The sequence below is a fragment of the Trichosurus vulpecula genome, chromosome 2 (genome assembly GCF_011100635.1).
Source record: "Trichosurus vulpecula isolate mTriVul1 chromosome 2, mTriVul1.pri, whole genome shotgun sequence".
Classification (NCBI taxonomy): domain Eukaryota; kingdom Metazoa; phylum Chordata; class Mammalia; order Diprotodontia; family Phalangeridae; genus Trichosurus; species Trichosurus vulpecula.
The window spans coordinates 77264850-77336938 of NC_050574.1; the positions used below are offsets into that span (position 1 = coordinate 77264850).

Consider the following 72089-nt stretch of genomic DNA (forward strand, 5'->3'; position numbering starts at 1 on the left):
CTCTTAAGCAGAATCTGGTATATTGTTGTTGTTCAGTCGTGTCTGACTGTTCATGACCCCATTTGGGGTTTTCCTGGCAAAGATACTAGAGTGCCTTGCCAGTTCCTTCTCCAGCTCATTTTACAGATGAGGAACTAAGGCTAACAAGATGAAGCGACTTGCCCAGCTAGTAAGTGTCTGAGGCTAGATTTGAACTCAAGATGATGCGTCTTCTTGACTCCAGGCCCGGTGCTGTGTGCACTATGGCGCCACCTAGCGCCCATTGGCCCAGTCTAATTTATAGTAGGGTTTAGTTGAGTGACTTCTCCAAAGCTTCCCACACCACTCCTTCCTTCCCATTCTTCCTGGCCTTTTACTTTACTGAGAAAGTTAAGGACATTCAACATAAGCATCCTTTTCTCCCAGAGAATTCCCATTTGAGAAGACTCATTATATCAATGAACTTCTGCATTTTCTCTGCAATCTCCTGTAACTGAAATGATCTATTTTACCTTTTGTGATCATCTTCACCCCTTATTTGGTTAAAAACTCTCCCTCTAGCCACAGCTAGGAAAGATACTCAATCTGGTTCTCTTCTAATTTTTAAGTTCTGTGGGCTTTACTATCTATATCAAATAACCATTCTGCTTACTACAGCTCACGATCCAAATTTTAGCCAAATGGAATTCTAGTTTTTCCAGAGGTACTTTTCCCCCAAGTAATTAACTTCTTAGGCTTATTAAACACTGGGCTATTGAATGTAACTGATTCTTCCTATCTCATCTGTTCTATTGATCTACTTTTCTATCTTTAAATCACTATCATAGTTTTGATAATTACTGCCTCAAAGTATGACTGTGGAGTTGAGAAGGGTTAATCCCCCTATTCACTCCCCTCCCCATTCTCCCCCACCCCAATTTCTGAAGAGCTTACTAGGGAGAAACAGGTACAAATGATAAGGAAATAAAGCAGTTTGGGGAAGTAGGAGAATCACTAACAACCATGGAGGGTGGGGTGGGGAATCAGCAAACTTTGTAGGAGGTGGTATTTTAGCTGAGCTTTAATGGGAGCTTTAAAGGGATTTTAATAAGTGGAGGTGAGGAGGAAGTACAGTCATGCATTCCAGGCACGGTCAACGGCCTATACAAAAACTCAAAATGGGGCAATGGAAATATAACAGGTAGGGAACGGTGAGTATGCCAGTTTGGCTCAAAATAATACAGCAAGGTCGGGGCAGCTAGGTGGTACAGTGAGAAGAACACTGGCCCTGGAGTCTTGAGGACTTGAGTTCAAATCCAGCCTCAGACACTTGACACACTTACTAGCTGTGTGACCTTGGGCAAGTCACTTAACCCCAATTCCTTGCCTTCCCCCCTCCAAAAAAAAAAAGAAAAAATAACACAGCAAGGGGTAGTAATGTAAAATTGGTCCAGAAAGATAGGCTTGAGTTAGAAGGGCTTTAAATATTTTTATTTTATTCTTAACATAATAGGGAGCCACTAAAACTTTTTTTTTTGGAGGGGAGAAGGCAGGGCAATTGGGGTTAAGTGACTTGCCCAAGGTCACACAGCTAGTAAATGTGTCAAGTGTCTGAGCTCACATTTGAACTCAGGTCCTCCTGACTCCAGGACCAGTGCTCTACTCACTGCGCCACCTAGCTGCCCCCACTGAAACTTTTTGAAGAGGGGAATGACATGGTAAGACTTTGGTTACTGTCTAGAGGCAGTAAGACAAATTAGGAAACTACTGCAGTGGCTTAGGCAAAGGATGATGCGCAACTGAAAATGTGTAATGGTTTTGGGAGTGGAAAGAAGGGGACAAAGAGGAGAAACGCTGAGGTGGGGGCAAGACTTAGTAGCTCAATGTATATGGGATGGGAATGTGGAATACCCACGTCAAAGGGAAAGGATATGAATGACGACAGTGATAATGAAGATGCAGGAAAGGATCCAGACAAGGAACATTGAGACAGGTAGGAGAACCAGGTGAGAACAGTCGTGAAAATCCAGGGAAGACAAACCACGCGGGGAGGAAGCGGTCAGTAGTGCTAAAAGCTGCAGAAGTCAGAGAAGGATGAGGTCCAAGAAAAGGCCACTGAATGAACAAGTAAGCTAAAATACAGAATAAAATGTAGAAGAACGGTCACAAAGTGAAATGGGGCTTGTTTGCCTTTGCAAGTAGTTAGGATCTCTTTATAAGATGTCCTGACCACTCCTGTTAGGTGGTGAAGGGAATTGCTTAGGTTCTGAGGTCCCTTTTGACTTTTAGACTGTGTGAATGTACTCACCTACACAGCATTTTAATGCTGATAAATAATTCAGAGGCTAAGCCAGCCCCCTTCCTGTGTGATCCATGCTCATGGTTAATTCCTCCCAGGTGTACTACCAGGCTCACACACACACACACACACACACACACACACACACATACGTGAACACACTGCCCTCTGGAGGCAGCAGGGCTGGCATTGCAAAAAGTGGCCACCCTTGTGAACTTGCATTTGCATGGAGGAGCCGGGCAAATCTTATAAAAGACTCTACATAAGAAATATTGCTGCAGCTCATTCTTGGATTTTCAAATAGGCATTTCTGAACATTCATTGGTAGTTCTCAAGCTTTTTTCTCCTCTTCTTTCCAAATAAATCGTCAATTTAAGGAAATAATTTTTTAAAAAGCAACCATTTTTGTTGCCATCCATATACACTCCTTTTTATTGGACAATTAGCAAGAAAAAAAATCGTGTGGCACAGGAATGCCAATTTATTATTCTTTTTGGACACAAACACACAATACCCCTGCAAGCCAAAAAAAAAATTACATCACAAATCTGAAACAATCAACGTTTTATCAAAACACCAGGCTATGACACTCCCTCCCCTCAAGAGTTTAGAAAGTACCTCATATTGCTAGACACACATCCAAATCCAAATTTAATAAAATACCATTTGAAACATTACAAGTCGAACAATATAGAAACAAAATTACATCATTAGTCAAAAGAACAAATGCAAACATTTTACAATGAAGTTTCAGCCATTAGACATAGAAAGATCATGAAAATGTCAATAGCAAGGGATAAGAAAATCTTTAAGTGATAACAAGATCTCTCCTTAAATTTTACAAGGAAAAAACCTTGTAGTTGAAACAGTATTGATACAATGCCCTTGGACTCTACTTTCTTAAAATGAAAGTAGAATTACTGCCTTGCTATTGAGCAAGAAAATTCTAGAGAACATTCACAAAGATTGCTGGGGAAGGAGCAGAGAGGGGGTAACTTGCCAAACAGCTTCTGAACAAGGACACCTTTCCCAGAGGAAGGGAAGAAGGCTGTTGTGCTAGGTAGATCGGCCTGACGTTTGTGCCTAGAACGTGATCAGAGGATACAAACTGTGCAAAACATGTTTGCCTGTAAATCACGACCTTTGGGAGCAGCTACAGGCACAATATCATCATGTAGTACTTACAGTAAAAATAAATATGTTTTGCCTGCCCAGACCCCTGGCTGGGGCAAGCCAGCCAGTCCATTTGACAGATTGTTCAGAGTTCAGCTCTTGACCAAAAAGAAATCCTAATTGGTTTCACAGTGGGGTCACCACTGCTCTTCGTAAATGTTCTTGTGCCTCATCCCCAAATTAAATTGGCTACATTTCAGTCTTTCACACACCACATAACAGTGCCTAATAGGCTTTATTTAAGAACAAAAAGACCCCAAACATCCTATAAACTACTGCTACAGAATGCACACCTCCCATTGATTGACACATGCATAATGATTCAGTTCATTCCAAAGGGTTATATAGTCAAAGCTGTCAAACTGCAAATTAACTCTACTTTCAGACCTGCTTATACCTAGTATTGCTGCAATTCTGATTTTGCAATGATTACTTCTTAAAGATATATACCCCATGGCAATGTTTTCCCATCAATAATTGTAATTAATACACTCGCATTTTATTTTCCTCCAAAAGTGACAGCATTGCACTGTTATAATAGGAATTATTCCTATAAAGTTAGCCCCCACCCCCCACCCCACCCCCCACACTGGTTAAAGAAACCATTTTGTGCAGGTGCACCTGAGCAAGCTGAGGTCCTTCTTAGAATCAATCCAGTCTGAGGTCACAGCTTCACCGTACTCCATCTGAGCACACGTTGTCAGAGACAAAAGCAGGACCTTCTCCCCTGATAACTACCCTCAAGTGACCTCACCTGGCCAAACAGACACCCAGCAGGTAGATCCCTCCGGTCCTTCTCATCCAAAGGGTCCATTTTCTCTTCCAAGTACCTTGTGTCTCTTCCTCTGAGACTGGAGGACAGAGTTGCTGATGGATTTATTCTTTGTGCTCTCCCTGAACAAACGTGAATAAAAGCAGCCATCTTGCTGAAGCGGCAACCAGCCTCTCACCGACATGTCCTGATTTTTATTATCCAAGTGAGGTATTTTTTTTAAAAGGAAAAGCTTAGGAAAGAAAAAGAAAAAAAAGAAATCTGTGCACTGTGCCTCAGGGGCAGAGCTCGCTCTTCAGTCCCAATGTTTACAGAGTAAAACAAAGTCTCAAGTCTTAGCATTCAATATAGGTTATAAAACTTCCTGTCGAGTAGCTTCAGCACAACCAGGGACGCTGCCAAAAAGAGACAGCAGACAGAAATGTAAACTTGGATGTATTTACAAGCTTGCTTAAAAGACTGAAGAAAAACAGCATCTGATATTGCTGAACTTTTGAAAAGGCTAGTTTAGTATACATGGTTCAGAACTGCTATAGAACTAAGAGCAGCTACCACTGTGGGGAGCCACTGAGGTTCTGAGAAAAGGGTCCATCCACCATCAGGCAGACACAGGACCAGGCGAGTTTACAGTGTAACTGATGCTTATTTGATCTCAATTCCCTTTGTTTTGACATGAAAGGAAGTCATCCTCTAAGTCAGTGGAATATAAAAGCTGGTAAAGGAAATATCAAGCCTCTTATAACACATTTTAGCTTAAAAACCAATTGTGGTGGGAGAAAAAAGTGAAAACAGAGAACAATCTAGGCTGGCATACAATAGCTATAACGTACAACTTTATAAAACATGCACTGTATTGTAACTGTGGGAGCGTCCTAAATTGCCAAGGAGAAAAAGTTCAAAATGCTGGTACAGGTACACATCTCTAGGTTGCTAGCACCACACAACATACTGACTGTACAAATTGGCAAAAAGCCTTTCCTAAGTGGAACAATCACATTCAAGATTATTTTAAGAAAATAAGACAGAAAGGACACCAATAGTGAATACAAAAAGGTAAAAATAACCTTTAAAAAGGCATGAAAATGTGTCTTTTCTGATTGGTTTTAGAAATTTTCAGATTGTGAAGTCATAAGAAATATTAGATAAATCCATGCACAACCCTTGGCCAGAAAACTACATTTTGGGGGTAGGGGTGGTGGCGGGATGGGGGAGCCTTTAAAAAAAAGTTTATTGCCAAAGTTAACCATCTACAAGAAAAGTTTAAAAATCATTTACATTTATCAAACCACACAGCAGCATAAAATGGGCACTTTGTAAAACTTGGAAAAATACCTAAAAGCTCATTTTTTCTTTTTTTTCCTTTCCTTTTCTATTTTTTTTTAAGAAGGGGAAAACATGAGTTCTTTTACTATCCCGTGGCAGTGTTATCTGTAGTTATCCCAGGTGTCCCTCTCTGGTTCTATGACACATTCAAAGGTTTACCCAGTAAGACCCGCCTAGTGAGTGTGCAGTCACAAATAGTGCAATCACTCTGCTGCTCATGCCTGCACCAGCACATTTCTGCAGAGATCAAAAAGATAAAACTAGTAAAAATGACAGACTGCGATACCTTCTGAAATTGATGCTCCAGAAAGGCATTTACAATAGTAAAGTAAAAAAATCTCCATTAAAAAGTCTATGGCCCCACACAATAGACAGCTACATTGAAGTAAAATGATGGGTGGCCTGCCCCTCTCAGTCATGCACATCTGCTTGATGAATACAAACAAAAAGAATAATTTCATCTCATCAAACTGGAGGATTGAGGTGATAACCACCACTAGCAAAATATTCAATAGAAACCTCTTTTGTCAAGTTCTTTAAAAATTTCAGGATGATCAGTCTTATTTATGCTTTGAGGTAAAAATTCAGTCCAATGCATCAGAAAAGACAGTTTACAAATTACTATTACTAAAAAAAAGATAAAACCCCAAACAACCCCAAAAAACAAAACAACAACAAAAAAATGGCTCAATTCTGTTGGTGCATCAGACACTGTGACTGTTCAGAACTGCTGATAGAAGACTGTCTGAATTCAACTCAGCCCTATCTAATAGAAGCATTAGGTTTTCAAAACATATCAAGACCACATGGTAAGTAGACCACAAGGTGTGCCAAATCCGCTTAGTCTTCACAGAGGCTCTCAGGCAAAATACATTGTGTGCTGGGTATCATGGTGGATCTGCACAGCCTTGGCCAGGGCCTGGGGATCCCGACCATTGCTCTGTCCTGACACGTGACTTCCCTCGGCACTGTGAAGAAAAAAACAAGGAAGAACCAGGTGCAACCAATATATGCTATGAAGTAGCAGGGGAATTCAAGTTCCCCAGGCATGTGGTCCAACAACGAGATATCGATGCTGATGGATAGACTTTTAGAGCAGAAGGTGCATTATTCAGTAGTGGCCCAGAGGCAGGGCCCAGAAAAGGCCTCATTTAGAGAAGGAAAGAAAGGCTGAATGTGTTCTGCTCCTCACGGACACCAACAACCCATCCAGACGTTCTGCTTGGTTCAGATGAGTACTCTTAGGCATGATGTTTTTGGCGTAACTCCCCACACACAAACACACATCTACAGAACTAAAGCCACATGTATAGAGTAGGGGCTCAAGGCTGCTGCTTAGAGTCAAGTCTGGAGCATTTTTTAATGCTACCCGATATGGACAAAACTGGCTACACCTTTGGAGACCGATTAAAATGCTTCTGAAAAACCAGACTATTTTTCTTACTTTAAAAATGTCCTCTGAGCAGTGTTGCTACACAGACTGTACAAGTATAAACTAGTAGTCTGGTTTCAGGAATTGATTTCTCATGGTGTAAAGCAAAATTCTCAATGAGGTCATGCCAGTTCATATGGTATTTGGGATTAAGAGTCTAGGAGAAACGTTTAAATAACACAAAAAGCCTAGAACAATTACATTTTTGAACGTGTGCTTCCACAAAACCAAGAAGATAATTTTGTTGCCTTAGAGACTCTTACCTGTCATGATCCTTATCCACGAGGTGGTACCTTGCCCTAAATGCTACCAATCGGGCATAATAGGCTGGGGCTGGAATGGAGACCGAGCGAGTACATCTTACATAGGTGTGACAGAGTTGGTAAGTTAGAAGCTGGAGCTCGTCTGCAGTAAAGCAGTTGTCATCCCACAAGACCTGATAATGGGATGGGCGGCTGGTTCCCTGGAGAGATAGGTGAGAGAGATAGATAAGAGAGACAGACAGAGAGAGAGAGACAGAGAAAATTTTAAGATGAACTTGGAATTGAAACTGGCTAGTCCATCATTAGAGAGTTAAAAGCTGCTTAAAATTTCTCCTTTAGCTCAGCAATAATATTCTAAGATTCCAAAGCTCAGATCATGATAATTCTATTCCCAAAATGATCAACAGAGGGTACTATCTCCCTACTCAATAAGTATAGAATGTGTTTTCACTTTGATCTTTATTTAATTCCAACAAATTATGCGATGTGACTTAGCATAATAAACATATCTCCTACAGATGGAATAAATAGGTCTTGTGTGTGTATGTGTATATATGCATATTTTTCAAACATAAGTGGTGTTGTCAGATTTGCTGAACTTCAGAGTTGGAAAGGACCTCAGAGATCATTAAGTCCACTATGTAATTCAACAATTTGGTTATTCAGCATTTGTTGGAAGACCTTTAGTGAAGGGAGACTCCCTCTGGCCCAAGGCAGTCCCTCTCACTTCTGGATATCTCTGTTAGGATATTTTTCTTTACATCAAACCCAAGTCTGCCCTTTTGCAGCTTCCACTGCCCTCTGGGGCTAGGCAAATTAAGACCAATTCCTTTCCCACAGGACTTCCCTTTAAATACTCAAATATAGCGATCATATCCTCCCAAGTCTTCTCCAGACCTTTTCCTATCCCGGTAACTGTCCTCTGGACTCACTCTAGCTTGTCAATGTTCTTCCAAAAATGTGGTGCCCAGCGTTTAACAAAATACTCCAGTGCTATTTGATAAGCACCTGACCTGCTATAGCAGAATATACAACATCTGTACTATCTCCAATACTCACTGCAGCCTAAGACTATACTAGCTCTTCTGGGCTATCAACTGAATCATATGTTAACTTGCAGTCCATTAATATCCTGAGATCTTTTCCAAACTCCTACTAAACCACGCCTCCCCTATCTCGTGCATTTGATTTTTTTGAACCCAAGTGAATGACTTTACATTAATCACAATTAAATTTCACTTTATTAGATACAGCCAAATGTTCCAGTTCATTGAGATCCTTTGATTTTTTTGAATCCAGACTGTCATCCAATGTCTTAGCTATTCCTCTACCTTCATATCATCTGTGAACTTGATAAGCGTGTTATCTATGCCTTTTTCCATACCACCAATAAAAATGTGAAACAGCAAAGGGTCAAGGACAGATTATCTGGACACAGCATTCTAAGCCAATAGTGAGTTCCAAATCCACCCAACCGTACTCCTGTCTAATTCATATTTCTCTATTTTTTAAGAATAAGAGCAACATGGAACCTTTGTCAAATGATTTGTTAAAATCTCAATAAGCTGTATCTGTACCGTTTTCTTGATATACCAGTTTACCAGCATTCCTATAAGAAACTGGAAATTAAGCCTGGCAAGACGTATTCTTTTTTTAAAAATTGTACTGATGCATGTAGTTTTTATATCATCATCTTTTCTACAAGCATCCTGTACCCCAGTAAAATTTAATTCTCCCTTGTTGCAAAGAAAAACGGTAAAGCAAAACAAAACAATCCATGCAATATTTAACTCTATTTGACATGGTATACCACATCATGCTTTGACAGTTCTGTACCTATCTGCTGAAAGGATGAAGGTATATTTGATTATCTCTCTACTGGAACTAATTCAGTAACAAATTCAGCAAACAATAAACATTTATTAAGTGACTACTATGTGCTAGGTACCGTACTAAGAGCTCAGGATATAAAGAGACAAAAGACGGTCCCTGCCCTCAAGGAACTTACAATCAAATGTAAGTGTTCAAAGTTTCGTTTCCTTTTAGTGATTTTATAATTTACACTGCTGTAGTCACTGTGTACACTATTCTTTTCGTTCTGTTTATTTCAATCTGTATCAATTCATACCAGAGTCATGTTCATTATTTCTAAATGCACAATACTGTATTTATATCTCACAGGTTGTTCAGCTGATTCCCCAAATAATAGGTACCCACTTAGTTTCTAATTCTCTGATTACTACATGGGCTGCTATGAATATTTTGATATATATGTGAGACATTTGTTTCCTTGGCATATATGTTCAGTAGTGAATGCCCTAGCAGGGTTAAAGCATAAAAAATTTAGTCACTTCTTTTGCATAATTTGCACTGTTATCTTTAATGGTTAGAACAACTGAAGCTCTGCCAACAGTAAAGTTAAGTCTACTTGTGTTCTCAGTGTCTCTAGCCTTTTCATTCTGTCATCTTTGCCAACTTGGGAGGTGAAATCCCAGACATATTTTAATTTGTATTTTATCTACTGATCTGCAGCATGTTTTCATATGGTCATCCGTAGTTTGCACTTTCTTCTTTTGAAAACTGTTCCCATTCTTTGACCCCTCATCTACTGAGGAAGGAGGCTCTTGGTCGGATATGTCTGTGTCAATTTCTGACATATCTTAGCCATCACGTTAATCAGTGCTATATGATGCAAATATTTTCCTCACTTTAACAGTTTCTCTTCTTATTCTATCATCATTGATTAACTGTATAGAAGTTTCTAAATTGTATATAATCAAAACTATTTTCTCTTTTATGATCACCTTTGGCATAGTGGATAAGGAGTCAGGAAAACATTGGGTTCAAGTTCTACTTCTGACCCATACTGGCTGTGTTACCCTTCTGCCCAATTGCTATCTCCTATAACAATCACCTCTATGCTTTAAGACTTTTTGCCTTAGGGGCAGCTAGGTGGCACAGTGAGTAGAGCACCAGCCCTGGAGTCAGGAGGACCCGAGTTCAAATTCAGCCTCAGACACTTGACACCTTTACTAGCTGTGTGACCTTGGTCAAGTCACTTAATCCCAATTGCCCTGCCTTTCCCCCATCAAAAAAAAAAAGACTTTTTACCTTAAACATAACTGTTTATCTTCCTTTTACCTAATTTTATGACATGACCTTTTATATTCAGGTTGTGTATATATTTGGAACTTATTTTGGCATATGGTACAAGCTATAGGTCTGAGCCTAATTTCTGACAGACTGATTTCCAATTTTCTCAGCAGTTCTCATAAAATAGGGAAATCTTCCATGAGTTTATGTTCATGTTCTTGGGTTTATCACATACTGAGCTATCATACTATTTTTGTTTGCTTCTGACTTTTATCTGTTCCAATGATCTACTTTATTTTTAACCAGTACCAAACAGTTTTGATGGTTTTTTTTTTTTTAACTGAACTTACGGTTTCATTTCAATGAGGATCATTTAAATTAGTAAACAAGTTCTACAAGTGCAGGCTGGCACTCCCCCTTCACCTTACAGAGAGTTGCCTGACAGACTGAGTTGCTTGCCCAGGATTACAAGGCCAGAATATGTCAATGGCAGGACTAGAACTCAGGTCTTTCTGATTCCCAAATTTTGATGATTATTCTTTATGATAGAGTTTGAGGTCTGGTATTGGTTTGTCCACTTTTCGTTCATCATCTCCCTGGAGAATCTATGACTTTTTTATTTCTTCCTCCAAATGAATTTTATGTTTTGGCTAGTTCCATGCAGTATCCCAGTTGATACTTTGATTGGTAATAGAACTAAAATTTCAGATAATTTTCTCATTTTTATTACAGACCTAGCTCAGGAAGACTTAGCTTTAAGGTCTTCTCTGATACATCCTGGCTGTGTGATTCTGGGCAAACAATGCAACCCCTCCAAGCTTGAGGTAACTCTCTAAGACCACAGTTTGCACAAAAGGTGGGGAGCTGCAGTTGTAGAGCAGTTTCCTCACCAGGAAGTTCTCTATGCCAGTGAAATGACACGTATTATCCCTGTCTCTTACCTTGGTGTGCCTTGGCAGGTTAACTCCTAGACATTTTGTGATATGACCAACTCTGGATGAAGCCTCTCCAAACTGAGCTCCAGTCCTGGAATCACAAATTGCCTATCGGGTATTTTTAACTGGATGCCCCATAGGCATATTAAACTTGAAATGTCTAAAAAATTCCTCATTATCTTTCCATTCAAGTTTGTCCTACTTTTAAACTTCCCTATTTCTGTCGTTTCACCATCCTTCTAGTGTTCCAGGTTAAAAACCTAGGAATCATCCTAAATTCTTCACTCTCTCTTCTCCTCTATACACACCTAGCTGGTAATCAAGTCTTGTCAATTCTACCTCTACATTTCTCCAATCTATTCCCTTATCCATATTCAGACGGTCATGCTAATTAGGGCCTCATTATATTTCCCTGTGAAATACAATAACTTCTCATTGGTCTCCCTGCCTCTCCTCGCCGATCTACCTTCCGTATAGCAATCCAACTGATATTCCTAAAGCATAATTATGTCGCTACCCTGCTCAATCAACAACAGTGGGTCCCTATTACCATTAGGATTTAATTAAAACTCTTCCATGCATCATTTAAAGCCCTTTACAACCTGACTACAATCTACTTTTCTAGCCTAACTGCTCCCCACTCATTCACTCTGGTTCAGTCACGCTGGCCTTCTTGCTGCTTCTCACATATGAGTCTATCTCCCATTTGAGTTTTGCACAGGTCATGCCAAGAATGCACTCCTGCCTCACCTCCACCTCTTCCCTAGCTTCCTTCTCAAAACTCAGTTTACATGGCACAGCTTACAGGAGGTCCTGTCTGATTCACCCAGCTGCTAGTGACTTATCTCTCAAAATTACCCTGCATTTATTTTGCATATATAGTACTTTTTTATGTATATGTGATCTCCCCTGATCAAAAATAATCTCCTTGAGGAGAAGGGCAATTTCACTTTTGACTGTGTCCTCAGTGTCTAGCACATGAAAGTTTGTGGCCTGACGGAATGACTGCTGGCTTCATTGTCTAGATATTGATTACTTATCTTAATAATACTTTCTTGAAATGTGCCAGGAGTTCAAGTCAAACTCAACAGCCTATATTTTGTAGCCTGTACTTTTTCTTTTATTGAAAAAAACAGGCCTTTTTCTTTGCCTATAGCACCTCTCTTGTTTTCCATGTACTTTCAGAGATCATGGGTGATATTTTGGCAATCAAAAACAATTATAATGAATAAAAAATGAATTAATTTACAAGTGTTAGTGAATTTGTAGTAACTTTTGGCTATGTATTTTCTCAATCAACAAATAGTAATTGTAAAGTGATTTATATTTAATTTTTGGATGTCAAAGTGGGACTCCCCTATTTAAAGGCTGGGAACCAGATATATAGATACATCTATATATCTACCTATATTGGAAGTTGTTGAATTAGTAAATGCCTAACTATCAAGGCATAAATCTTGACCCAGTTCCAAATTACCTGAATTCCTGCATGACTACAGAGGTAGAAGTCAAATTCAGATGGATGTGTGATAGTGCTGTCCACAGTAGTACCTGCTGGTACATTACCACTTTTCCCCACCTATTCAGAAAAGAAAACACAGTCACAGAAAAAGATATAATGAGCCATATATAAAGCAGAATTCTATCTTTATTCCTCTGTACATGATATCTGACAAGTAAACCGCTCAAATGAGGTGTTGGAGGCAGCTTGCCTATAAATTCCTTCTAGCCCAACCATTTAATTCTCAATCATCTTCCAATACCAGTCCAGACCAGGGTTTCCTGAGAGGGTCTACATAAGGGACTACTCTTCCTATAGCCCCTAGCTCTTGATCACAGTCATTTGTAGTACAGGTTGCAATATTTGTGTGAAAGGAAAACAAATGCACTGACTGGGTTCTAAAATGAGAAGTTTACCTCCTAAGTCAATTTTATTGCTTACTTAGGAAACAAAACCACAACTTCCAGTAAAAATATTAAGCTAGAAATACTTTAGTAAGTTGATCACAGAAAAAGTGATAGGGCCACATGTACGTCATCCCAATATGGATAAGGTTACTTTACTTGTATTCATAGTGTATTACGATAGACAAAGCCTTGGACAGCAAATTAAGAGACCTGGAGTTCAGTCTCAGCTCCACCACTTGCTGTGTGGCTTTGCAAACTTACTCAACCACTATGGGTTTCTGTTTCCTCATCTGTAAAATGATCTCTCAGGCCCTTATCTAAGTGAAAAGCCCAATAAGCACAAATAAGAGTTAGAGATAAACAATCGACAAAGAAACCCAACCCTATTTTTACTATTTCATGTAGATTTCAACTACATTTGAGAAAGTCTATTTAGTACACTTAGCACAATATGTGGGAGTTATTTAAATTGGACCCTGATAATTAGCTGTGACTATATTTTTCTTCTTCTGGAAACTCATATAGCACCTGCAAATAGTAAGGCTGAATTTAGAGTAAAAATCTAACTTCCAATGAACTCTTATGCAGATGTGAACACCTTGGCTGGGGTCATAGGAGCTAAAATGTAATTGAATTACAGTGCCACTAAGATTATTCCATATTCATGTTGTCTGAGGTGTGAGGGAGGCCCAGAGATAAGGAAGGTCTGGAGAGTTGTAATGATCCCAGAAGCTTGCTGAAGAAAATGCTTTATTCCACTGGGACCTGCACAGGTTAATTAACTCAGGTCCGAAAGCCTTATGGACAAGTAGATAACAAAGATAAAGAAATCTTAAGAAGTGGAGCAGCTATAGAAAGCTGAAAAGGATATGAGACCTAAACAGAGGCAAAACCTGTTCAGGGAATTTCTACTGATAAAGTTTAAGAGGCAACCACGTGGATTTTGCAAGAATAGAAGCAGAGGTTTGTGGACCTGAGGCCCAAACAGAAACATGGTGTTTCATCAATGACTAAAGGAGCAAAAAGAATCAGCTCTGTCTTTGAATATGGTTGTAAAGTAAGCATGAACTAACAAGGAAGGACAGGGACACAAAGGACAGAGCTACAGGAGGAGCCACTCTACCTGGGGCAGGAAAAAAGGGAGGCTTGGAAGAGACAGTCAAGCTGTAAGCCAAGATCAAGCAAGCTGAGGAATGGAAGACTATACAACTGATAACTTACCTCCACCTGTTTACATTGGATGTGGTGGCAGGGAAGGAGGTCACAGGAGAAAGGAAAGGGTAAAGGCCATGAATCCTAGAAATGAGGCCTCTGAGTCAGTCCTCCCTTACTTCCCACCCTCAACCTACCCAAAAGATAGCAGCAGGAAGTTATGGAAGCAAGCCATGACAAGAACTTAGAAGCATTCTGTGTGAGGGCTTTCTGTTTTGTCTTAGTGCTGCCCCCAAGGTTTGTAGCTATCCAACATTTTAACAATCAGAAAACCTCTATAAACCTACATCTGTTATTCTCCCAGTACAAATCTCCAACCTTGTGACCTGGGCCAATCAAAATGCGAGATGAACTAAGTGTTTTAAGTTATTTACTTATCCGGCTTGAGCAATGAAATTTAGATTCTCATAAATGCTATGGATTTACACGCACAATACGCTCGCATTCACTCATCTACCCAGGATAGAACAAGGAAAGTAACGTTTCAAGGGTATCAAGAGTTAAATGGAATTTTGCTAAACAACATCCCTATTACAACATAGCACAGTTTTTCCCTGTGATTCCTTACCCTTTCTGTTTTGTCTGCACAGAAGAGTCGAGTATGATGCCTTTTCTGCACAACAATGTATGTTATACCTGGGCGGTAATCCTCCTCCAAGCTAATACATGCTTTCCGAATTGCTATTAATTCTGGCCAAGCCACCTAGAAGTCAGAAATTTAGCTATGTTTAGATAAGAATCCTCATTTCTTTAGTTAGGTGTGATTTAAATGGCGGTCAAATTTCCCGCAATGCTAGGGGTGGAGAGTGGGGGTGGGGGGAGAGAGGGAAGAGGATGATAGGCAGGGAAAAGCATCAGAACACTCTCCCAGAATGGGCCACCTTTCAAACTCTAACAGTAAAAACTGAAGGGCACCTGCTTCATTTGTCCCTCGGAGACCCCTCCACGGTAATAAATGATGCGAGTGGGCTTGAAGCGTGTAGATTTGTAAAACTGGATGAGAAGTTCTCGAACCATATTGGTCAAGTCTTGGATCACCTCCTGGCTGTAGAGGAGCTCCTGGGAGGTCTCCTGGCGAGAAGTCTGTACTCTCACTGTAGCACAGTATCTGCTAGGGTGTCCATCCATGCTACCAACCACTGCAGCAATAGAGGGCTTCTTCCCATCTCCAGCAGGAGGGTGAGTAACATCTGCTCCCAGAAAAATGACAGGCTGCTGGAACACTGAGGGCCTGTTCAAATTTAAAGAGATGTTTTATTTGTTCACACATGAAGATAAAGATTATACTCAGCAAGTTACTGAAGCAATTGAAGCACCATTAATTTATAGATGGTAAGGTGTGGATCACTGCTTCCTAAACTTGATATGGATACCGCAAGACTCTAGTGAGTACCTATACAAGATAGTCTATGACTGGAATATGATATTCCTATAAGAGCAGAGAGAGAAGGTACACTGTGGGCATACCACTCATTCTTAAACCAAACTCTCTATGACCAAGAAAGATTTTTCTAAGCAACTGTTTCTCTCTTCACTTAGAACCAGATTTCTATGACTGATGTCAAAGAGCCAAGATCTGCTGGCCACCCTACAGACAGAGCTTTGAACTGGAGTAAGGAGGTGTTTATTATTTCTGAACTTTTTCTAAATGCTGAGATTCAGGAAGACTCATTTATTTTTGTTGTGCTCATTTCTCCATCTTTCGGCATATCGAGTAAAGAGATACCCAAACCTTTTAACTTCAACATTTACTGAGCAAGTACTACCAGCAAACCTCACACAGAGTAAGAATCTAATAAAAGTTTACTGAACTGAAATCAAGAGGAGTAAGATAGGGTACCTGTCCTCAAAGAACTGATGATCTAAGGTTAGTGGCATACGTATATGTGTGAGTGAACATGTATAAGGAAAATACAAAGAATTTTAGGTTAATTTCAAAGGAGAGGATGTTTGACGATCTTTTTGGGGGAGACAGGGTCAAGGAAGAGAATCAGGGAAGTTTACAGACAAGGGGCATTTCAGGGTGTGTATGTGTGTGTGAGGAGGGACAGTGGGGGTGGATAGGAGGTTGGAGGGTATTCCAAGCATGGGGAAGAATGGCAAAACCAAAAGCCTGAAAAGGAGGAAATCATGAGATGTATTCAGGAAACGACTAGCTGACGACATCTGCTACAGTACAGAGTACCAAGAAAGCACAAAATAAAAATATGAACTTTTTAAAGTCCTTAGACTCTCTGTAGGTGGGGTTTGAGGCTACTAATTTCCACCTACAGAACTGATAAAGCATTGCAAATTCCTCATTTTATCTGACAGATACTCAAGTTTTATTTTTGATGGATAAAAACCTGAATACCCTTAACATATAAATAGCTGACATTTATGCAATGACAAGGTTTACAAAGCATTTTATCTAATTTTCTCTTTTGATCAGAACCACCATTTTGTGAGGCTGACATTGTAAGCATCATCACCCCCATTTTACAGTTGATGACACTGAAACCTGGAGGGGTTAGGTGTCTTGTTCAAGGTCATAGAGTTAAAGAGGGATTCTAACTTGACTCTTTCTCCTAACTTCAATTCTAGCAAACATTCTACTATATCACATTGCCTTTGTGTCATCAATATGGTTAGAAGGCTCATTCGTTTAAGATGATGCTTGGGCATTCAGGGAGTTGAAGAGACTGGAGGGGTACATAATGGTAAACTTCAAGCATATGAAGGGCTGTCACACGACACAGCAACAGCTGGGATCCTGATTTAGTTACTATATTAAAGGAAGAACTTCCTAATAATCAAAACTGTCAAAAAGTGGAATGAGCATCCTTGGGAGCCAGGGAAGAAGCCTTTCCCTCTCAGCTGAAGTTTTCAAGTAAGGGCTAGATGAACAATCTAGGGGAATATTCTAGATAGACAGCTAAAGAATGTATAAAGTACTTAATGCATGCCAGGAACTGTATTAGGCACAGGGGATACAAATACCAGCAAGATAGCCCATGGCTTCAAGGAGTTAACATTCTAATGCAGAAAGACAACACATAAAGGAGAGCTGGGAAATGGGGTCGGTGTGTGGTACCAAGGTGCAAAAATTCGCAGGAAGTGCTGTGGATCCCTGGAGCTGGATTAGATGAGGCTAAAGCTAGACTACCAGAGCACAGGGTGATTATAGGGTAGAGGTTAAGATTCGGGTGGGAAAAAGGAGGATCATGATAATGGTTCGAAGACAATATTCTTGTTGAGGTAAAGTCTGAATGAGAAGATTTCTAAGGTAACTTCTAACTCAAAATCTATGACCTTTATAGTCTCACACATGCTGAAAAATATATGATTTTGTCACATAGCCCTATATGAAAGCAATCAATTTCACCCTCTATCTAGTACCTTACTTTGATGGTCCTGTGATCTCATTAGTGTGGACACATTGCAACAATGCAGCTTGCAGCTAGTCATGCCTGCTCATCCTATGCAATACTTGTTCACATCCTCCTATAATTCTACCAGAGGGGCTCCCCTAATATGCCACAGGGAAAGAGGAGTGTTTATAGATAACATCAGCGTAACACTTTAAAGTTTGCAAAGTGTTATACATATTTGAATCTCACAATACCTTTATGTGTTGTATGCTATTAACATCATTTTACAGATGAGGAAACTGAGGCTCGGAGAAGTTAAGTGAATTCCTCAGGATCACACAGCTAATACCCCTGTGAGGTGGGTTTTGAACCTAGGTCTCTCTGATCCCCAATTCAACATACTACTCACTGCAATGTACCGCCTTTTATGAAGTATGTGGGCTGTCCTTTGATGATCCTTCCCTTTTACTATATAACTGGCCCCATCTTCCCCCCTCATCATACATTTATCTGAAGATATCCTTTATGCTGATTCTTCTGCACAACTCCTTGTCTGTAATGTCCTGCAGCCTCTTCACACCTACCATATACCTCTCTGTTGCGCTTTAAGTGATTCTCAACTTCACTTCTTCAGAGACTGTCATTTGCTATGACTCAATGTCATACAACATTACCAGAAGAAGAAAGGAGTTAAATAGATGGGACTTCGTTTCAGGGAGAAGGCTAGAGTCATTAAAACCCCTGCAATTTTGCAAAAGCAGTCCAGTCCATTCTCCTCTTGTTCAATTCTGGGCCCAATTCACTGTCCAATTACTAACTGCCCAAGGGACTTGATGGACAAGTTTTGTGAGCTGTTCATTCTGCATCCAAGTGAATATGAGAGTTAAGATGAGAGAGATTCTTCAGCCATTTAGGTTGTTCCTGTGTGGAGAGTGGAGCCACTCCTTTTCAAGTAATTAAAGAATTCATTTGGGAATCTCTGCCATGTCGGGGGTTTTGATGAAATCTTCAAAATATCATCTACAAACAGAAGCATCTGGAAGACCTTGCCATCTATGTAGAATTCTACTTTTATTTGGAGCCTGTGTTGGACATCTCCCATGGCACTAGCAAATGTATATCTTTGTCAAGCAGACATCCCCCTGCTTTATGCCTTCATGAATGATCAGAGGGTTAGGAACAAAAAGTCCTTCAAAGAATCTGGCATGATTCTAATTCATGAATGGGGGACCCTTTGTTAGAGGAAAGACTTAAGGCAATGCTCTGCTCTACTGAATCAAATGCTTTTTCATACCCAAAAAATTTCTGCACCCTTCAGGGAATTGTGTGAATGTAAAGACAGGGCCTGCTGCAGAATACTGTCTATGGCAGCCTGCCTGTTCCCTTCTTGTACTTGTAATGCCTAAGTTTTTCCCAAAACATTTTGTCTAAGAGGGAAAGTAGGTATATGGGACAGAAGATATCGATACTCTCTTGATGCCCTTTTCTTCGCTAATGCTAAGATGAGATTACTTTTTCATGTTTGTGGTATCGCTCTCTCTTTCAGATACCTTGAGAATCAATCCCTCAAAGCCTCCTCTGGTAAACTTGGTTTAGTCTAGTTGCTCTCCCATCTTTGTCTTCTTCAATGCCATTTTTACTTCCTCTTCCAACACATCTGGGGCTGTGATGTGAAAATGTGGTGGCTCCACTGTCATCAATGCTGAAAAAGAGTTTGTTGTAAAAATCTTTAAGGCTCTTTTAAAGAAATCTTCTCATCTGTTTGTTGTTCTCCCAATTTAATCTTCAAAAGCCATTGGGATGATTTTCCTTAGGTATCTTTTCCAACCTTCCTTTATGCTTGGTTTTCCCTCTCCACCGCTTGCTGGTTTATGAAGAAATACTAATTGTAAACTTATTATTTCTCTTTAAGACTTTTTAAAATTAGATTTTTAAATTCTGAACTTAAACACCAAAATGGAGTCTTTTCCCTCAGTCATAACACAAACTGTCACTCTCCATTTCATACCATTTTCCTTTAAAAAAAATTCTACACATTTTTCAAAATTGTCCTTGTGTGAGCTTTCTGAAACGCTTTCCATTCTCTTTTGTGCATTTTAAAAAATGTTACAATGGGCCCCCTCCCTCCATCCCGCTTTTTTTAGGCAATGCTACTACTCCCTCTACCCTCCAAAAAACCCAGAAAAAGGCAAAAAAGCCCAAAAAACCTTTGTAAACATTTAAGCATAGTCAAACAAAATGAATATATACTCTGGTCTTATCCCAAAATGTGCTTCTCTCTACCGTGGGTCTCACCTATCATGAAGTCTCTGTTATGCTTCTTCATAGATCCTCTGGAAACATGCATGGCAAATCAATGCTTTGATCAGAATTTTTACATCTTTCAAAGTTGCTTTTCTTAACAGGGTTGCTGTCCTTGTAGAAACTGCTCTGCTTCCAATCACTGCACTATGTCAATTCATACTACCTAGGATTCTCTGAAATTTTTTTTAAAATAATTTTTATGTCGCATTAATATTCCATTATATTAATATACCACAATTTCTTCAGCCATTCCTCAAATGACTAAGAGGCAATCTAAAGCACCTCCCTTTGATTCTAATTCTCTGCCCCTCCCCCCTTTCAGAATCAGGAAGCTTTTTCTTGTGACTGTTCTTCTTTTAACTCTGCTCCCCAGAGCCATTTATTTCCCTGTTGAGTTTGATGTATTTCTACATCAAACTCTGTGTGGTATATGTATGCTCAACTTTCTTTTGTTTGCTTTAGATAAGAGGTTCAATTGATGTTTGCTGCCTCTATCCTTTCCTCCACATTTTTATACTCTTCTTAGACACCCTAGCTATGGGAAACGGCAAGCTCAATCCTCCTCTTCTTCCTTTCGATGTTAGTGTATTCTGTCTTTTACTCTCCCTTCTTCTCTTTCTCTTCTTAAAACTCCCAGCATAGAACCAACCCACACCCTGGTCTTCTGTTCTTCTTGCTTAGCTTCCTCAATATACTTTGAAGAATTAAGGTTCTGAAGGGACACTTGTCTTCCCCCATTTGAATGTTGGCCCTATATCATTGTACAGCTACTTCGAAGCACTCAAACAAATTTACGTTTCTAGGTTTCTCTGGACTTGTACTTATATTTCAAAAGGCTTACTCAATTCTGGTCTTTTCATCAGAAATTCTTTAGTCTTCTTTATCATTAAACCGTCCATTTCCCAGCAGGATCATATTCAGCATTGCAAGGCAAAATTATTCTTGGTTGTGAGTCTGTATCTTTTGCCTTTTGGACTATTGTATTCCAAGTTCTACTCTGGTGTTTAGTAGAAGATGGCAAGTCTTGTGTGATCCTGACTACAATTCCTCGTTACAAGTCCCCTTATGGATGCATTGGGGAACTCTGGATTTTTGGCATTTTTTATTTTGAGATTCTTTTAAGATGTGATTGGGAAATCCTTTCTAACTTCACTTTGCTGCCTGGTTCTAATAGATCTGTACAGTTTTCATTTATGATTTCTTGAAACATATGGTCCAAGCTTTTAAAAATAATGTTTTTCAGAGACCATTGAATCCTGAATGATCTCTCCTTGGTCTATTGTTTTTGATATAAGATATCTTACATTTTCTTCTATTTTTTAAATCTTTTGATTTTGTTTAATGCTTCTTGCTATCTCCTAGTCCCTAATTTCTATTTGGTTTATTCTAGTTTTCAAGAACTCCTTTTCATGGGTAGGGTTTACCACTTTCTTCTACTTATTCTCTAATTCTTTCTTTAAAGAGCTTTTATTTTCATTTTTATCTCCTACCTTATTTCTTCATGGAGAATTCATGTTGTCGTTTTGGAAAATTCACATTTTTTTCTGTGAGTCTCTGCTTGCAGTTGTTATACAATTAGCTCTCCAATAATTTTTTAAACTGGATGGTGTTTTCTTTGATTTACTCGCCTCTGCAGCTTTAGTTCTTGAAATTCAGATTTGTGTCAGGGGCAAGCTTTGTCCCCTGCTGAAGCTGTCTGCTTCTGCCCTAGATCTTTGAGGCTCTCTGCTCTTTTGCCCAGGGGTACAGAACCTTGTAGGCTATACATGTCCTATCTTTGGTCAAGTTAGGAGATATTGGTGCTGACTTTGCTGGGGGTCGGGGGAAAAGGGACCTTACCTCTTGCTTGTAGGCTGTTCCCTGACTTCTTGCACAGTTCTAGGCTAGAATATATCACTTAGTGAAGTTTCTCTTGTGTGAATTTCAGGGTTTTGATAGAGGAGGTATGAGGGAATTGGGTGGCTAACTCAACTGGAAGTTATTTCCCCATTAAATTTTTTTTTCCATAAGATTTTGAAGATGAATTTATATTACAAATCAGAATTGACCTTGATTGTCAGATCGCTTGGCTGGCATCAAGATGAAACACTTGATGATTAAATTTTCTCAGCTCTTCTTTTTCCTTTCATGGAAATTGATTAAAATCAGGTAAGCTTCTTTAAGAAACTGTTATCAATATTCATATTTATTCCTCTATTTTGGGGCCAGAACAACTTCCTTAAATTGGTCAGAATGGAATTACATATTAGGTTTTTCTCATTTTTATTCTTTTCTCTAGTTGTGTATAAATTGTGACCTTTGTATTTGCAGCTGAGATAGGGTTGGAGCAAACCTATGTAGCATGCATGTAGATGAACTTCTGAGGCCTCAGGGGCTTTGCAGTCAGAAGTGACTGGCAGCAAAAAGGGTTCTTTGTAACTGCATCCTTCTTGGAGATGATTGCCCCAAGGAGGATGATTTGAAAGCATTCCATAGCATTCCTTAAAGGACTGATTTGGGAAGTATAGAGGTGAGGTTCAGATAAAATGACTGTTCAGCAGTGCCACAATGTATTTAATGTTTTAGATATCAACCTCCTAGGAGAATAAAATAAGGACTATGGATTATTTACTGTATTTAAGTCAGTCAACGTGCACTTATGAGATTTTTGTATTCTAAGAATATTTTTTGTGGAGAGGAAAATAGCTGTCCTATACCTTATCTACCATGCACACTAAATACCTTTCTTTTGGGAAAGATACCAGGCTTGCATTAACCTAAGTTTTAAGTAATTCCTTTCCCCATCATCCCACCATTGTTATGGGAAAGGGGAGCTTATAAAGTGCTACAGATAAGATAAAGTCTGGGCTTTAAAGGCCAAGCTCCCTCAGGACTAAATCCAGTCCCCACTTGAGTCTACAACTAGGAGCCCTTAGTGGGAGAGGGCACCTCAGTCCCCCTGGCCAGAGGATTTATAATTATATATTCACAAAACAAGTGGTCTGAGAGCACACAGGGAGCTGATTTCGGAATGACTCCTCCAACAAGCTAGTTTACTGTTAAAATAATATTAATTTCATTTTTTTGCTATGTTATTTGGTACCTGTCATATCTAATGCATCTCAACTCCTTTCTTGGAGAAACTATGAATAATACACAGGTGTGAGGCATAAGCATAGCCTTTAGCCTTTTTCCTTTCTGACCTCTGAATCAGATTTTCCCACATATTTTTGGTTGGTTTCTTTTCACTGGTGTTAATGAGTAGCAAAATACAGTATCATTAATTTAATTCACTCTTTAATTAACAAAAGTTTTTTAATCAAGTTTTTTACACAATTTCCTTACCTCTTGCACCAGCAACAGATATTTGGTCCTCTAGAGACTTAAGTTTCATCATTTCAAATGGGCCCTTATTGTAGCAAGGCAATCTTTTAAAATCTCTCTAAGTGATCTGCTATCCCACACACCATGGCATCTTTTTCAAACCTTTTCATCCCTCTTCAAGCCTCTCACCATATTCCCTATCCTCCCTCTTTTTAGCTGAAGACCTTACCTCATACTTTACCAAAAACTCAGGCCATTTGCCAAGAGCTCCCTCTTTAGTCCTCATCTCACATGATTCAGACATCTCCTAATAAATAAACATTTATCAAGTGTCTACTCTGTACCAGGAACTAACTCTAATTCTAATCTTCCTTCAGTACTATCTCTCATGAAGAGGTGGCCCTCTCTCTTAACATGCACCCTTATTTCCATCTTCTCCCCCATTAACTCCCTGATCTTCAATCTCTTTCTACTGATTCCTTCCTTCTTGCCAACAAATGTGCCCATGTCTCTCTTATCCTTAAAAAAAACCCTGCCTGATTCTGCCACCACCTCTAGCTATCATCTGATATTTTTCTTCCCTTTCACAGCTAAAACTGCTTGAGAAAGCTGTCTACATTAGAGACTTCCATTTCTCCTCTCACTCTCTTCTAAACCCTCTGCAATGTGGCTTCTGACCTCATTATTCAACTGAAACTACCCTCACCAATGTTTTAATTGCCTTTCCTCAACTTTTATCTTTCATGACATTTCTACAACCTTTGAGATTGTCAATCATTCATTTCTCTTTTCTCTAGGTTTTCATGAAATAATTCTTTCCTGGATCTACTACCTATCTGACTACTCTACATATGTCTCCACTGCTACGTCTTCCTCAATGTCACATTAATGCATGTTCCACAGATTTGTCCTGGGCCCTCTTTTCTTCTCCTTCTACCAGAAGTTATTAACTAAGGGACAGTGAACTTAAAAAAAAATTCTTTTTGATAACAGTATTTCAGAATAATTGGTTTCCTTTGTAATCCTATGTATTTTATTTTATGCATTTAAAGACATTATTCTGAGAAGGGGTCTATAGGTTTCAGATTGCCAAAGGGGTCCATGATACAAAAAAAGGTTAAAAATTCCTGCTCTATGCTCTCTTACTTGGCGATCTCATCGGCTCCAATGGGTTCAACTGTTATCTCTACCTATCTAGTCTTAGTCTCTCTCCTGAGCTCCACATCAACAACTGCCTTTTAAATACCCAAAACTGGATGTTCCATAAGCACCTCACGCTCAACTTGTCCAAAACACAACACATTATCTTTTCCCCAAACACTTTTCTCTGCTCAGCTTTGCTGTTATTTTTGAGGGTACCATCATCCTCCCACAATCAACCAGACTTGCACCTTGATGTTGTCTTTGACTCTTCACTCTCACCCACATATCCAATCTGTTATCAAATTTAGTTATTTCTAACTACACAGCATTTCTCCTTTGCATTCCTTTCTCTCCACTCAGCCAGCTACTTCCTTAGTTCAGGCAGTAATCACCTCCAACCTGGGGTATTGCAATAGCTTTCTAATTGGTTGCTTCCTCCCATTCTACTCAGCTGCCAAAGCTTTTCCTCAAATACAGGCTTGACCATGTCACCCCTTGCTTACTAAGTCCCAGTGACCTTATTGGTCCTGGAGATAACAGAAAATCCTGTTTGGCATTTTAAGCCCTTTACAATCTAGCCCTTTGCTATTATAAAGTCTTCTTAGACTTTATTCTCCACACTCAGTGTTTCAGTTATACTGGCCTACTTGTTTCTCCACCCCCATCTTTGTGCCCTGGTACTGGATGTCCCCTAAATCTCTGGAATGCTCTCTCTCCTCAACTCCACCTCTTAACTTCTATTGCTTTCCCTTCAGGACTCAGCTCAAATCCTAATTTCAGGAGGCTTTTCCCAGTCTCCCTTGCTGCTTGTGTGTTCCCTCTGAGATTATCTTCCATATTGTGTATGTATACTGCATGTCTATAGCTATCTCCCCCATTAGAATCTGAGCTTTGAGGGCAACAACAATGTTTTTGCTTTTGTTATCTACAGTGACCAGCACAGGGCCTAGCAAATATTAAGCACTTAATACCTACTGGTTTGATAGACTAAAATTATTTTCCTAGTGCTATTTTTTTAAATAAAATCTTATCCTGAGTTCTCCAATGAAATGATCAAATGTCATATAAAATGGTGTTTTTGTTGCATTTGGATGCACAAGAAAATTAACCCAGTCAACTCCTTTACTTTCCTCTTCAAGGAAAGCCTGTAAGCCATGATTCCATTTCCCTGCTTACTGGCTTTGTCTATATTAAGAACGTAAAGACAGAAACAATTTAGTTCCTTAGCTCCTGCTTATTTATCACTAGACAGGGATTTTACATTTTTAGTACCAAAGGGTAACTTAATGTTACGGTATATCCCCTGCCTGTTTCTGCCACTGCCACTGTGGAGGCAGAAGGACTAAGGGCCATTTTGTAGTTTTCTTTGTTTCATGGCTGTCATGACCAAAAGAATGCAACACCAAGGGCCAGCCTATGAGTGATGAGGCTCTCCATAGTTAGCCAGGCCCATGCTCAGAAAATGGGTCTGTTGCTGGCATCACTCTGTCCGCACTGTAGAACCTATCAGTGCCTGCATTCTACTGGTACAGCTTTTAAGAAACCACTGTCACACCTTGTCACCATGATGAGGCACTTTACTTTATATGCAGCCAACAACCACCCCATCCTGACCTACTGAAAGGCAGCACCTGAAACATCAGATACTATCCCAAGACCCCCTCTTGCTGCTTCAGGTAGGATCTTGTATGGGGGTCTACTCCACAGAACCCTACTGTGGAGGAGGGTGTGGCCACCTAGAGCAGTATGGAAAAGTGCTTTCACCTGTCGTGCATGTCACGGGGAACACAGAACTAATAATATTGGCTTTTTGGCTAGGGTTTTATACTGCCCAAATCTTTTAAACAAATGCTACCACCTTCAATTTGTAAAGTATTTCTGACTTTTCAATTCTAATACAGGCAGGGCAGGCATCATAGATGGAAGAAACTAAGAGGTTCAACAAATTGGTTAAACCAATACTGCAATTATTGGCAAAATTGACTCATCTATTGACTAGCTTGATCCTCTACACATAATACTACACTGTTTATTCTTCATTGATTACTCTCAGGTTCAACAATTTCTGTTGAAAAAATTCAGGTTTTAAACATGACGTACCATGAAAAAAAGCTGAATTTAGAGTCTGAGGACTTGGGCTCGAATTGCAGTTTTGCTATTTACTACATCACTTATTATCTCTGCATTTTATCATTTCTTAAATGAGCTCTAAGGTTTCTTCCAACTCAAAGTCTATAATCTAAGATTCAAAATGAGTCTTACCTCTGATGGGGCACAAGGACATTGTTAATTCCACCAAGCTTTGCATTTATCTTCAGGCAGAGATTAGAAAGAGTTTGGGGTGAAGTCTTTACTACATTTTTCACCTGAACACACTGAGTAGCCATTCCTAAGAGGGTATCACCAACACGTTTCACTTCAGCTAGAAGCAAACAAATAAAATAAAACTTATAAAAGTTCTCCTAACTCAATAGTAATTTTTTTTAGTATTCATTTAGTATACACAGACTCCTGTATCAGATGGAAGATACAAAGACTAAATAGGATACAGTTCATATTTTAATCAAATTTACATTATAATAAAGATACATGTGTACACCCCTACCCCCAGTACACACAGCACTACCACTAATAACTTTAAAAGCTGCCAAAATATTGAGGTCTGAGAAAGGAAAAACCATCCTTTTTTTGGGTGGGGAAATCAAAGAAGGTTCCATAAGAGGTACCATCTGAGCTGGATCCTAAAGTATGAGTTCCTCCCTGCAACTTCCACATGAGCACGTATTCTAGCCAGCTATACTCACTTCTAACCTGTACTAGCCCCTGACACTCTGCAATTTTCCATTGCTATCCCAGTGGCCTTCTCACACCTCTGACATCTCACTCCCCACTCTCTTTTCAGCTCCTTCTACTTACTGTCTTCCCCCTTTATACTCCTTGAGGACAGGGGCTGTCTTCTTCATATATTTCCAGTGTTTAGTACAATGCTTTCCACACAACAAGCAGAAAGAACTTAATAAATGCTTTATCTTATCTAGTGGGTAGAATTTCAAAATGCAGAAAAAAGGAACAGGGGAGGGTGAGTATCTTGGCATAAGGAGCCCACTGATATGGAGGCAAGAAAGTACAAAATCTGTCTAGTGTATTGCTTATAACCCAGTATGACACAAGGGTACAAAGGGGTAATATGAGAAGTCACAGAATTCTAGATTGCAAAGTCTCTTGAATGGCAGGCTAAAGAATCTAAGGAGCTTTATTCGGTGGGCAATAGAATGGCAATGAAGCATCTTGAGCAAAACAGTGATACCATCATTTATGTACATGAGGAAAGTAACTATAGCATCACTGGAGTGAGGGAGGACAATTAAGAGGCAATAATCCTAATAGGAGGATGCTGATGTTGATAATTACCAGTAACTCTGTAAAGCCACAGAGAAAAACCAGATAAAACCTTATCTGTGTTTACCATGTTCCAGGTTTTACCATGTAAGCAGCATACTATACATATTCCTGCCATATAATTAAAAAAAAATTGGGGCAGCTAGATGGCACAGTGGATAGAGCACTAGCCCTGGAGTCAGGAGGACTGGAGCTCAAATCTGGCCTCAGACAAAACACTTACTAGCTGTGTGACTCTGGGCAAGTCACTTAAGCCCAAATGCCTCACCTCAGGCCCCCCCTCTCCCCCCACCCTCCCACCCCAAACCCCAAACAAGCCAAAAAAAAATCATGTGACCACTTAACATAGAGATGAAATACAGTAAACAAGAACTATACCATATACCGGTGTCTTCCCAGGTAGGATCACTACTATCAGCTGCAGGCCCACATAAGTCATCTTCAGATGTTTAAACATGGGCTCCACACTATCTGCTCCCTGTGCATACTTGCAAAAACATGGTTGACCCTGAATGGGCATCCCAGCATCCTTAGAAATCTTACGCAACTGATCTGTGAAACTCCTGGTGAAACAGAACCATTGGCACAGTGTTTGTTACTTCATGGTCAGTTTGGTGCTCTAGCAATTGTCATAATCTATAGCTTTTCTCAGAACAGCCAATTCTGTGCTAAAACAAAGCATAACTGGTGACCAGAATTGGATTGGAAGCTGTAGCACTGGAGCTGAAGTGGAGTACGATGTTATCAAAGAGCCTGTCAAATGACTAGCCTTAATTTTAACTTTTGGAACAAGTGTAGACTAAAAATGCTAACTCAAAGATAATGATTACATTAAAACTTGGCCCAGCAATTAACCTCCCCCCAAATCAGAAATATTAAAAAGCAACTAGGATTTGAAACAAATAAAATTTACTTTCAATTTAAATATTGGATATAAGAACCCCAGTGCAGAAGGAAACATACCATTACTTCAACCCATGTATGAAGCTTTCAGAATCAATTCTTCTGTGTATTTGCCAATAATTTTAAACATTCCTTTCCCTTCATATCAGCTCCCTTTTCTCACCTGGATTTTTCCACACTTCTTACTAACTTCCTCTATAAATCTGTAAAAAGTGATGCAGACTGAAACCAACAATCTTAGTCAGTGTTCCTTCAGAAGCTAACAGAACTAGTAGCAATTAGCAAAAGCAGAATGGTTAAGATTAATCTATTTTTCGTCTCAGTTGAACAGATCAAAATACATCCAGGGAGCTGAGAGGTGGAATTCCCACAAAGCCTTAGTGTATGGTCCCCTCTGTCTGGTCCTACAAGTGAGTCAGAGATGAGTTTCTGTTTCAAGAGCAAGGAAGCTGAAACTTAACAGAATCCCCAGATGTGAAACTGTCCCTGGCACAAGCCTTCCCTCCCTCCCTCCAGACTGCTGGGGACACTCCCAGAACTTAAGTTACAAGTGCCAGTGTACATGCACAAGATCCTAGGATGAAGAAGGACACTAAATGTAGCACATTATATTGAAAAGGCATAGGACCTAGCTACAAATATAAAAAAAAAATACTCACTTTAACAGATCTTCCCTGCATTGTTTCTGAGGAGCGAAACAAGCAACAGCCCACACTTTAATTTCAATGCCAGCATAAAACTGTTTTCCTCGCATATCCCATACACCTTGGTTTGGTGTAGCTACTGTTTTATTCTTTTTCGGGAGGTAGAGGAGGAAAAAATGGGGGGAAGAGAACAGATTACAATTCAAGAGCATGTTAATAATGACATAATAAACAAAAGTCTAAGCTCACATCAGTGCGGTGAAGTAAAAGGAGCCAAGTGCTGAGTTGAAAGAGCAATAATACAATGTGGCTCTGCCATCCACCAGCTCTGTGAATCAGGCAAATCCTTTCACCTCTATCTCCTCAATCTCCTCCACTGTTCCTGAATAGGCTGGATAAGAGATTCACTGAGGCTCCCTTCATGATTCTATGATGCAATCTAGAATGCTGGGCACTGCCTAATTGCCATAATCTTCTCCTTAGGATTGTCAATGATGACCTAGTTAGTCCACAATCACTTTTCAGCTACTTCCTTTGTACCAAAGACAGTCAGGCAGTGATATGAAGAAAGACAAAAACATGGTCTTTCCCTCAAAGGACTTTTTTCTTTCTAATGGAGAGATGCCAAGTAAAAAAAAAAAAAAACACAACATAAATGCAAATGGAAGGTAGTCTCAGAGAGAAATCATTAGTAGTCTAGGGAATGGTAAGGAATTCTTGCAGAAGGTGGGATGTGAGCTAAGTTTCAGAAGCCAGGAGATGAAGGTGAGGAGGCAGAGCAATTCAGGCACAGGGGCTAGCCAGTGAAAAGGCATCAGGCAGGTAAATGAAGCATTGTGTGAGGAATAGAAAGAAGGCCAGTGCTGCTGCATGGAAGAGTATGTGAAGGCGAGTACGGTGTAAGAAGACTGAAAAGGTAGGAGGGGGCCAAGTTGTGAAGGGCTTTAAAAACCAGAGGATTTTATATTTGATCTTGGGTGTAACAAGGAGCCACTGGAATTTATTGAACAGGGAAGGTGACATGGTCAGACCTATTCTTTAGCACGATCATTTTGACAGCTGAATGAAGGTTGGACTGGAGTGGGGAAAAGAAAATCAAGAAGGAGACTGCAATAATCCAGACATGAGGTGATGAAAGTCAGCACCAGGGATGTGGATGTATCAGAGGAGAAAAGGGGATATACAGCAAAGATACTGTGAAGGTTGAAACAAGATTTGGCAATGGACTGGGGAGGTGGGGTATTGCAAAGGAGCTGAAGACGATACTGAAGTTGTGTGCCTGAGTAGCTGGGAGGACAGTGGTGCCCTGGAGAAGAAAGGGAGAAGGGAGGATTTTAGGGGAAAGATAATGCGTTCTGCTTTGGATGTAGAGTTTAAGATGTGTACACTACATGGTGTTCAGGCGAGAAACTAGGGCTACAGCACAGTGATAAATGAACTCATGGGAGCTGATGAAATCGCTAAGCAAGACAGTGTAAAGTGAAGAGAGAGGCCTGCCTTAGCCTCCCTTATGGCTTGGTCCCTGGCCTGCCTCTTCTTCACCTCTGCTTCTTTCAGAGCTGACCCTCAGCTCAGTCTCTTAACTTAGGTGAGAATATGGTTTATTTCACCAATAAAGTAAACAAAAAGGGGAAAAAAACCCATCATTATCACTATCCACTAGACAGTAGAGAATATTACCACAAATTTAAATGCATAAGGGTGGAAACCAGATAGGATATGTAGGAAGTTTAATAGTTCTCCAGGCTAGAGGGATACAAGATGAAAAACACAGCTGTCAAAGTAACATATGACTGAAAAAATATTGCATGATTAGCTGGGGACAGGTGGTTAATGGTAAAAAATACCCCCACCCCCCAAACAAAACAAAAACACCTTACCCGGCCTCCATATTGTAGCATTGGTGCTGGTAACACTCTACCTGTCAACTCCGTCATTTCATTGTGAACAACAATACCAAATTCCTTTAGGTATGGATCAGGTCCACCCACCATGCTGTTACTTTTTACCTAAGAAACAAAACAAACAAAAAAAACCCTATCATCATGGTTGAGCAATCAATGGGGCAAATGACAAAATGTATCATCTCCGTATCTCTTATACAGAGAGGCCACCACTCTTGTAAATAGAACAAAGACGCTGTGAATTCTCTCTGTATTTTTGTAGTGTAGAAACACCATTTTAATTTCTTCAATATTAATGAGTGCCCACACTACATGAAGGGTACTGTGTTATATACCATGAATGGATATAAAAATGTGTAAGATATGATCCTTTTCAAGAAGCCTAGATTTGGAATTTTTTTTCTACTAAAAACAAAACCAAAAGCCAATGAAATTAAGGCAAGGCTTTCTTGTAAATATAAGAACAAAAAACTGATCGTATCATATTACTAAAATTTTGTGTTTGCCTTTCTTTCAATGCACAGCTAGGATTGCATAAAAAGTGTATCCTACGCACTAGTCTGCTGATTTCCTCCTGTCGGTCTGGAGCAGATCTTGCAGTGGCTTTGATCATGGTGGACGTCTGATTGTCAGTTAATTTCTTGATACACCGCTGTCCTGCCACAATATTACAGACCTGCCATTAGGATAAGACAAACGAACTAAGTTAATGGCTTCTGCCAAACCTGATTTTATGAGAAAGATTTCAGAAAAATGGAAAAAATAGCTCAAGTGCCAGCGGTACATAGCTAAAAAAAAAAAAATCCTTCCAACTATCATACACAATTTTACTTTTTAGATTAAAGGACAGCTTTTATAAGTAAATAATCTAAGTATCTGATAGCATAGTAGGAGCACTTCTATTGAAGCTTACCTCAAGAGGAAGGTAAGTGTGCTTTTGTTCTTGCCCCACTTGGAGACAGGGAAGATGGGGATATTTCAGCTGCAGGCTATACTTCTGTTTAAAATACTGGGCTACTGTACATTCCATAGCCTGACCATTTTCCAGCTGTAGAGGAAAACTGTAGGATGATACTATTTAGAAAATTTTCATCAATTCATACTTTTCCCCAATTAAGAATAAAATTCTAACTTCTAAGACATTTTCCACATGGTTTACATCTTTATTATTTATTTTTTAATATACTTTTACATATACATGTTTATTTCTCCAATAGAATATATGCTCCTTGAGAGTAAGGATTGCTTCATTTTTTTAATTTTTAATCTCTGGTGTCCAGGATAATGCCTGGCACTTAAAAAATGCCAGCCAACTGATTGGTTCCATAGTGAATTCAGGTAAACCTTTCTTTGAACAGAATTCCTTAGTTCCTTTCAGTATTTAAACCAGTTTTTATCAAGGATTCAGTTTACATATGTGGAGTTAGCTTTCTACTTTTGTCAGAGCTAAACAAATCTTCAAAGGAGCTGAATAATCAGTGAGTCTCACAGACCAAGAAAGGGTAACTTAACAAGACTCTACAATTTTAACAAACAGGTTTTTTTGAGGGCCTTCTTTGATAATAGCCCTTCATACTTTACAGTGAACAGTATGGTACAAACTTGTGAACTGGTATGAAATACAGGCATATTTCACCTAACTTCATTAATTCCACAAAAAGGACACCTCTTTATGGGCAATAGGATTAGTGGAGAAGTGGTTAATGGGAAAACATTATAAACTATAGAAGCAACCAACTCAAGGAGAGCTAATGTTGGGAATATCACCAACCATGTGATATGGGATTTTAATACATCAGAAGTAAATCCACTTACAAAAAGTTCTAATGTCACAGTGTCACAACTTGGTCAGGGCACTGTAAAGTATTCTTGTAGAATACTTCATGTAGCTAATAAAATATATTAGGCTCTAATAGATTTTTTAGTAAACATATTAAAAACATGATAAAATTAGTATATTTGCTTACAAATATAGAAGACCAATAGTCATTCCCCAATGGCTAAGAGATGAAAGTATATGAACAAACAATTCTGAATAGAATTTCAAATGATTAAAAACTATGAAACTATTGTTCTATATGACTAACAATATGAAATATGCAAATTAAAACAACTCTGAGGTTTCACCTCACACAAAGCAAACTGGCAAATATGTAAAACAAAGGTGACAAACTCATCTCCAGAACCTGGTTAAAATTTAATTGGGAAATGTTTAACAAAATAAATAAAAGTGCAATACAACATAGATAATGTTAATTCCTAGTTTTCTAAGTCAATTCAGGACCAGTAGGCATCCTCTTCTATTTGAGTTCGACACCACTGATGTTAAAAAGATTGGAATGGTCAGTGCTGGAGAAGTTGTGGAACAGTATGCAAAGCAGCAATCTACTGGTGATTTAGTAATCTGGATTACTACTGGGGTAGTAATGAATCAGTCCAAGCATTCTGGAAAACAAATCATGACACTAAAATGTATGTACTTTCTGACCCAGAGATCCTATTGCTAGGTATGTACTCCAAGGTCACAGGTAAAAAGAAAGGTGCTGGGGGCAGCTAGGTAGTGCAGTGAGTAGGGCACTGGCCCTGGAGTCAGGAGGACCTGTGTTCAAATCTGGCCTCAGACACTTGACACACTACTAGCTGTGTGACCTTGGGCAAGTCACTTAACACCAATTACCCTGCCTTCCCCCCTCCAAAAAAAAAAAAAGGTGCTATATAGATCAAAATATTTATAGCAGCAATTTTGCCAAACAATAAGAAACAAAATAGATGGCTATCAACTGGAGAATAGCTAAATAAATTAAGGTACTTGAATATAATGAAATATTACTGTGTTGTGAGAAATGAAGATGAAAACTACAGAAACTTATATGAACTGATCAAAGTGAGGGAAGCAGAATCAGGAAAACAACCTATACAATGACTACTTCAATAAAAATTGAAAGAACTCGAAAATGAATTGAGTTCACAAGTAATCATAATGACTAAGCTGGTCTCCAAAGAAGAGATATAAGAATATACCTTTGAGAAATATTATGACCACAGCAAGAAGTAACAACTGACAATGAGGGCAGATACAACATAAAACTACACATAAAAACTACAAAAACCCCTGCCGCTTGGACACATTCATCATGGAGTTAAAAGAGTCTACACACCTCAATAGTAATTTAAGGTATTATAATATAGGCAGCAGAGTGCAACGCACGAAGGGTTGATCTTAGAGTCAGGAAGACCTAGGTGCATTCTTTCTCTCTCTCTCTCTCTCTCTCTCTCTCTCTCACTCACTCACACACACACACACACACACACACACGCTTCAGATGAGTGATATCATGGGCAATTTGTTGACCCTTTCAGTATCCAGGCAACTCTCTAAGACTGCAAATTATAGAGAAGTTGCCAATCTGTATTGGTAGGGGTATCTAGCATGAAATCCATACTAGGATTCATTGACACTGATGAAATTACAAGTCTACATCAACAATAATTATTTCATGAAGTTCATAATGATGACCCTGAGTTATCAAATTATGTACTCTTTTTGAGAAGTCAAGAAAGCAATGTATTCTGTAACTATTTCCACCGAAAATGTTTGAAATTTTAAATATTATTGCTGAAAGATTCTCCCAATTGTTTGGAAAAAAACATGTACATACAAATTATTTTCAAGTGATGTCAGATAAACAAGGCATTTAGTAGTACTACCCAAGCTAAGTACCCAACAATTCAATGTTAAACATCCTTTCAGATGTGATCAGCATACGTTTGATGGCTGGCTGGTCGTCTAGTTACATTACAAACTCGGTATTTTCGTTTCATCTGTCCACAGTGGGTAACCTCAACTTTAAGACCTAATATAGAAGAAATGCCAAAACAAAGGTATTAAATTACATTCACAGTGATAAAAATAGAGTAACAAACCAGCAATTATCTTTAAAAGGGTACAAAACATATTTCTAAATGGATAAATTGGAGAGGAGATAATAGGACTAATTTTTTTCTTCCATCCTCTAGGAAACTAGCCTGTTACAGATGATTCCTTCATTCTCCCCACAAATAAAATTCCAAATGGAAAAAAATTGCTGGTTATTTCATTAAGACAAATACTTGTAAGTAGTCACGTAGCCAGTCACAAAACAACTTTAACACAGGTACCTACCTCTGATTTCTTTGGTAAACTTGACACGCTGGGAGTCCGTAAGAGGTTTTGTTTGTTCATTGATGTTCTGAATGTCTAAAACCTCACACATGAACTCAATGATAGGCTGGGCACGATAGAAAGCAGTAGCGGATACTAATAAACGGAACAAGAAGACACTCAGTTTTGGGAATGGGTAGGGTTAAAACACTGAAGTGGGGGCATAATTCTAGCATACCGTCAATATTGAGCATCATATTCCACATGGCAGGTCTCACAGACTGGTGGAAGCCAAACCAAACCTCCCTGCCCCCTCCCAGAGGGTGGTAGTAACCTTCAGGAGGGGAGAAGAATGAACGGCCCACAGGAGTATACCTGAAGAAACAAGAGTTGGCATGTTTCACAGGTAAGAAGTTCTCTTATTCCACTCTTGCCTTTCCCAGGAGTTTACAGAATCAGAGTATGAAAAAGGAACCATGCAGAAACCACCTTGGAAGCCCTAAAATTACCTACTCCAGAGACTTGAACTTATACGGAATATACCCAACAGGGACACTCACCTCATGGAAGGCAGATGCCTTGTGATCACATCAAGTGCCTGTACAGAATCTTCAGGGACTTCATTCAAATGCCCGGCCAATGCTTCCAAAAGTAGCTGAAGACTGACTACAGACACCCACTGAATTGACACTTTAAAGGTCTGGTCTTTGCCCTCCCCTGGAAGAGTCACTTCCATATCAACCTTGGTGGGGTAAAAGGAACACACACATTAATAAAGGTAAGTGATACATAAAGCCATGGTTGTTATTATGAAGCTTATTAAACTAAGTTTCTTTTCATCAAACATCAATTTCACAGCTTCCTGTAAATTATACTTCCCTGCCACAATCTTCTCCATCATTTTCCATTACTTTTTAAGGAAGGAATGGTAAGAAATGCCAGGGTATCCAGACAAGTTTTATATATAGACATGGCAATCTGAATTTCATTTGCTAGCACTGGTTTGATTCCAGTAATACCAGTAAAAATTAAAGGTAATAATAATAGCTAACATTCGTATGTCACTTACTATGTGCCAGGCACTGCGGTAAAGTGCTTTACAAACACTGTCTCATTTGATCCTCTCAATAACCCTGGGAGATAGGAGCTGTTATTATTCCTGTTTTATAGATGAGAAAATTGAGGCAAACAGAGGTTAAATGACTTGCCCAGAGTCGCCCAGCTAGTAACTGTCCAAGGCCGGGTTGAACTCAGGTCCTCCATGACTCCAGGCCTGGTGCTCTATCCACTGTGCCTTGGAGAAGGGATGTTACTAGGGTTAAGTTTACTTAATATAGCTCTAGTACAGAAAAAGCGCAACAAGATGAAACAGCCCTCCATGTAAGTGGAAGAGCTGCACAGATCAGGAAGATTGAGCTACAGTGCATGTCACATGGTTGTTCATTAAGAAGTAAAATAAATACAGGTTAGTGGGCTTTGGCAATCCACAAATGAGAAAGGGAGAGCTTTGCTCTGCTGGAGCTACTGGAGGACTCAAGAAAAATGGTCCCTAACATAGATAGAAATCTTGCAGGCTAAAAGAACCGATTTCCATTACAATCCAAGTTTGAAGAACTACAGCTGCATATGGTTATATCAAGTCTCATCAGTTCAAAGAGTTCATTATAGCAGTTAGTTAGACTATAATGCAAACAAAGCTAAGGTCCCATATTTGACCTCTATGTAGCCTATTCAGCTTTGTGCACAATATACCTGCTCGCTACACAGGCTGAAGGCTCTTTACCTAATCCCAGTTAGCTGTCTTGAATATAATCTGCTGGTCACACAGGGCTGGGGAAGGAAATGTGGATGGATTAATATGAACTAAGCATACCTCCTATTCACGAAGAATAGTAATAACAGCTAGCATTCATATAGTACCTACTATGTGCCAGGCACTGTGCTAAGTCCTTGTCAAATATTACCTCATTTGATCCTCACCACAACCCTCGGAGGTAGGAGCTATTATCATCTCCATTTTACAGTTGAGGAAATTGAAGCAAACAGAGGATAAGGGACTTGCCCAAGGTAACACAGCTAGTAAATGTCTGAAACTAGATTTGAGCTCTAGATCTTTGTGACTCCAGTGTTCTGTCCACTGAGCCACCTAGCTGCCTCTATATAGTTATCACCTCATATTACAGAACTTTGCAAATAGTAAGTGCTTAATAGATGTTTTTTTAATTCATTCATTAGTGATTTAGGGCCATGATGACTCGTTTCCACCTATTAGGAATACTTACCCTATCCCGTCCAATAGGCAGTGGTTGTGCTGTATACATGTTTCTTTTGCCATCATAGCCAGGCTGCCGATCACCAAATATCTGCATTTTGAAGTGTCTCACCATTGTATCTATCACTTCCCTTAAACAACAAAGGAATATAGCTTTGAAAAACAACACATCTTCAATTATCTAATTTTAGGTCAAAACTAGGCATGATGGACTTCAGGGCATAACACAGCCAAGTCATTTAAGAGTAATTTTTCTAAAGTAAGTTACCATGACTTAATCAAAACAACTGAAAGCTTACAACATAAGTTGGGAGTGGAGAAAATTTGCCAAAGGATTTTACAGCCTCCTCCCAAATGCAGGGTTTTAAAAAATCCAAACCACAAACAAGAAGCTTAGCAGTAGTACCTTCACTTCCTAGAAATAAACTTTAAAAAAATTACTTTGGGATTTAAGTTCATATTTATTTAAAACCCACTGGTGACGAATAGCTCCAAATGAGTAAAACCATGGTGGGGGGGAACCTCAAAGATTTGGAAAACAAGAGTAGAGTGGGAAGAGCTGTTCATGAACAGAAGAAGCAATAAACTCAAGATCATTTCCCAAAGCAATAATTTGGTTCTCTTGATATTAAATGACAATACTGTTACTCTATGTACTGTTTGGTTTTACTCTATAATGCTCACACATAAAGTAGAGAAGGAAGCTATTTCCTGAAATGTACTAATGTAGTATATTACATAACAAAACAGTGCATGACTTGCATATATACAGGATAACACATTGAGCCCTGGCACTGGAACAAAGACAGCTGCTATCATTCTGGAGTATGAAATTCCAGTGGTACCCAACGGCATGTGAGTCTTACCAACATAAATGATTCCCCAAGTACTGGGATTTGTTTCTTATACACAAAATTATGTCACAAATGGCTAAAACAATGTGTCATAGATGATTTAGTTATAGTGTCATGAAATATTAGAGGAGGAAACTCAATTGGAAATAACCAAGTCTTTTTCCACCTTCCTTAGTTTATAAAGTAAAAACTAAGGCCTAGCTGGTGTAAGACCTCAGGCTTTCCAAATAAATCATAAAACCAAAATAATTCATTTAAGACAGTTCACATGAAAATGTGCTTAGGATTTGGAGCCAGAAGGGACTTAGACATAATCAACCTGGTCCAACTACCTCATTTTACAGATATGGAAACAGAAGCCCTGAGAGGTCAAGTGATTGCCCAAAGTCAGAAAAATGTTACATCATGGAATTGTAATTCAAACCCAGATCCTGACTCCAAATGCAGCAGTCTTTCTGCTACGCCACACGGAGGTGTGCATCCTTTGTACTTTCTACTCCCCTAAGAAATGTAGAACTTTCTTTCAGAATTTCTGAAATAGCAGCTAAAGAATACGGGCAAAGAAATAGTCTTCATGGTTTTAAAAGATACCTACCTGCAAGAAAGACGACTGATGTGCCTAAGTGGCATTATCCTATTCCTCTTTTATACATTTCAGTGATCTAAGAATGTGGCCTTAGTCGTACATTCTCATTTTTATAGGAAAGTAGAAATAAGTTAGAGTTTATGGAAATCTCTTATGAATCAAACTACCAAAGGAGTGCTTTACAGAACTAGACAAATTAATAATGAAATCCATCTGGAAGAACACAGGGTCAAGAATCTCAAGGGAAATAATGAAAAATTGTGGGAAGGAGTGGGATCTAAATATACCAGGTCTCGAACTACATGACAAAGCAGTAATCATTAAAACAATTTGATAGTGAAGAGAGAGGTTGAGCAATGGAGTCGAATAGGTATGCAACATATAGAAGCAAATAAACCTAGCTGCCTAGTGTTTATCTGACCCAAAACTAGAAAACTAGATAGCAATCTAGCAGAAATTAGGTTTAGACTAACACTTGACATTAAAGACCTAGGAAACTTCCAAATAGATGAGCATATCTTGATATATAGATCCAGATATAAAAGATCACATCGTGAACAGATTAGAAGGAAAAAATTACTTTTCAGATATACGAATAAGAGAAGAGATGATGACCAAATAAGGGATAGAGAGGTCCACAGAAAATAAATTTTGATTACATAAAATTACAAAGTTTTTGTACAACCCTCCCTCCCCCCACCCCCCAACAAACAACGTAGCTAAGATTAGAAGGGAAACACTTAACTGGGAAAAAATCTTGACAGCAAATTTCTCTGATAAAGGTCTCATTTCCAAAACATATAAGGAATTGATTCAAATGTATAATAACAAATTAGAGCTATTCCACGAGTGATAAATGGTCTAAGGATAAGAACAAGCAATTTTCAAGGGAAGAAATCCGAGCCATCAACAGACATAAGAATAAAAATTCTCCAAATCACCAATTAAGAGAAATGCAAATTAAAGTAACTAACCTCTTAAAGTAACCTCTTAACTATCAGATTTGCAAAGTTGATAGGAAAAGAAAATAGCATATGTTGGAAGAGTCTGCAGGAAAATAGGCAAATTAATGTATTGCTGGTGGAGCTGTAAATTGGTTTAGTCATTCTGGACAGCAATTTCGAACTATGCCTTCAAAGTTACTAAACTGGCCATACCTTTTGACCAAGAAAAACACTGTAGGCCTATACTCTCAAAGAGATTAAAGAAGAATCCACATTCATAAAAATATTTATAGCAGCTCTTTTTGTAGTTGGCAAAGAACTGGAAATTGAGGAAGTACTCATTAGTTGAGGAATGACTGAACAAATCAATGATGTATATACGCATAATAGAATACTACTGTGCTGTGAGAAATGCTAAAAGCATACGCAGGGTTCAGAGAAACACAGGAAGGCTTGCATAAACTAATACAGACTGAAATGAACAGAACAAAGAGAACAATTTATACAATATAAACCCCATTGTAAAGACAAACAATTTTGGAAAACTTAAGGACTATAATGAATGCAATGACCAGATCACAATTCCTGACTAAGATATACATTGTTGGATGTGGCCAACATAGGAATTTGTATTCCTTAACTATGTACATTTATTACAAGAGTTTCTATTTTTTTCCTAAAGCAGATGAAGGGGTGAGAGGAAGAAAAAAAAATCTAGAAACAGAACCCAGGAATCTTCTACTCTTTCTGGCTCTTACAAGGTTGGCAGTCCAATGCTTATCTAGAACAATTTCACCAGAATCATAAATAAATCAACAAACTTCTTAAGCCAAGTAGTAAACTTGTAAGGCATGATGAATAGTGTTGGACAGAGAGTATGGATGACCTGGGTACAAATCCCACCTCTGACACTAGATGTGTGACCATGAGTAGATCACTATATCTCTCTAATCCGAGGTTTCCTCATCTGTAAAACATGGATAAAACCTGTAGTACCTTCCCAGGTTGTTGTGAAGCTCAAATGAAAACTTACATAACATGCTTTGCAAGCTTCATCTTTTTACATGTTTTACTGATGCCTTTTTTCATCATTCTGACTTCTGAAATTATTTTCCCTTCTTCCATAGAACCTGCCCTTTTTACTAATAAGTACAGTTAAGAAAAACCAATCCACTCCACTGAAAATGTATATTTGCAAACTTTAAGACACTACATAAATGTCAGCTTTTGTTTTTATATTAATAATATTAATAAGGTTGTTTTTCCTACTTATGCCAGGTTTCAAGATTTGTTTCCATCACTGACAAAGACAATTCACTAATTTACAAGAAATATAACTGCCAAACAGATAACTTACATTTACACAATACTTTAAAGTTTACAAAATACTGTCTTCACAATTCTGTAGTATGAAGATAATAGTTGTAATACCTGATTTACAGAAAACTGATGCTCAAGGAGTTATGTGACTTGTCCATAGCTAATAAATATTAGAGCTAGGATTTGAGCCCAGATGGATCTTCAATTCTAATTCTATATAATATACTATATACTCTACACTGAACTGCCTCTACTGCCAACTGAGCTGTGTAATTTTTTATTCTATATTTAGAAACTACAGGTAAGTACTAATAAAAACCTATAAAATGAGGTATAGAGGATCTTTTTTTCAGCATCATAAAATATATTTAAAACCAAAAGTAAATATGATATGGAATGGGGATACACAAGTAGAAGCTTTCCCAATAAATATAGGTATAAAGGAAAAATGCCCACTTTCCACTCTATTATTTTGTAATAGTTCCAGAAATCTTAGCAATGAAAATAAGACAAAAAAGAAGAGAAGCTCATAGGCCTCTTTTATGTGGTTATAAGTTGGAGATATATTCTGAACCAAAAATGGTATAGAAGTAATTACAAATGATAAAGAAAAATTTTGATTAACAATTGAAAAGTTTCTGCACTAGCAAAATTAACACATTTAGAATAAGCAGCTGAATGGGGAAAAATCTTTTTATCAAACTTCTTCGATAAAAGTTTGGTATCCAAGATATACAGACAAATAACAAATATAAGACCAAAACTATTCCCCAACAGATAAGTAGTCAAAGGATAAGAACAATTTTCAAAAAGAACTGCAAACTATTAAATACAAATCAAAACAACCCTGAGGTTTCATTTCACACCCAACAAAATGGCAAAGATAATAAAAAGGTGGGAATAGTTTAAGTTAGAGAGTTTGTAGAGAGATTGGCACATTAGTACGTTGTCGGTGGAACAGTGAATTAGGACAACCATTTTGGCAAGCAACTGGAATTATGCAAATAAATTAAAATGTTTATACTCTTTGACTCTGAGATTCCTAGGCATATGACCCAGTGAAGTCACTGATAAAGGCTCCATATATACCAAAATATTTATATCAGCATTACAAAGAACTGCTAACAAGTATATTTCCATCAATTGGGGAATGGCTTAAAAAAAACCTGTTGCACATGGATATATTGAAATGTTGTTGTGCTATAAGAAATGACAAATAAGATGAATATGGAGAAACAGGAAAAGACTTACAACAACAGATGCAAATAAAGTAATCAGAACTAAGAAAACATTATGTACAATGACAAAAACAATGTAAGTGAAAAGACAACTAAAAAACAATTGAAAACAAATGTGCCACAATTACAAAGAACAAGCTTGGCCCCAAAGAAAAGATAAAAGAAGACACCTTCTCCTACTCCTTTTCAGAGGTGGGAAGTCATGGATATGGAAGACTGTAAATATTTTAAAAAGTTTTCTGATGTACTGATTAGTTTTACTGATTGTTTTTTTCTCTTCTTCCTCTTTTTCTTTAAAAAGTATTCTTTGCTTTTGAGGGAGGAAGGAGATAATGGATAGAGGGGAAACTTTAGGTGATGTAAAAAAAAAGATACCAATAAAAATTTATTTAAAAAATAAATTTAATAAGTGCCAGTAAAAGCAAATGCACAAGAATAAAAAGGGGAATTGTACATGAAGAAAGCATTTTTAGGACAATGTGTTAAGGTCTTCGGGCCACTTGGTAGTACTACTACTACGAGAATCATGGTCTTCTGCTATTGAGATTTATCTATGAAGCAATCTGAAAAACTAACACAAGTCAGACAATGCTCACCCACTGTGGAAAACAGGCAAAGGCTCCATCTTGTTAAATAATCCAAGGTGACCCTTTATTTTCTTCTGCTTCCATTAGTCTTACACTTATTCCCACCACTTTTACTATTATTAAATCTTAATTTCCATATTACATTACTTTCTATTACAATGATCCTTCCAAATGCCCTCTATATGTGCTGAGAATTTCTACTGCCTCCTGTTAGACAAAGGGCCCTTTCTTTGACCTCTGCCCTTTACTCATTTCAGTTTACTAAATTGCTATTACTTAGCAGTAGTCACTGTCGGGGGATATAAGAATAGTGAAATAGACCTTGCCCTCAAACAGTTTAATATCTTGTTGGAGAGATCATACTTCTCCATGAAATAATGAACACATGGCTAGAAATAATTCAAGACTGTAAAAAACAAAAGCATTGAATGTCACAGCTGATGCCAGAATGACCCATCTCTGTCTTCCTTTTACACAATTAAACTTGTCCCAGAATTCATTTTCTATAATCCTTACCTGTTAACTCTACGAGGCCGTTTTTCTGGTTTGATATCCACGTCATAGTGATAGACATCTATTTTAGGAATCTGAACCTGAAAATGATTGGCTAGAAGACGGATTGGTTTCCCAACAGTTCCAAGGCCAGGGCGACGGGGTGGCTGGAAAAGGCTGGCTGGAGGTCCTGAAAAAATAGAGAAACAATGACTGTGCCCCCTGGTCATAAAGTACAATCATCCTATAGTGAACATAAACTGTCAGATTTTTTTAGAAATCTAAAGATGTTCAGGTGAAGACTAAAGAATGCCATGGGTACACTGCTAATATTAAAATTGAAAAAGGGAAGCTACATCAAGATTAAATAAACCAACACATTAGTTTATAAAGTTTGGCCAACTGGACATTGCTCTGATTGGTTCTACGGATAGGTCAGCAAGTATATTTGTATTTTAAAACAAACCCACTCCGAAATTCTTGAAGCAGGTACCACTCCAAGGTCAGAGCTCATTTGTTAACCCTACACTATTATAGTCTGCCCCACTGTATTCTGCACAGGTTGATCTGCAGCAAGAGATTAAGTAAGTAACAGATATTTTTATTACTTTACCTGAAATTATGATAGTAAAGCAAATTAGGACTTAACAGGCTCTCACACCTAGAAATAAAATATCCAGTCACACAGTAACTTTCTTGTAACTTGTAACAGCTCAGTTTACTCAATACTTGTGTAGTAAATATCTCATTTCTTATTTTTACTTCTTTCTGTATTTGATACTATAATTAAAAGAGAATAAGCTAAAATTCAACCTAGTAAATCACAAAACTCCTGTGTTATCAAGATGCCAACAAACAATGCTAAAAAATATTTCAGGTGCTCATGACTGTAATATTCTTTCATCTAGAATAAAGTGAGAATATATTCTGGCAAAGGAGAACAAACTGTCCAAAAGGAAATGGCCCTGCTCTCAAACTTACAGAAGAGAGCACTTGTTTTTAACCCCATTTGATAAGAGATATTAAAACTTAACCAAAGTCTTAAAAATATTAACATATGTAGCAGACACAAGAAACTTAAGCTTTTCCAGTGACTCAAGAGTCCACTTTAGACTAACTTTCATAATTTGTACCAGCTACTGTCTCTACTGCCTTTTGGGAATTTTTAAGATCCACTTTTTTCAAAAGCAAATAGCTACACTATTGGTTAACAGTACTGTTCTTGCTCAAGAATGTTGACACCTACTTCCTGGGAACTAAGAGGTTCTGTTCTGGAAAAAGGGAATCATTTCCCAAACAATGAGATAGGTGAATAATAAATGTTAAAAATGTTTAATTTGGTACAGTATTAAACACATTCAGTCAAATCAGGGAGATTTCCAGCCCATCTCTGGGCTGAGCTTTACTTTTCTACATTCCATACTAGATGACGCTAAAAAATGTAGGGAAAAAATTAAGACTACGTAAATACTTGCTTTTCTTCCTTGGCAGAGGTCAGAAATAAAAAGGTTAGGGATTATCTTTTTTCACAACTCAAAGGAACCTAATGAGTGTATCTGGCTGAAGCCCTTCATTTTACAGATAAGGAATCAGGCTTTGGGGCAGCAGCAAGGTGGCACAGTGGAGAGAGTGCCAGGCCTAGAGTCAAGAAGACTCCTCTTACTGAGTTCAAATCCAGCCTCAGACACAGATCCAGGGCAAGTCCTTTATCCCTATTTGTTGACCAATCTCTGCAAGGCATTTGTAACATCCTGACAAAGAGACTTAATCAATTTCCTCGTCTGTAAAACGAGGTGGAGGAGAAAATGGCAAACCATTCCTGTATCTACACCAAGAAAACCCCAAATGGGGTCATGAAGAGTTGGACGACTGAAAGGACAAGTCAGGCTTTAAACGATAAATGGCACACCCAAAGTCACACAGCTAGTCTGTGACACAAGAAAGGCCCAGGACCCAGTCCAGTCCAATACTCTTTCCAGTCATACTCTAAACTTTTGCACTAAAAACATGACTTTCATGGGGTGAAGAAAGAAAAGGAAACTATGACTAAAAAGTAGGCAAACACTAAGTTGGTTCTCTCATGAGGTTCTCTTAACAGGGGCATTTATCTTTTCTGTGTTGCTTGATCCTAGAGATCTGTTTAAACTCTGAAAAATGTTTTAAATAAGGCTTGATTACTGATATACTACAGTACAGGAGGAATGAGAACAGTATTGAGAATCAGAAAATATTGATTAAAGTTACAACTCCATCAAACAGAATGACCTTGGGAAAGTCATCTACCCTCTGATCATAACTGTTAAATGAGGGAGTTGGACAAGATGAACATTAAGGTCCCTTCCAGCTTAATTACTTCAACAGAGAGGCTTTTCTAGTGATATGTCACATCTATAAATAATGAAGGTCTTTACTTAAGCAGCAAACAAGGGTAAAGTTTAATCACTTAACTGTACTTCAAAATTCTAAATAAGCCTTACAAAGTTTCAAAAGCCCTCAGATGTGATTTTTTTTTGTTCACGTCCCACAAAACTCACTATTACAATTATCTTTTCTAGTTCACACATTAAGTTGACTTTTCAGAGCCAACAGATCTACACTCATCCCCCGTCCATAAAAATAAAGTCCCGGGCCACTTAACCAGAGCAAAAAAGGGGAGCACCAGTTGGTTACATGTGTGTAGTATCCAGTCCAGTAAAGCCTGATGTTTGCAAAGTATTTGTAACATCCTGACAATTCTTGAAGAGGTGATCGTCTCGCTTTTAAGCACCCTGACTGAAAAATGGAAACCTGTTTGCTAGAAAGCTCTCGGACCCAGTCGGCATATGCCAAGCCTGGAGTAACTGAAGGCCAGGCAGGAGAGAGCCCAGCTTTGGGCACAAGCACACCCCTATGTAAACACAAACACACACACACACACTCCCTCCCTCTCTCACGGCTGGCTACCTCGTGCACCTGGAGAACCTAGCCACCACGTGCAGAAGTCGGGGCTACTCCGCCCCTCCGTCCTTAGAGGTCAACAGAGTCATCCTCTCAAGGGGAAACTGGACCGCTCCTGAAGGGCCGGCCGGCATCCCCCGGGTAGGGTCGCGTGGGGAGGGGCGGGCTGGGGGGAGCTGGGAGCAGGCGGGCGCGCGCGCAGGTCCCCTCCCCCGCCCCCCGCCCGGCCGCGGAGCCTGCGTGTCCCCGTCGCGCCCCTCGCGCTCGCTTCCTCACCGGGTCCCAGAGCCTCCATGGCGGCGGCGGCGGCGGCGGCCGCCTCGCTCCGCTCCCCAGCGGCGCCTCCCGCTGAGGGCCCCGCCGCCGCCGCCGCCGCCGCCGCGTACCTCTTGATCTCCGGAATATTGGCGATGGGGGAGGGGATAGGGCTGGGGCAGAAAACTGGAGGTGCGGGGAGGGGATGGGGAGGAGGAAGAGGGGGCGGCGGCGACGGCGGCGGCCAGGGGAGGGGGCTCCCGTGGCTCTTCCGGTCTTAGTGACAACAAAAACAATTCCGCCGCCACCGCCGCCACCAGGAGCTAGCGCGCGCGCACCGGCCCGAGGGCGGGGCGCGCAATCGAGTAAGCGCCCGAGCTGTGCCGGGAGCGCGCCTGACGGTGGGGGCCCGGGGAGGGAGGCGCGCAGGCGCGAGGACGTCCCGGACCTCAGGGAGGGCATGTCCTTGCAGTCTCCTCCGGCACAGAGGGGAGAAAGAGAACCGGAGGCTTGGGAGCTGGGGCAGGGACTGAAAAGTAGGTATGGCATAGACGCTTCCCAGGCCGCCCAGTGTTTCCCCCAAGCTCTGATCAGGTGCCTGGCCCCCACGCCTGGGCCCACCTCATTTAAAGCCGTACTCAATCGTACTCCTGCCTAACTTTTCAGACCCACTCCGTGTCTGCTGAACCGGACGTTCTCCAAACACCATGGCCCCTCTTTGGGCCTTGCACATTTGAGTACCCCTCGTGCCTGGAATCTGCTCTTTGGACCCCCCCCCAACTTCCTTAAGACATTAGTGGGGGTTCCTCCTTTTCCATGAAGCCTTTCCTGATTGAGGCCTCACCCCTTATTTTCTGTTCGTGTTGGTATGGTACAGTTTGTACAGTAGGATATGTTACTTGAAAGCAGGGGCTGGTTTTGTTTTTGTTTGTACACCCCTCTACCCTGGTTCCTGTGCCTGGCACGTAATGAATGTTGAATTTGATAGAATCTAGTCCAACTCAATTTACAGATGAATAAACAGGTTCAGACGGGGATTTGCCTTGGCTAGGATCACAACTGGCAATGACAAAAGACATATGGGCTAGGTATGCACTATGCAAAGTAAGGAGGAAGCAGACACCTGAAGCCACCACTGACTGCCCTCAAGGTTTTCATATTCTAACAATCAGTCCATCACCCTCCTCTAAGGCAGTGCTTCTTAAACTGAAAGTTGAGATCCCATATGAGGTCAGAAAAATGTGGCAACAGGAAAAGGTTTATGAATGCGCAATTACCAAAAATTAATTAAAAATCAAACAAGGAATGGATTTGAGGTGTTTCTGACAGCAGTGCTGCATCTCACACCTTCACACAGCGTCCTAGGTTCTGAACACAAAGCATTTACACTTTGCACTGCACATGCCCTCAGGCCACGAAAGGGCCAATGAGCAATACAGAAATTGGAAAAAGTGGAGAGTAGAAAAAGTTTAAGAAGCCCTGCTCTAAGGAGCTCCCTAACAACTCTAGGAAAGCATATTTCTGTGCCACGGAGCCTAGCAAATTGATAAGAAGTCAGGGCTCTAACTCTACATAGGTAATCCCTCAAAGGAACCAGCCAGCTCCTAGTCCTATTCCACACTTAAGACCTGGCCAACCCTGTGAACCTTATTACTTTAGTTTGGAAACTTAAGACCTTCTAGCCAGGGTAATGAGAAAAGTACAATGAGTATTAGCAGTATCTGAGACTCAAATGTAAGTACTTCCTCAGTTAAAAAGGAGTTCAAAGGCAATTAAATAAGGAACAATCATAACCTGGCAAACTTAGTTATCTTGTAATGAAACCACGCAAGGGCTCAAAGGATGAGTCAACTCAGGCTTCCCTCAAGCTGATTTTTCTCTGGCAGAGCTGTGAACTGATCTAACCATTCTGGAAAGAATTCAGATTATGTAAATAATATGATTAAAATGACCATTTATACCCTTTGATCCGAAGATTCTACTGCTAGGTGTATACTTCCAAGGAGGTCACTGACCAAGAATATGAACCACTAAACACTGAACACTGAACCAAAATATTTATGGCAGCTCTTTTTCGTGGTAACAAAGAATTAGAAACAAAGTAGATGCCCACTGATTAGAGAATGGCTAAGGGGGCAGCTAGGTGGCACAGTGACGTGGGCCCTGAGTCAGGAGGACCTGAGTTCAAATCCAGCCACAGACACTTGACATACTGTCTGCGTGACCTTGGGCAAGTCACTTAACCCCAATTGCCCTGCCTTCCCCCCTCCAAAAAAAAAAAAAAAGAATGACTAAACAAACTAGTAGTACATGAAAGCATAAACGAAAGCATAAAGCATAAAGCATAAAGTGATGAACATGGAAAGATTCTGGGAAGATGGAGGATTAACACAGGAAATACCAAGCTCTCCAAAATTCTCCTACAAACAAGACAAAACATCACCTTGAGCCTCAGAAATAATTAAATGTTGAAGTTTATCAGTCCTCCTAAGGCAGTTGTCCCTTCTAAGAAAACCAGAAAAACCTCAGTCTCCAGGGGCTGAGGCTTGGCCTGACTGAGGTACCTTCAGGCAGACTCCACTGAATCAACCAACAATAAGCCCTGGGGGCAGGAACTTTCACCTCGGACAGTGTTGGGGTCAGACAGCTGAGCAGGGGAGGATTGAAAGGCCCTCCGCTGTAGCAGGATGCCAGGCCCCAGGCCCAAGTGTGCTGACCAAATGTGGTCTCAGGCACCAGGCCATGACTGTAGGGGAGGAGAAGCAAACTCATGCCTGGCAAGTGTGGTAGCATAGGGGTGGGGGCCCTATTAGCTGTGGGTACTTTCAAAGATAGCAGTGTGCAGGGTTTTGGTTCTAGTGCAGAGGGGCGAGGTGAAGTTTGTGACTGTGGGAGGGACTGAAGGGAGCAAGAGCATCTGAAGTAGCTGTGCCTGGGGGTCTAAGCTATGGCTTCTGCAGAGAAGTGGCTGAGGTCAGACCCCCAGAGAGAGCTCAGAAAATATAAGTATGAAAAAAACAAAGCCTGAGGCATCATCTCCCACACCTCAGGACTAGAACTTGACTATAATAATAAGCCACTACAAATAATAATGATGAGTAAGCAAAGGAGAAAGACCTCAACCATAGATAGCTACTATGCAGATAACCATCTGGGTTCCTACTGAGAAGATAGTGAAGTTAAAAAAGCCTCTCTTATTTCAAAGAAAAATGTCAAATGGTCACAAGGCCAAAAAGAGTTCTTAAAAGAGCTTAAAAAAGACTTTTGAAAACAAATACAAGAGGTTGAGGAAAAATTAGGAAAAAAAATAAGATCAATCCAAGAAAGTCAAGACAATTCTGAAAAGAAAGTAATCAATTGGAAAAAGAGTTCCAAAGACTTAAGAAAATAACTCCTTAAAAACTAGAGTTGGACAAGGGGACGCTAATGACCTCATAAGACACCAAGAAATAATGGTTGGTTGGTACTTGTCCTTTATTCTTGAAGTGGACCAGAATGACATCACTATGTTAGAGTCAAGTCACAGCGTGCCTGACTGTGGCTGATCAGACCAATAGGAGCTTGGAATGCTCTACCATAGGTGAGGTACAAATAGTCCATGTGAATATTTGGGGTGGATTCTCTAAATTTGCACATCTCACACTTCTTTTGAGCTATTTCCATTCTGCTTTGCTCATAAAGCACAGCAACTTCTTCGATGAGGGCATGCTAGTCCTGTGCCAGTGTCTACCATGTCACACAATTCCAAAGTTCTTCAGAGAGACCTTGATAGCATCCTTGTATCTCTTCTGACCACCATGTGAGCACTTGCCTTGTGTGAGTTCTCTGTAAAATAGTCTTTTAGGCAAGTGTACATTTGGCATTTGAACAATGTGGCCAGCCCGTTGGCGCTGCACTCTCTACTGTAGAGTTTGAATACTTGGCGGTTTAGCTCAAGAAAGGATCTCAGTGTCTGGTACCTTGTCCTGCCAAGTGATCTTCAGAATCTTCTTAAGACAATTCCAATGGAAGCCATTCAGTTTCCTGGAATGGTGCTGGTAGACTGTCCAGGCTTCACAGGCATATGATAATGAGGTCAACACAACAGCTCTGTAGACTTTCAGTTTGGTAGTTAGTCAAATACCCTTTCACTCTGAGTTAGCAACAAGCTGTTCCTTCTGAGAGAAGCACTCTAATGTGTTGTTGGTATTAAATCTTCTGGTAGTCCTCATGCCTTGAAGCTACAGCTGTTGTTGAATGCAAATATTTAGCTTAAAGAGGATGTCTATGATCAATCCAGCATTCTGTGCCACACAATGCCTTTGTTACTCTCACATCCTGTCTGTCTTCTCTCCTTACAATGACATAGTCTATTAAATGCCAATGTTTGCTATGAGGGTGCATCCACGAAGCTGTATTGCTTTTAGGTAAATGGAAGACAGTTTTGGTAATGAGATCATGAGATGCACAAATCTTCAGATGACCATTGCTGGTGCTGTTTTTAACTCTATTCCTCCCAGGGACTCCCTGCTATGTCCAGTAGTCTGTGTATTAAAATCATTTAGAATTATAAGCTGTCCTCTTTTGCTACACTTATGATGATGGTCTCCAGGTCTTCATCAGGGTTTGTCATGATGGAAACATAGGTGCTGATGACAGTGGTGTGTTTTCCTGCAGGTGGCATCATCATGAGCCTGTCGTTCACTCCTTTTGGTAGACACAGAAGTTTGTTGACTAGATTAGTTTTGATTGCAAAACCTGTGCCAGCTTCATGATGCGCCCCCTCATTGCAGCCACTCCAGAAAAATGCATATCTAGCTCCAACTTCAGTAAGCTGACCTTCATTTGCCAGCCTCATTTCACTCAGGGCTGCTGTTTGGATGCAGTACCTGCTGAGTTCTCTCACAACCAGAACTGGTCATCTTTCAGGTCTACTGGATTTTGTGTTGTCTATAAGTGTGCACATATTCCAGGCACTGACATTGAGTGGAATGCTTTTGTGTATTTTTTTGTGTTTCAAAATTTCAGGGTGGGAACTCCACCTGCTATGGTAAACAGGCCAGGGCTGGGAAAGCAGACAATTTTTAGGGCACCTTTTCTAGCCCCTTCCTCACACCAGGAGGTAAGGAGTATGGTCCTTAAAAGGCTGCTCAGACACTCAAGAGGCTGCCAAATCCCACTGCTTCTTCGCATGAGAAGATGACCCTATGTCCTGGGCTACCAGTGTACAGGGTTGCGACTACAGCTCCCAGTGGATCCACACCAGCTGCTTTGTTACTTGCCTGTCACCACAGGCCTTTGAGATAGATAAAATGGTATGGGTGATATCTTTTGACTTGTGCATAAATTGGATTTAAGTAAGGCAGAGTTGCACAAAGTCATTGGCCTCATTTTCTCTTCCACAGTTGTCACAGTTCAGTGGCAGGGCAGAGTCAAGACAACTGGTAATGGCTTGAGATGCAGTGGATGACTTTGGCGTCTTTGGTGTCTAACCAAGTTCTAAGCTGTTCACAGTGCCTGCTTCAGCTGCCTTCATGGCCATTGGAACAAATTGTTTTCCTCTGGCCATTCTACCAGGAAAAGTCTTGGAGTAGATAACCCCCTAACTCACTGATGGGTTTGAGACCCTGGGTTACTAACCCTCAACCTGGTTTAGCCTATCTGATGAAATGGTTAACTGGGTTGTGGCCACTGTGCATGCTACAGTTTCTTGGAGCCACAGGTGAGAATTAGGTGGATGAGGTATACACTGAAAGTGGAAAGTAGTCCTGAAAAAGGCTTGGCAGCCCTCACACCAGAAGTACTAGTCTTCCCTGAATTCACCCTACACGCCACCAAAAAATAATGAAACAAAATCAAAAGAATGAAAAGATAGAAAAGAATGTGAAACACTTCATTAGGAAAACAACTGATCTAGAAAACAGATTGAAGAATGACACAATAAGAATTGTTGGACTGAAAGTTATGATTTTAAAAAAAGACTCTAGATATTATATTACTAGAAATTATCAAGGAAAATTGCCCTGAAGTTCTAGAATGAGAGGGTAAAACAGAAATAGAAAAAAAATCCACCTATCACCCCCTGAAAGAGATCCCAAGATGAAAACTCACAGGAACATTATAGTCAAGTTTCAAAGCTCCAAGCAACAACAACAACAAAAACAATTTAAATACTGTGGAGCTACTACAGTCAGGCTAACACAAGATTTAGCAGCTTCTACATTAAAAGACTGAAAGACATTATATTTCAAAGAGCAAAGGGGCTGAGATTGCAACCAAGAATAACTTAACCAGCAAAGCTGAGGATAATCCTCAATGGAAAAAAAATGGAAATTTAATAAATTGAAATGCTTTCAACTATTTGTGACAAAAAGATCAGAACTCAATGGAAGGTATGACATATGAGATCCAGGAGAAACATAATGTAAACATTAAAGACCAATGGACTCAATCAGGTCAAACGGTTTACTTCTTATGTGGTAAAACATTATCTGTACTCTTAAGAATGCTATTATTACTTGGATATGTTGAAAAAGCACACATAGATAAAAGGCTTGGGGTTGAGAGGAGTATGGTGGGATGATTCTAAAAAATAAAATTGGGTAGGGAAAGGTAAAATGGAGCAATTATCTCATAAAACAGAGGCATGAGCAGAACTGTTACAGTGGAAGCAGGTAGGGGTGTAGGACTGATAGTGCTAGAACCAAATTCTCATTGGACCTGGGTTAAAGAGAGAATAACATATACATCTACAAGGGCATAAAAGTCTCCTAAATTTATAGACAAATAGGAGCGTGAGGGGATAGGATAGGGGAAGGACTTTTAGAAGGGTGTAAAGATTAAGAAGTAGAGGGGTGTAATATCAATTAAGTTGGGACCTTTTTGCTGTTTTAGAATGATAAATTGATTGAGTGTCTTGGATTGAGCCTTACTAGGTGCAAAGCCCCAGGCCCGAACCCCTGTCTACTAGATGCTAAGCCTATGTGGGCATGAAGCCCTCAGGGTCCCAAGGGGAGTTGCTAAGACCAGAGCCAATAGTAGGAGCCTAAATTCTGGTCACTCAGATGACATTTGATGACAGCTAAAGAGTGTATAAAAAGAGAGAACAGAGCTATTTGCTGGGACTTTCACTCACTGGAAGAGTGGAGTGCGACTGGAAGAGACTCTGGGCAGCTGTTAAGAGCCCCCCAGCTTGTAAACCTGAATGTTGGAACTTTGTTAAACCCTGGTAACTACGCATTGAGATTTGAATCAGACAAGGTCTGTCTGTTGATGTTTGTATTTGCTCTGAAGTTCAGGGTGCTGGCTTTTTCCCCTGAACTAAGTGAATGATATTTGTAGGTTGGATTGAAATAAGATTGTTAACCCCCTAACATTACTTTTCTTAGTAAAGCAGATCAAAAGAACCTGTGCTGGCAGCGTTCTTGTTGTTGGAGTTGTGTGGGTCTTTCACCCCCACAGCACCCGCTAGCTGAATTTTTGCAACAAGGGGTAAGGGGAGAGGATAGGGGGAGAGGGCAGAGGGATTCTTAGAAGACTGGGTAGATTAAGGAATAGGAGGGTAAGAGGAGAAGATAAGGGAGATTTTCTTTAAAAGGGTGGATTAGGGAAGGTAGAAGTTAACTAGACAATGTGAGGAGGGATAGGGTAAAAAGAGGGTGAGAAGGATAATAGTGAGGAAAAAAATTTAATGGAGGGAAATACATAAATAATAGTTATAACTTTGAATGTGAATGGGATGAACTCACCCATAGCAGAGTGGATTACAAATCAGAACCCAACGTCATGTTGTTTACAAGAAACATATTTACAAATAAGAGATATACACAGAATTTTAAAACGGGGCTGAGGTAGAATTTATTATGCTTCATTGGATGTAAAAAAAGTAGGAGTAGCAACTGTGATCTCAGACAAGGTTAAAGCTAAAATATATTTAATTAAAAAAGAAAAACAGGGAAACTACATTATGATGAAAGGTACTGTAGATAATGAATCATCAATACTAAACCTATATGTTTCAAATGCTATAGCATCTAAATTTTTAAAGGAAAAGTTAAATGTATTACAGGTAGAAATAGACAGTAGTACTATAATAGTGGGGGACTTTAACCTTCCCCTCTTGGAGTTAGATAAATCTAACAAAAAAAAAATAAGAAAGAAGTCAAGGAGGTGAACAGAATCTTCGATGAACTAGATAAGCTAGATATCTAGAGAGAACTGAATGGGAATAGAAAAGAATACACCTTTTTCTCAGTAGTACATAGTAACTTTATAAAAATCGACCATGTGTTAGGGCATAATAATTAAATGCAGAAAAGCAGAAATATTAAATGCATCCTTTTCAGATCACAGTACAATAAAAATTGTGTTCAATAAGGGATCATGGAAACACAGATTAACAAGAGACAGAGAGTAATGTGAGTTACAAAATGGATAATTCTGATTAAAATAAATTAAGAAGATTTTATGCAAATAAAACCAATGTAACCAAGATTGGAAGGAAAACAGAAAATTGGGAGTAAAGTTTATAGACAGTTTTTAAAATAAAGGTCTCATAACTCAATATATAAAGAACTTTGTCAAATTTATAAGAATACAAATCATCCCCCAGTTAATAAATGGTCAAAAGATACAAACAGGCAGTTTTTTGATGAAGAAATCAAAGCTACACATAGTCATATAAAAATGCTCTAAAAATCACTAATGATTAGAGATATGCAAATTAAAATAACTTTTGAGATATCATCTTATACCTATCAGATTGGTTAAAATGAGAGAAGGAGAAAGTGACAAATGTTGGTCGGGATGGTGGAAAAATTGGGACACTAATTCATTGTTGGTGGAACTGTGAACTGATCTAACCATTTTGGAGAGCAACCTGGAATTATGCCCAAAGAGTTATTAAAACTGTATACTCTTTGACCCAGCAATACTACTATTAGGTCTGTTTTCCAAGGTGGTTAGGGAAAAAGGAAAAGAACTTCTATATTCTAAAATATTTATAGCAGTTCTCTTTGTAGTGGCAAAAAACTGGAAACTGAAGGGATGCCTGTCAAGTGGGGAATGGCTAAACAAGTTTTAATATGTGATTGTGATGGAATACTATTGTGCTGTAAGAAAGGACGAATTTGTTGGTTTTATAGAAATATGGAAAGACTTGCGTCAAGAGTGAATAAGCAGAACCAATAGAACATTTTACACAGTAACAGCAATGTTGTTCTAGGTTGTTGTGTTTGTCCTTCTTTCTCATTTCTCTTGCCAATTTTTCCTCTACTTCTCTAACTTGCTTTTCCAAAACCTTTTTGAGTTCTTCTATGGCCTGGGGCCAGTTCATGTTTTTCTTGGAGGCTTTGGTTGTAGGCTCTATGACTTTGTTGTCTTCTTTAGGCTGTATGTTTTGGTCTTCTTTGTCACCAAAGAAAGAATCCAAAGTCTGAGACTGAATCTGGGCGCGTTTTCGCTGCCTGGCCATATTCCCAACCAACTAACTTGACCCTTGAGTTTTTCAGTGGGGTATGACTGCTTGTAGACTAACGAGTTCTATGTTCTATGTTTGGGGGGGAGGTGCCAGCTCTATCAGAGCCGCACTCCTCCTTCCCCAAGGACCCCCAGTCCAGACTGGACTTAGATCTTCAGCAGGCTGTTGCACTCCTGCTCTGATCCGCCACTTAATTCCTCCCACCAGGTGGGCCTGGAGCCGGAAGTAATGACAGGTGTAGCTGCCCCACCTCCGCTGCCCCCGGGGCTGGAAGCCGAACCGCGAACTCCTTCCACTCCTGCAGCTTTTCCCACTAACCTTCTCCGAAGTCTTTGATGTTTGTGGGTCGAGGGGTCTGGTAACTGCCGCAGCTCACATATTCAGGGCGCTAGGGCCCCCTCCGCCCGGCTTCTGGTCTGGATCGTCCAAGCACCTCAGGCTGGGCTCTGCTCCACTCTGTTCCCAGCTCCCAGCTCCGTGTGGAATAGACCTCACCCAGAGACCATCCAGGCTGTCCTGGGCTGGAGCCCTGCTTCCCTCTGCTGTTCTGTGGGTTCTGCCGTTCTAGAATTGGTTCAGAGCCATTTTTATAGGTTTTTGGAGGGACTCGGGTAGGGAGCTCACTCTAGTCCGTGCTTACCAGCCGCCATCTTGGCTCCGCCCCCCCATTGTGTTTGTCCTTCTTTCTCGAAGAGGACCGTGACATCAGGGAAATGATGACAGGACTTGCAGTTGACTTTGATTTGAGGGAGAGAGGGCTATGGAAGGTCACCAGCCTCACTTTCTTCTCTAGAGCCATCTGGGTACAGTGGCCTGATATTCACCAGGACAATTGGAGATGGCCCAGGATGTATTGGGAGATCCTGGCCCTTTCAGGCCAAGGTCTTTTCAGGTTCTCACTTTGATTGAGATACTGCCCATTCAGAGAATACTTCTCTTTAAGAAGTTAATCAAGGGGATGGCCCCTTTAATCAAAACTCAAAAAAAAAAATCAAACTGGGAGGGGAACACCCTCAGGGTTCCCAGCCAAAAGAGAAACAGTTACTAATTGGTATTTACATTCATCCTGTGCTAGGAGGGCTGGGACCTATTGTCTAATCCATTATTTCCCTGAGGTCTCAGTCCTCTGGTCCTCTTCCAAAAGGAAGGACAAAGATAACCTGTGCCTCTCCCTCTCCCTGCTCCATTTTGATGGCTGAAGGCTGCCTCCTTAACTTTGGGTTTGCTGGCTAAATTTCTTTCTCAAAAATCAAGCCTTAAACTTAATTCACTCTGGAGCTCATAGATTGAGCTCATAGACTGGACAATGTTGTTCTAAGAACAACTTTGAATGACCAAGTCATTTTGAGTATTCTAAATATTCAAATCAACTACAAAGGACCTATGATAGAAGATACTATTCACCTCCAGAGAAAGAACTGATAAATAGAAGTATGTACAATATGGTTTTACATATATATACATTTTTGTGTCTAGTGGTAGTCTTCTCTAAAGCGGGATGTGGAGGGAGGAAGAAAAAAAAGTATACCACAGAGAATAAAAGAAAATTTAGTAGGAAACACAGCAAAGCAGAGTAGCTTTGAAAACAATGTATAGTATTTATTACAGTTTTAAAAAAAAGTAAACAGTATGAAATGGAAATTCATGGTTTTATAGCAAATCCTCTTTTTATGTTATGTTGCGTATATTGAATATTTTTGTCCTTTTGTATTTCAGTTTAAAATGAATAAAAAATTTTTAAAAGAAAAAAGTGATGAACATAATGAATGCTGAGAAGCATAGAAAGACATGAACTAATGCAAAGTGAAGTAGTAGAAAAGCCAGCTACACACTATTACAACAATAGAAGTGGAAAGAACTACAAAACAATCAAAACTGAATGTTGTGAAACTGCAGAGAACAAACTTGCTCCCCCCACCTCAACTTAGTCACCAGATATGAGAAGACATCTCTCCCCACTCCTTTGCAGAACTGGGGGTCCATGGATGAGGAATTTCTCATATAATATCAGGCTTTTTGATGTATTCATTCTTTTTTTCTCTTCCTGCTTTTAAAGAAATTCGTTGTTATGAGAGCCATATGGCTGTCTGTGATGGGTGAGAGGGAGGGATTCTGGGAGAAACTAGGTGATATAAAAACAAGCTATCAATAAAAATCTAAAAAAAAAAAGGAATTGGGCAATGTAACAGAGCCTTGGACTGACCAACAAAGCCAGTTACTAGCTATGGGTATACCTCATTCCTTGTCAGGTCCATCTGTAAGACTGGACACGGACTCCCTTGGGTACTGTCCTAGGCTATCGTAGAAATAAAACAGCAAATATATAATGTGCTTTAAGCTTCCTAGAGAAAGCTGATCCCTAAGAATATTCAATAGGCTAGAGAACCTCAAGTTCTGGGACATAATCTAGCTCTAGAATAAAGGTTTTCTACCGTTGATATCTAGGAACAAATAACAAGCCTATTCATAAATTTCTGAAACAGATTAGGCCTAAGCACATAGATGTACTTAAATGTTGAGCTGGAAAACAACAACAACAAAAACAAAAAACCCGAAACTTGGGGCCTATAACTTCATTAAGTACAGGAGCTGTGTGACAAGAGCATATGGAGAAGCTGAGCTCCCTCTGAAAGGGACAAGTTCAGTATCTAGGAGAAGATGGGGAATATAGAGCAACTAGCTCTGAGCATCAGGGTGTTGGCCTGGAAAAGCACTTTCAGCTTGAACCATAAGGTTATACCTGTAAACTAGTCAGAAATCAAACATAAATCAAACTCTCAGAGTTTGAAGGAACTCCAGAGGTCATTTAGTCCAACTTCTTCCTAAACAGCTTTTTCTACAATGTTCTTCACTGGTGGTTTGCTTGAAGATCTCCAGTGATTCACTTTGGGGCAGCACTAGATTGTTCACAAGTTTTTCCTTATATCAAGCTGAAATCTGCCCCTCTTCTACCAGCAACTGTTGCTCCTTATCTTTTCCGATGGGGCCAAGAAAAACAAATCTTATCCCTTCTCTTCAAATACCTGAAGAAAGCAGTCATGTTTCCTCTAAATCTGTTGTAGCTAAACATTCTCAATTCATTCAACCTAGCTTTACATTGCTTGATCTCTAGGACCTTTGCCATCATGAAAGTGCTCTTCTGGATACTCTCTAGCTTATCCATGTCCTCCAAAATGTGTCACCCCAAAATGAACACAGTATTCCAGGTATGGTCTGACCAGAGCACAGTATAATAGAACTACTACTTCCCTAGTTCTGTGGGCCAGAGGTGTCCATGTCAGTGTTAGGGAGCCCATAACACTCCCAGTGCCTCTGGAGTCAGATTAAAATGTAACTGGGAAATATTTAAAATAAAAATACAATAAAACACAGATAAACATTTTAAAACTAAGTAAATATGTGGCTTGCAAGGATCCTTCTGGACAGATTAGTGGCCCCTATTTCTATTTGAGTTTGATACCATTTGATACCACTTTATATTAATCCCTATTGAATTTAATTTTAGTACAATCATTCCAATGTTCTAGCCTATCAAGATCTTTTTGGATCATGTCAACCAATGTTAACTATCCCTTAAAACTCCAACTATCCATCCTCCCTCCTGGTTTTGTGTCACGTCCCATTTGATAAGTATGCCACCCATACTTTTATCAAAAGTCACTGATAAAAATCAAGTCAACAAGTGTTTATTAAGTACCCACTATATGCCAGACACTGTGCTAAATGCTGAGGATACAAAGAAAGGCAAAAAAAACCCCAAAAATAGTCTCTGCTCTTAAGAGGCTCACAATATAATGGGGGAGACAACATGCAAACAACTATGTACTAAACAAGCCATGAACAGGATAAACTAGAGATAATCGTTAAGATTAAGGAGGATTAAGAAAGGCTAAAATAAAAATGTTAGAAAGAATAGGCTCAAGATAGATCACTGGGGCATTTCACTAAAGACAACTTTCCAAGATTACATGTAAGGAGTTCCAAATCCTAACCGTATGATAATGTGTAACCCATATCTTTTCCATAGGGACAACATAGGAAACAAATAACTAATAAAATAGTTATCCCTTCCACAATGCAGAGGTTAGGGGCATGGCTACCCCCAAGACCTGGAAAATCCTCGTAAAATTTTTTGGCGCTCTGTACCTGACTGTAAAATTCAGTTTGATACTATACAATACTATGCATATGTTTTATGCATTTCTGAGTTTCTAAATCTTTTCTGTGCCATCTGCCAGCCTTTGTGTGTCATCTGTGGTTTCCAAAAAATTCCCATTTAATTTCCTATGCCAACCTGCAATATATCAAAATTGTGATAGGGAAGTCATGATATGGAATAGATAACCATAATGCAAATCAAAACAACTCTGGGGTTTTATTTCATGCCCAGAAAATTGTCCAAGATGATAAAAAATGGCAAAAGTGAGTGCTGAAGGTATGTGCAAATATAAGCACACTAATACCCTATTGGTTGAACTGTGAGTCTGCCATCTCCATGTCTTTAACTTTCCCTCCCCATCTCCACTCCTACTTTTCAACTCCAGTTCAGAGAACAGTAATCAAATGAACATTACCATTTCCTGCCAAGGACATCTTAATCAATTATCCTATTCTTTCAGTCACCCATTCCCTCTGACTTGATTCTTCAGAATACTCCTGTATACACACACACATACATACATACATACATACACAGGGTGTCCATAAAGTCTGTGTGCAATTTAAAACAGTTGTAACTTTGTAACTATATGTGATAGAAAGAATCTGTAAAAAGCGAAAGAAAGAAGAAACACTTAATTTATTTATTGTTCTTGTTAATTTTCAACATGTCCACCATCACTACTAATACAAAGGGTAATATGATTCTGTAGTTCATGGAAAACATTTTCAAGCCGATTTTCAGTAATGCCAGCAATCACATCAGTTATCCTAGCTTGCAAGTCTTCTTTAGATCAAGGTTTGGTTGAATAAACATCAGTTTTCACATGTCCCCATGAAAAGAAGTCCAATGGAGTCAAATCTGGCAAACGTGGAGGCCAAGAAAATGGTCCACTGCTTCCAATCCATCTGTTAGGGAATTTCTCATTTAGAAACTGTCTAACTTGAAGAGCAAAGTAAACCAGGAGCACCATCTTGTTGAAACACTGTATTCTCTGTCAGTCCTAATTGTTCAAGCTGTGGAATAAAGTAATTTTGCAGCATTTCTAAATAGCTTTCACCATTAACAACACACCCTTCAAAAAAGAATGGCCCTATGACTCAATTTTTTCCCAAAGCACATCACACATTAACTTTGGGAGAATCTCTTTCATGTTCAACAGGCTCATGTGGGTTTTCAGTTCCCCAAATATGGCAACTATGCCCGTTGCCCTTGCCACTAATGTGGAATGTTGCTTCATTGGAGAACATTAAATTACTCAAAAATGCATCATCGTTGCTAAGTTTTTCATTGAACTGGTGACAGAAAGTTGGTCTTGCATAATAATCCTCTTCTAACAACATTTGATGCATTTGAATTTTGTATACTTTCATGTGAAGTCTTGTCTGCAGAATCTTATGCACAGTAGACTTTGAAAGCCTCAGCTCTAGTAATGCCTGTCTTACTGACTTTCTTGGACTTGCCTCAAAGGTTTCCTGTATGGATGCTACAGTTTCTTCACTAACATGTGGCCTACCAGACCATGGCTTATTATTGACAGAACCTGTTTCTTTAAATGTTTTCATCCACTTGGATATGGAATTCCTGTATACTGCTTCTTTCTTGTACTGGGTTCTAAACCTTCTTTGGACAGAGGTGGTAGATTTTAGTTCAGCCAACCAAAGAACACAATTTACTTTCTCTTCTAGTGAAGCCATGGGTCAACAGTAATCCTGAAAAATAAGTAATTTTTAAGTTGAATTTCTAAAAATAAAAATAAACATAAAATTTCTAAAGACAAGAATAAACTAGATATACCAAGCTTTCTAATCCTTGTTACAGCTTCTATCACATATGGTTACAAAGTTACAACTATTTTAAATTGCACATGGACTTTATGGCTACCCTGTATGTGCTGTCTTTCCTCATTAGATACAAACTTCTTGAAGGCTTGTTTATATTGGTATCCTAATGCTTAACACAGTATTTGGCATATAGAATGGCTTAATAAATGCGTATTTGTTCATTCATTGTATCATTCATTCATTGCTAGGCATATACTTCAAGGAGGTCAAAGGCAGAAAGGTCTCTCGTCTACATTTAAATATTTACAGCTGCACTTTTTATGTTAGAACTAGAAACAAAGTAGTTGCTTATCAACCGGGGAATTGTATAAGAATGCAATGGAATATTACTATTCCATAAGAAATAATAAAGAATTTAGAATGAAATAAACAGAATCAGGAAAACAATATACACAAGGAAAACAAAAATGTAAATGAAAGCACAAAAAGTACTAAAATGTAACACTATGTAATTATAATCGCCATAGACTCATTTCTCCTCTGGCTGACTTCTCTACCAAGCCCCAAGAAACTTATTTTTGGGGTAATCTCTTCCTCCTGTAAGTTCTTGTAAGCCTTGGTACTCCCACTCATCATTATCCTGGGCCTCTCCCAATGGACGGTGGGGCCATGAACTCCAAACTAATACTTAAGAAGATAGCTCAGTTCAGACACAACTCTCCATTTCTCCCAGACTGCACTACTTTGGGACTTCTCTGCCTCCTCCACCATTTTTGTGTTGTCTTGTCCCAACAGATTGTAAGTTCATTGAGGCCAGGAACTCCACCCCCAACCCTGGCAGCATTTGTATCCCCAGCACTTTGTAGTGCCTAGCACATAGTAGGTACTTAATATGTTTACTGATTGCATGATATACTGTCAGATTTGGTTGATGTGTAAGTTTTGCTGAATTAATTTTTTTCATCTTTTTTATTCACTGTTACAAAGGATGGTTCTCTTGGAAGGGGAGGGTTGAAAATGAAGGTGGTGTAAAAACAAAAGGTATCAATAAAAATGGGAGAAAAACTCCTAGAATCTTGTTAGGAACTGAAATCAAGCTCACTAGCCTCTAGTTTTCAAAGTCTATTCCCTTCCCTTTTTTGGAAATCAGGACATTTGCCTTTTTCCAATCCTTTGATACCTCCCCCATTCTTCCCTGGCTGGTTTCTTCACCTTTTGAAAGATGAAATTATCATTAAGTAAAGAAATTATTAACTATTCTGTCCAGCAGATGTCCAGATAGTTGAAAGTCCTTATCACTATTATATTATGCTTCTCTCTATCTCATCATCCTTAGTGATTTCAACATTCATGGCTCACAAGATTCCTTGATCTTAGCTCTTCACTCTTCCCAAAATGGAAAACCCTCATCTTCACCTGGCAGTATGTCAATTTCTTTTGAGGTTTCTAATCTTTAACCTCTTTACTTTTTATTTCTCCTATTCTCTACCATACTTACCCCTTTAGTTATTCACTCTTTCAGTACACCAAGTATATCAGCAACCTTAAGGGCAGGGACTTCCTTTTTACCTCTTTTTGTATCCCCAGTGCTTAGCACAGTGCCTGGCACATAGTAGACGCTTGATGAATGTTATCCTTCTGATTGTACTGGACTACCCATGATTACCTTCTTAAAAGTTGCTTTCTCCAGCACCTTAAATTCTTTTGTTCCTCTCAATCTGCTCAACTACATTTCATTGAACTATAAGTGAAATATAAAGCCCTACCTCTGAATTAGCTCCCATTATCTATCCATTGCTGGAAGAGGATATGAAACTGAGTAGAGTTGAACCATTACTGAACTAGGGGAAGAGCCAAGGTTGGGCTAACGTTTGCTAGTGGGGTAGTCCTCAGGTTATGTTTATTAAGGGATTATTGGGAATACAGAAAAAAATTGTCAGAAGGAGCCATGGGTTCAATCTGGCTGAGATATCTAAGGTCCCTTACAGATCTAGTTTATGATCATAACATCCTCAGAAGAGTAGCTTGTTTATTTAGCCAACCTAGAATCCATTTAGGGGGCAAGAACTACTTCCAGGAAGGGCTTCAGCCAAATCTGGGCCCAGGTACAATGTGAAGGACCACAATACAAAGATACATGGGACAGGATCAAAGAGAGGACAAAGGCCACCAGCCTCGAATATTCTATCACTTAACCTTTTAGCTGCCATATGCCCTCTCACCTCCATGACTTTGCTATCTCTTTTTCTACTTAATTCCAAACTATCCTTTAAAGTCCAATTCAAGTGCTACCTCTTGCACAAAGCTTTCCTTGATCTTTCTGGTCAGTAACAACCTGTGTCCTCAGAACTCATGCTGCACTTTGTTTTGTTAACTCCCTAATGGACGGACTTAACATGCTGTCTCATGTTTTATAATTATCTGTGTTGGTGTCCTTTCTCCCTACTATACTGTAACAATAATGCTGCTTGCCATTGCTTGGCTGTGTAAGGCCAATAACACCAGGACACAGAAGGGCTGCTAGCATAGGTTCTTTGATCTAAGGAAAGCAACTTTAAGGGGTTAACAATCTCACTTTAATTAAACATACATATACCATTCACTAAGTTTAAGGGGAAAAGCCAGCACCCTGAACTTCAGAGCAAATACAAACAAATTACAAGCAGAAATTGTATAAACAGAGCAAATAACACAAACCAGCGAACAGGCTTCTAGCTGTCTGTCCAACATCTCAATACATAGTTAACCAGAGAAACAACAACATCTGGGTTTTTCAAAGCTGGGGGAGCTGCTTCAACGACTACCCAGAGTCTCATCACCAACACTCTTTCAATGACTGTGCCCCCACAAAGGCAAAACACTAACCTCTGAGTTTATATACACTTCTTCAGAGTCAAAGGGTGCTACAACCATGTGATTCAAACCTATGTGAACTAGGCTTTCTTGTTTCTTAAGCAGATCAAAGACTCTTGATTCAATTAAAGAAACAAAAGACAAAAAAAAAGTCCACTTTGCTTGCCATTACATTTGAAAGGCAAGACTCATCAAAGGTACTTGATTATCTTAGCATTCTAAAAGAGAAAACAAAAAAGTCTCACCCTTCTCACCATTACATATACTATAAGTTCTATAGCAAGGATTGTGTCTATTTTTTTTAAGCTCTAAGCATTATGCTTTGTACACTGTGGGTACCTGATGAATGTTTGTTGAATGAATGGCAATCAACAGTGAATAGCCAGATATGTGTGCATTGCAGGGGTCACAGGACCAAAGAAACATAGATTTAGAGCTGGTCCAAAACCTTTTGGTTTTTTACAATTAGTTTCAGAACTGGTACCTTAGGGACCTTAGAGGTCAAGTCCAGCCTCCTCATTTTGTAGGTTTCTGAGATGAAAAAGAAAAGCCCAGAACACTGAGACTAGCAAGGGGAAGATCTTCTTGGGTAGTTCAGAGATGGCTAGTTGAGCTCAGATCTGAGTGGGATAGTGAGGACCTCTCATGAAATATAAATCTCAACCTTTCTGTAAATTGAATGGGATCAGCATGGCTCAGGGCTTCTGATTGACAGCTAGGCCTAAGTCTTGAGTTACTAAGAAATCACCTGACTTATAGGAATCTGGAACTTAGAGTAGCCTGACACTCTTCCTCCCCACTACCACCTCAGCAAGAGCCTCGCCAAATAAGGATAAAGATATTTTTATGAACTTGCATTGGCTAAACTAGCACTTCCTTGTTCCTGGGTTAGATTTCTTGAGAGATTGTGAGCCTGAACTCCACCAATGAGGGTGAAGGTCAGTGGTGGGAGGAGGATGGAATGAGCTAAGGTATATAATCATGCTTTACTTCCTGTACTGCACCTCTCCTACTAGCTTGCTGCTGGTGTGATGACGCCTTTTCTAGCGAGATGGTAATGAAGTTTTCTGTTTCTACTTTGAGAGACCTCTGATTCTTTTAATTAATTGCTGGTGGGTGGTCTTGCCCCACACAGATCTAACCAAGATTGGGAGGGTATGGATTCAGCCAGCACTTCTCTCACTTTATCTGTCCCGGCCCCATCTTACTTTAAGGAGTGGTGACTGGAAATGAGTAAAGATGTATCTTCAACAGAGAAGTAAGGTGTTCAAAGTCAGAGATAAAAAGATGGCGGGACTGGCAAAATGGTGACAAATTTGTCCTTCCCTGGGGGCTAGCTTTGGCCAGAAGAGGTTGAAGGTCTCTGTCAAGGAGGAGACAGCCAGACCCAAGTTCCATACCATAGGCTCAATGGAGATTCCAAATTAACCCAAATTCCAAGTCCATTATTAATGCCATTAAACCTATGTCCTTCATTCCTCTGGAGTTTCTGACTCAGTTTTGGGAATTAGGCCCTGACTGGGTACCCCTTTGTCCACTTGAAGGGGAGCAGCAAAGGGGGACAAAACAAATTTAAATTACATTTCTTAGAATTCTTTGAAGTAGCCTCTATATTGTTGGTGGACTTCCAAGGTTTAAGAAAATGGTAGACTTGCAGTCACTTAGTAGATATTTTATTATGCACTGTATGCTAGTTATTATGTACTATATTGATTCTGTACTAAGAGTGCTATTTGCAATATTCAGACATACGTGTCTACTTCTGTAAAGAGCCAATGCTAAGTTTCTGTTATGGTCATTTGACCAATACTCACTGAAATGCAGCAAGTTCAAGAAAGGATATGGGATTTCCCAAAAGAATGGGGGATCAAAACTAAGTTCTTATTAGGTAGAGCCACAACTTCACATATCCTTTGACATCAAACCTGCAGGGAGAGAGGAAGAACTGATGGGCAGAAGGCCGTTCCTCAAATATCCTCTTCTCATAGCCCCAGAGAGCAACACATTTATTAGGTAAGCACGTCTGCCTAACAGGTCATATGAAAATCAATAATTAATAGTTAAACATTTATTAAAGTGCCTACTATGTTCTGGGCACTGTGCTATGTGCTTAAGATACAAAAACAGGCAAAAGACAGTCCCTTTCCTAAACAAACTTACAATCAAATGGGAGAGGGAACAAGCAAACATATGAACAAACAAATTGTATACAGTACAGAAATAGGAAATAATTAAGAGAGGGAAGACACTAGAATTAGGAAAGGTTGGGAAAGGCTTCCTGTAGAAAGTGGGATTTTGGCTAAGCCTTAAAGGAAGCCAGGGAGGTCAGTAGGTGGAGATGAGGAAGGAGAGCATCCTAGGCATGGGAGACAGCTAGAGAAAATGCCCTGAGCTGAGAGGTGTAGTGTCTTGTTTGTGGAACATCCATCAGGCCAGTATCATTGAGTTGAAGAGTATGTGGTGGGGAATAAGGTATAAGAAGGCTAGGAGTGTGTTAGTTTATGAAGGGCTTTGAACTTCAAACAGAAGATTTCATATTTGATCCAGCAGGCAAGTGGAAGCCACTGAAGTTTATTTAGTAGGGAAGTGACATGGCTCGATTTTCACTTTAGGAAAATGACTTTGGTGGTTGAATGGAGGGTGGTGTGGCCAGAGTGGCCTTTGTTTTCTTTGAGTGACTCAGTTTATCTCATTGAGCCTTGCTGGGTGCTGGGTCTACTGCTTCTCTTCCAGGGCAGGAAGCCCAGAGACCCATGCCTGGGAGCAGAGAACTTCCTGTGTGACCTCTTCCGGGGCAGGAAGCCCAGAGACCCATGCCTGGGAGCAGAGAACTTCCTGTGTGATGATTCATGGGGCTGGCTGAGGGGAGGTGTTAACTCCAGAGCCACGCTCTATTGGGTGTTAACCTAGTCTAGTGGATGTGAACCTCCCAGGGTCCTAGGGGAAGGGGCCAACTCAAGAACCAATCGGCCCTGGTCATTCAGGCTGCGCTTGATGATGTCAAAAACTCTATAAGAGGGGAGAGGACAGCTTGAAGATCCTCTTTCCAGTTGGAATGGCAGGGAAGGCGAGCGTGACTCTGGGCCAGCCCGAGCTTTTGGGCTGAACCTAGATGTTGGTAACTAAGAATTGTATTGGGTCTGTCTGTTGATATTTGTAATTTATTTGTATTTTGTTCTGAAGTTCGGGATGCTGGTTGTTTTTCCCCTGAACTAAATGAATATCCTAAAGTTCAGGGTGCTGGCTGTTTTTTCCCCTGAACTAACTGAATGTAGTCTGTATTTGGTCTGTCTGTTGATGCTTGTCTTTATGATCCCCTGAACTAACTGAATGCTGGATTAAAGAAAGCTGGTCAACCCCTTCACCGTGCTTTCCTTGTTTAAACAGATAAAAAGAACCTGTGCTTTCCTGGTGTGCCGGCAGCCTCCTGGGTGCCGGCTGTGGGTGGATCTTACGCCCCCACAGAAGCTGCTAGCTGGATTGTTAAAACAGATGGATTGGAGTGGGAAGAGACTTGAAGTAGACAGACAGACCAGTAGACTATTGCAATAGGTGTGAGGTGGTAAAGGCCTGCACAAGAGTGGTATCACTGTCAGAGAAGAGAACATATTTGAAAGATATTGTAAAGGTAAAATCAACAGGCCTTGACAACAGATTGGATATGGGGGGAGGGGAATAAGAGATAGTGAGAAGTCAAGGATGATGCCTAGGCTGTGAGACCGAAGGAATGGTAGGATGGTGTTGCCCTGTAGTAATAAGGAAGTTAGGAGGTAAAGAATGTTTGGATAAAAAAGGCATGATGTATACTGGACATCCAGTTCGAGATGTCTGAAAGACATTAGAAGATGGGAGAGTGGAGGTCAGCAGAGAGGTTGGGGAGGTGGTAATTAAATCCATGGGAGCTCATGAGATGACCAAGTAGAGTATTATAGTTCAGAGTGAGAAAGGGACTCTCCATTAAGTGGCTATTAATACAAAGATGAACTTTTTTTGGAGGGGGGCGGGGTGCTAAATAAGCTCTAGCAATGCTGGACCAAAGTGAGAGTTAAATGTGGAAATTTGACCAGAAATACCTAGACTTAGGGTAAGAAATCCTCCCAGGGCTAGATTCTGGATCGGTGATGCCTGTTATGGTCTCATTTGCAAAGAGTTAACACTGTCTTCTTTAACTCTAAGGTTTTTGTGATAGTCAAGAGAATGCTCCTACAGTGTTGGTGTCATTATGATTCATGATAAGGAGAATTAAAAGAGATACAAATAAGATAAAAAGCAATCAACTTATGTTCCTGAAGCTACAATCACAAGAAAAAGACCGATAAAAAAGACGCAAATCTCTAGTAATATTCACAAAACATTTATTGAGCACCTACTATTTGCCAGGCTCTTTGACAGTTACTGAGGGCATCCACAAAAAGGGTAACATAGTACTTCTGCTGTACAGATGCTTACAGTCTTGAAGGACTACCAAAAGCATACAGAACAAGAACAAGATACTCTCTCTTGGCTCAGGCATTTTCTCTGGCTGTCCCTCATGCTTGAAATGCTCTTCCTTCTCCCCTCTTACTACTGACCTCCCCGGCTTCTTTTAGTTCCCAGTTAAAATCTCATCTTATACAGGATGTCTTCCCCAACCCCTCTTAATTCTAGTGCCTTCCCTCAGCTACTTATTCCCTATTTATTCTGTATATAGTCTGCTTGGTCTGTATTAATTTTCATGTTTTTTCCCTCATTAGATTAGAAGCTCCTTGAGGGAAGAGACTGTCTTTTGCTTCTTATTGTTATCCTCTGAACTTAGCATAGCATCTGGTACATAGGAGGCACTTAATAAATGTTTATTGATAACTAGAATAAAAAGTAGATTATTTTAAGTGCCATAACATTCTTCCATTTCAGGATTTTCCCATTTGTTTGCTAGCTCTCTCTGCTTCCATATTTAGTATTACTAGCTGCTCTTACCCTAGGTGCTAGAAGAAGGCCTTTCTTGTATCCTCCAGAATCATTGTCAGAGACATGCATAGAAGATGTCATAAGTCCTATTCTTGTTTAGTATAAGAAAACTCTGAAATTTCTTATAAAAAATGTCTACTGAACCAGACTGGGCACATAATACTCTCATCTCCCTGGAAAGTAAATTCTATAATCCATTGTACTTTAATATTCATGGTTATATATGAAATCTTCTAGTCCTTTAATTCTGGCCTTTGTCCTAGAGGACTGCTTTGAATCAAAAAGCTTGAGGAAGTGGAGAGGAAGAATTGGATGAATCCTTGATAGCTTCTGTTCTATAACTAATTGCCCTAATTAATTATCCTCCTACCCCTTAGGTTTCCCTAGTGTGTCTAAGAAATAATTTTTGAACAGCTCTAACAAGACAAATGGTTTACATTATCCAGTAGCCTGGTCAGAAAGGGGTAGACTCTTACTCATTTGTTTAATTAATAGCTGCTGATGGCCTTAGTATCTTCCATCCTTTCATGGATGTATCAGTCTCACTAGGCTATAGATCTCATCTAGGCCAGTGTCTCTGAATCATCAAACTATTGCAGGTGTTCCTGGAAGGTGAAAGCAATTCAGAGTGAAGAGGATGGAACAATTTTTGAAGTGCTTAGGATCATCACTAATTGTTAGCATTTATATAATACATGGGATTTGCAAAGTTTTACATACATTAGCTTAACTACCTAACTTAGAAGCTTTTTGAAACGAAAAGGATATGGTATATAACATGCTTTATAATTAATAGCTTGAAGAGGGAAATGTCACTGTGATCACTGCCCAGAACATTACAGTTAAGGCTGATATGGGGTTAGACCAATCCTAGGCTTAGGGATGAAATCCACAGCAAATGTACTCTAGGGAATTGTCTGCTGCTTTATTCTAAGAGCAGCACAGGTTGTTAAAACTGTTAAGTGGAATGGGCCAATGAAATTTATTCAAGATGACAATTTTGTTTGTTCTGTGTTTGGTTTAGTGTTCTTTGCTTATTTGACATTTATTAACAGGTGTTCAATATATATTTGTTAATTGATGTTATGCAATCTGCATAAAGAAGTAACTATAAATTAGGGTATTCCAAAAGAGGATAATCAGGATGGTGACAAAACTGGAAACCATTGTTTAAAAGAATGGAGGATGTTTATCCTGGAGAAGAAGGCTTAGGGAGGACATGTTAGCTGTTTTCAAGCATTTGAAGGGTTGTTGTGCAGAGAATAAGAGTGAGACTAGACCTGGGTTCAAGGTAAATTTAAGTGTGAATTTATTGATCAAGCATGGAACTACCTGGAGTTGCACTCAAATCAGGCAGTCCCGAACTGAGGGACTACAAGGCTTATAAAGGCAAAAACCACAATTTCACAATTAGGGAGGGTCACTAGCAGAAGCAATGATGTACAGAAGCAAAGATCAGCCATTGGTTGGATCCATAGCTCAGGGCTAATTTGGGAATATGGCGCAAAGGTACAGGGATGCAACCCTCTTGTGACATGGGGGGTCCCTCCTAGGTTGTGATCAGCTTCCTAGAACAGGGTGGAGGGCACAGGGTGGAGGGACATGAGGCAAGGGGCAGTGGAATTCCCCAGAACAGGCTGGGGTCATGTTCTGGGTGAAGGGTGGGAGACCTCTGTACCCCCTGCTTGGTCAGCTGGGTGGAGGGACCTAGCTTGGTCAGTGGAACAGTTGCACCATAACCCGAGGTGGGGACCCTATTTGGTAACTGGGTGGTCCCTCCTTAAGATAAACTTGTACCTTGACCCTGGGACTGATCCTTTTACATAAGACTGATGTAAAGGGAAATATACAGAATGCTGATTCAAGGGAAAAGGAGATCAGGGGACTAGCCTTGGGCAATCTACCCAGAACTATGCCTGAAGCTATTTCAAGCCATTACAGGGTG

The 72089-nt window shown here is 39.7% G+C and overlaps 1 protein-coding gene across 1 annotated transcript; it reads right to left on the reverse strand.

Annotated features, from left to right (window-relative positions):
- Positions 1-5013: 5013 nt before the first annotated feature.
- Positions 5014-43937, reverse strand: AGO4 (argonaute RISC component 4). Its single transcript, XM_036745404.1, has 17 exons — positions 43777-43937; positions 37742-37862; positions 36020-36201; positions 35698-35834; positions 35481-35615; positions 35085-35172; positions 32232-32379; positions 31875-31994; positions 31295-31423; positions 29430-29563; positions 28246-28430; positions 26731-26890; positions 15284-15599; positions 14937-15071; positions 12726-12827; positions 7221-7420; positions 5014-6493 (listed from the first exon to the last, which is right to left on the reverse strand). Exons 2-17 carry the CDS (start codon positions 37844-37846, stop codon positions 6385-6387), a joined length of 2385 nt encoding a protein of 794 aa, XP_036601299.1. The 5' UTR covers positions 37847-37862; positions 43777-43937; the 3' UTR covers positions 5014-6384.
- Between the last annotated feature and the right edge of the window lie 28152 nt (positions 43938-72089).

What these genes read in the sequence shown, in the direction of transcription:
- AGO4 (XM_036745404.1), bottom strand. Translation starts at nt 37,846, where the DNA reads ATGGTGAGACACTTCAAAATGCAGATATTTGGTGATCGGCAGCCTGGC. An exon ending in CGACCAGCCAGCCATCAAAC is followed by an intron (nt 32,380 to 35,084) that starts GTATGCTGATCA and finishes ATCATCCTACAG; the next exon opens with TTTTCCTCTACAGCTGGAAA. An exon ending in TGCAGGGAAGATCTGTTAAA is followed by an intron (nt 28,431 to 29,429) that starts GTGAGTATTTTT and finishes CTGTTTCACCAG; the next exon opens with GAGTTTCACAGATCAGTTGC.